General features: G+C 46.5%; 2 protein-coding genes and 2 long non-coding RNA genes across 4 annotated transcripts in view; all 4 read left to right on the top strand.

Moving 5' to 3' along the window:
* Nucleotides 1-6,425, top strand: part of LOC138915110 (ral guanine nucleotide dissociation stimulator-like) — a 6,600-nt gene extending 175 nt beyond the window's left edge. Inside the window, exons 2-8 of the mRNA XM_070246284.1 lie at nt 579-799; nt 2,508-2,698; nt 3,022-3,132; nt 4,075-4,268; nt 4,904-4,963; nt 5,664-5,872; nt 6,122-6,425. Of these exons, the coding sequence (XP_070102385.1) occupies nt 579-799; nt 2,508-2,698; nt 3,022-3,132; nt 4,075-4,268; nt 4,904-4,963; nt 5,664-5,872; nt 6,122-6,285 (1,150 nt within the window). The 3' untranslated portion in view covers nt 6,286-6,425. The remainder of the gene's footprint in view (nt 1-578; nt 800-2,507; nt 2,699-3,021; nt 3,133-4,074; nt 4,269-4,903; nt 4,964-5,663; nt 5,873-6,121) is intronic.
* An 11,287-nt stretch (nt 6,426-17,712) lies between these two features.
* Nucleotides 17,713-18,961, top strand: LOC138919753 (ral guanine nucleotide dissociation stimulator-like). The gene is made up of 2 exons (XM_070246032.1): nt 17,713-18,193; nt 18,836-18,961. The coding sequence occupies exons 1-2, from the start codon at nt 17,871-17,873 to the stop codon at nt 18,885-18,887; spliced, it is 375 nt and encodes a 124-aa protein (XP_070102133.1). The 5' UTR covers nt 17,713-17,870; the 3' UTR covers nt 18,888-18,961.
* Nucleotides 18,962-23,520: 4,559 nt separating this feature from the next.
* LOC138919754 (uncharacterized) lies at nt 23,521-28,474 on the top strand. The gene is made up of 3 exons (XR_011430265.1): nt 23,521-23,735; nt 24,142-24,252; nt 25,195-28,474. It is a non-coding gene; the product is annotated as an uncharacterized lncRNA (long non-coding RNA).
* A 1,571-nt stretch (nt 28,475-30,045) lies between these two features.
* Nucleotides 30,046-34,744, top strand: LOC138919755 (uncharacterized). Its single transcript, XR_011430266.1, has 5 exons — nt 30,046-30,940; nt 31,347-31,457; nt 32,400-33,297; nt 33,997-34,312; nt 34,441-34,744. It is a non-coding gene; the product is annotated as an uncharacterized lncRNA (long non-coding RNA).
* The last annotated feature ends 36,413 nt before the right edge of the window (nt 34,745-71,157 follow it).

The raw sequence follows: 71,157 nt of genomic DNA, 5'->3' as shown, positions 1-71,157 counted from the left end.
CGTATTGTGGACTAAAATATATTACCAAAAGTTTTAACGTTTTAGATAGACAATTAATGTTAATTTGGTCAAAGAATGATTTAAAGATGAGTAATAAGAAACGATGCCCTTTTTCTACCAAGAAACAAGTGGCCATAACAAGGGGTGACCAGCTTTTCAGTGCTCTTCATTGAGCTCTGGTGCCGGGGGGGGGGGGGCAGTGTGAGTGTGTGTGTGTGTGTGTGTGTGTGTGTGTGTGTGAGGGCGGTGTGGGTGTGTGGGTGTGTGAGGGTTTGCTGCGGGAAGGAGCCTGGGGCTGTTCCTTCGTGGTACCTGATGCCCCACAGTGGGCTATGAGTAGTCACACCTATCCCCTTGCGCGTTCTCAGCGGCCACACGGCACACCCACCGAGGCAACCCAGGGGTGAACAATTGGACCCTTCTTCACTCTCATAATTGTCCCGTAGTGTCCGTCTGGGTCCACGCATCTCGATTTCTCTTTAGAAGTGATGCCCTGATGCAGAGTTTCTTGGAGGCAATTTAGACACTCTCTTTAGGTGTCAGCTGCCTTTTCGAATATCTACGCTTTGTTGATGCAGTTGGAGCCTTGTTTGGGAAAGGAGAGAGTCCCGAGACACTGGACGTGATGTCCGAAGGGGGGAGGTAGACAGGACGGAAGGGAGGCCCTCGGAGGACCAGGCAGCGACCCATGGAGGAGAGAAGGGCCCACCCAGTCCCCCTCAGCCAAACGCTACTAACAGTACAAACGTCCTCCACCATGGTCAAGTGGAATTTATCGCTGGGATGGGAGGATGGTTCGGTCAGTAAATGACAGGCACCACATTCATAGGAGGAAAAGGTCAAAGTCACATGCTCTTCTCCATTGAAGCAGAATCAGCATTTCCCAGAGTACGCATGTTTTGATCATAAACACTCAACAAATTGAGCCTAGAAAGAACGTACCTCCACAGACTAAGAGCCACCTGTGACCAGCCCACAGCCACCATCATGCACAATGCTGAAAGGATACCAGCTCTCCCTCCAAGATCAGGAACAAGACGAGGGTGCCCCCTCTTCCCAGTCCCATGACACAGGGAGAGGCCATCTGGTCAGAGGAAACACGAAATTGGCCACTGACCACATCCAAGTCTCAGGAGTGAACTGGCATCGCTTTGCCGTCCTCGGTGGAATCGCTCAACTGAGTCCCCACTCAAGAGGAGGGGTTATACCAGGAGGTCTAGACCAGGAAGTCCTGATCCCGGGTGGCCAGTGAGGGGAGAAGGAGAAGACCCCAGAACTTCAATGCCTTGCCCAGAATCCCAGATGACGAAGAAGGTGGAGCCAGGGAGGAAGCCAGCTCTGCGTCCTCAAGGCTGGGGCTCTGGCTGCACACAGGCATTCCCCGGGGGCTCTGGAGAAGGCTGTGTTGGTGGAAGTGCATACAGATCTGGAGATGGTGTGGGGGTGAGGGGGAGCATTCGGCAGTGTAGATGGGCATTTGCTCAGTTCTTGTTTGAGGAGGAGCCCGGGTCAGGGGCACCCTTGACTGTAGCTCTGCCCACCTCACACCCACGGTGGAGGGAGTGGTGGCCACCTCTCTGCTGAGCTCATGCCTATGCAGTCCTGAATTGAATGTCTCACTGGGAAATTGGGAAACTGAGGCCCCTAGAGGGGTAGGGAACAGCCCATGACAGGGTGAGTCCAGTGGGTAAGTGTGTGTTCTGACCTTCTAGGGCAAGACTGGAACCCCACCCGGAGGGTTGGCTTCTGAAACTAGGAACCATGAGATCTTGAGAAGCTCTTGCCAATCCCTCCCTATTGTGGGAGCTGTTTTCTTCTTGGCCTCCACAACCTGAGCACACAAACACACAAACGCACACACACACACACACACGCACACACACGCACACACACCTTGACCTTGGATGCAAAAATGGCCTCTAAGGTGGGATCCTAAGAGAAGTAGACACAGGGCAAGTTGCAAGAGGAAGAAACACGAAGTGGGAGGCATTGCCTGCCAGTGACACACGCCTCCAGTTTGAGAGGTGTTGTCCTCTAAGGTAGGACACATGCCAGAGGACATCTCTAGCAAGTCCACGCTCCAGTCCTCCCCAGTGTGCAGACAGGAGGCCGACAGGCCCTGAGAGACACAAGGGCTTATGCAGGATGCAGAACAGGTAAGAAAGAGGAGTTGTTTCTGCGTCAGTCTCCAAGCTGGGACCTCGGCTGCACCCAGACCCTCTAGGGAGCCTGGGAGACGGGTGTGTTGGTGTTCCTGGGTACGCATTCGACGTCGCATGGAGAAGGGGGGTGAGCAAGGCCATGGCCAGAGGACTGTTTGCATGGGTGGTATCTGAGGGGGGCACTCAGGTAAGGGCACTGCAGGAAATGAGGTCACTTCCTTGACAACAGGCCCCGACAGAACTTGGAACCCCCGCAACTAGGCAGCCACGTGCGCAAAGCCAGCTCACTTGGCTGGAGACGCTTGATAGAGAAACATGTTCTCCTGCTTTCTCCCGCCTGACCAGGGCTCTGGTTCCCGGAAACCCCGGAGGGAGAACCTTTGGACACGTTGTGGACGCTGGCTCAGCTCCCATGCCCCCCACCGCCGGACCTTCGGCAGGAGGTCCTCTCAGGTAACATGAGGAAGCCTAGATCAGCCCGATCTAGGCCAGACCAGCTCCCCGAGCCCTCCCAGGGCAGCCCTCGTCCCGTCCTCGTGAGTGTGGGGGCCAGAGGGACATGTGGGCAGGATCTGCCCTTGGCCGGAGAAGGTTGGTGGGCAGTCGATAAGCTGCTTTTCCCGTCACGTTCCCAAGCCAGGACGGGGCTGTCAGGACTGAAAGGGGACTCCTAAGGGGCCTCCTAATGCCAGGCCCTCAGGCTGCCATGTGTTCCCCTCCTCACTGGAGGTCTGTGTGGACTGTGGGGCGGGCTATGTGTGTCCAGAGTGGAGAGAGTCACAGAGGTGTGAGAGCCAGCAAAGACAGCCAGTCGGGTCTCTGAGGCTTGCCGCCTGGCTGCCGGGCACTGTCTTTCCAGAGCGTCGCTCAGGAGACGGGCCAGCAGCTGAGCAACGGCGCCCTCGACTCCATCACCCTGCAGGACAGGAAGGTGCCCCACACTGCCAACCGAGGCCAGGGCCGGCTCAGGGTGAGTGCAGGTGCCGGGGAGACCCAACCCCCAGGGCCCCCAAGACAGCGCTGAGGACCCCAGGTCTTCGAAGGCCCCGAGACAGGCCCGGGGCTCCTGCCTGGAGCCCTGCTCCCAAAGGAATCTGAATCCCCATCTCTTCCCCCAACCTTCCCCTGCGGGCCCGGCCCCTGTCTTGGCCAGAGGAGACGTCCCTGTCCACAGGGGTGTAGCCGAGAAGAGACATTTCTAGCACATCAGCTCACGGGCATTCAAGAGCACTTTCGTGTTTGGTAGAGATTTTCCTGTTTGAACTCCCATGCTCATATGTCCACGTGGCCTGACAATCCTTCCCCACCGTCTCCCAGTCGGACGCAGCCTCCTGATGGATAGGCACGCTTTTGCCCAAAAGGACATGGGGCTCACAGTGTTCTTTCTGTTCCTCTGCCTTTGCTGTCCAGGGGAACACGTCCACGTGGCCTCTCGAGGTCAGGGCGTCGGGCCTCAGCAGGCTGCACAACTTTCCAGAAGGGAGACCCGTTAGCCCCGTGATTCAGCCCTTCACTGAACCGGCACCTTCTGTTGCCATTTCCACAGCACCGCCCTGGTCACCCTGCCTGTCCTCCTGTCCTGATCCCTCCCAGCCCACGAAAAGCCTCTGTGCTCTCCTCTCTAGAATGGGCCGTCGGTCAGCCACCCCAGGGATGATGCTCTTCATCCAGGGAGGGGCTGTCACTTCTCTGCCAGCACAAAGACCTAGGAGACCAAGAGCTTGAATCCTTCTCCACCTCACATCCTACTTGGAATCCCGAGAATTCTTCCCTGCCCTGGGCAATGATGCCCACTTCTGGCCACAAGTCACCGAGGGCTTGGGCATTCGGTCTGACCTCCAGGCCCCGACACTTCTGGGGCCCAGGAGTGGTGCGGCCTCTGATGGCAAGTGCCCCCTCTGTCCGACCCCAGGCTGAAAATCCATCCCGAGCTAAGAGCCAAGCGTGCCGCCTGGTGTGGACCGTGCAGGCTGCAACGCGGCAGAATCGAGTGGAGCACCTGGTGCCCGCCTTCCTGGATGGCGACACCGCCTACGTCCGCAGCTTCCTGTGCACGTACAGAGGTTTTGCCACCACACAACAGGTGCTGGAGCTTCTGTTTCAAAGGTGAGTGCCGTGCCCCTCCGCAGCACCGTGGGCATTCAGCCACCTACTAGCTGTGAGGCTTCCGAGCCTCTCGGAGCCTCGGTTTGCTCTCTGCAAGGCGGGGTGAACAGAGGATCAGCCTCCAGGGGATATTGTAGGGACTCAAGGAGGTGCTGCACGCAAAGGCTTTTCGAGAAGCCTAGCCCTCTGGGAGGGTCGACTGGAGCGGGGGCTGTGGTTGTGCTCATTGAGGATACTCCTCTTCCCTATGGCGAAGCCTCTGCCTCATCCCTCACCGGCCCCGGGAATTGGACTGAGTTGTCGTCTTCCGATTGGAAAAGGAGACGGGAGAGCCCTTCTAGGTCCCTGACCTGGGTGAAGCCAGAGCAGCCATCCCTGGGCTGAGCCGAGGCCCCCGACCCGCCCAAGCAGGAGTGAGGGGCCGGTTGGAGCTCCCTCCTTCATCACACACAGAGAGAGGTCCCCACTAGGTGCAGAACGTTTTCTAGGCACCGACCATAATCCCGTGCACAGAGCGGGCGGCAGCCGTGCCCTCCAGGGCTCCATTCTCGTCGGGAGTCAGACAGCGCCGCTAGGCTTCTCAGGCAGGCCTGATCCACAGTCCAGTCCGTGTGACGTCCTCCTGTGTCTTCTAGATACGGTTGCGTCCTTCCTCACTGCGATGAGGACGGCGGACCCCTGGACCAACTGAAAAAGTGAGTGGGCTTTGGAATCCCTAGGAGGGCGCCCAGCGTCCACACTTGGAGGGGAGTTCCCTGCAGCGTCCCGCTCACTCATCTGCTAGAACCTCAACAGCGGGTGCTCAGCTCCTGCTCAGGGGGCTCGGGGAGTGCTCCGGGGCCACATAAGCCCCTCCCTGGTAGAGATTCGGGGCGGGGGAGCATGACCCTCATGGGACACTTGGTGAACTGGGCAGCACGTAGGCCCAGGAGGGAAAGCTGGAGGCAAGAGGAGGGCCCTGGGAAGCCTGGGCGGGAGACAATGTCCGCTGTTCCCTCCCTGGTCAAATATTCTGGGAGCAGCTCCTGTGTGCCAGGGAGGGCAATGAAAAGAGGGGACCGCACCGTTCCCTGCCCTCATGGAGCTGACGTTCCAGTGGGCAGTGGGCAGAGAGATGCTCCAAGCAGTGTGTCAGGCTTCCCTGAGGACTAGGAGTGGTGACGCCACCATCGCACAGGGCTCTCCCTTCCAAAGGCCTTTTCCTAGCCCCTCCATGGTGACCTGGCCCACCTCTGCCAAGACTGCCAGATTGGAGGTGGACGCCAAGTAGGACTGGCCCCTGGACAGCCAGGAGCGGGAGGCCCAGGAGCCCAGGCCCGCACAGAGATGCGCGGGAGGCCAGTGTGCAAGGAAACGACCCTTCTCTGACTCTGCTGCCCACCTGTCCGTCCTCAGGGCCATCTCCTTCATTCTGGGCACCTGGCTCCAACGGTACCCTGAGGATTTTATCCAGCCCCCAGATGTTCCCAGCCTGGAAATGCTCTTGGCCTACGTTGGCCTTAATATGCCCGGCTCGGAGCTGGAGCACCGTGCCCGCGTTCTTCTTTCCCAGCTGGAGCACCCTGAGCACACTGATGCCGAGACTGAGGCTGAGGAGGACTCAGGTGTGTGATGTGGGCATGTGCACAGGGGATGGCGCTGCGCCCCCCAGAGCAGAGTCTCCAGAGGCTGGGGTTCGGCTGGGAGCAAGGGGCGGGCTCAGATCACTCTTCCCGCGGACTCCACTCTGGGAAGCCTTTCGGGGGCTTGCTTCTTGGACTGAGACTCCTTCAGTGGCGGCAGAGGCTTCCTTCCTTTGGAGTGACTTGGGCAGGCGCTCATGTGGGTGGCATTTTCTCTTCTTCCCTCTCCAGCTGCAGCTCCACCGAAAGATCCAGAAGACCCTGCAGATCGAACACCATCTCTCCCTCTCGCGCCCACCCCAGCTCAGAGCCGCACAGGCATCTTCCGAGCCACAGCCGGCTCAAGACCTTCAACAAGCACTTGCAGCATCCCAGCCACTACCCTCAGCTCCTGAGCTGCAGCCCCGGAGAATCCTTGCCTTCCCCTATCCATTGCGTGGGTCTTAAAGTTTTGTTTTTCGCTTTTCTTTACTTGACCTTTCCCTATATTTTATCTCGTCAGTTCAATAAAGTTTAATTCTTGGATGTTTTTAAATTGTTCGCTGAAGTGGCATGAAGTACACTCACAAGATCACACCAACGTCATCCTCATCTAGTTCCCGCCCATTTTTATCCAAGAGAAACCCTGTCCCTGGGAAGCAGTCAGTCTCCCTTCTTCCCACCGCAAGTCCCTGGTAGCCACTGCGTTTCCTTCTCTCGGACTCCGCGCGTTTCCCTCCTCCGGAGTTTGCCTGGAAGTGCCAGCCTTCCAGAGGTGGCCTTCTGTGCCTGGCTGGGTCTGGTGTGAGGTGGGTGACTCCAGATGTTTTAATTTGAAATAACAGTTTTCATTAAGAAGAAAAATCCCCCGGAGATCAAAGATTCTGTCTCAAAGAGGATGCCCCGCTATTCCCTCTTTTCACTTTCTGGGGATGGGGACCCACTGGAGGTGTGACACCGGAGCTGGAAACAACGAGGGAAATTTCGGGGCCCGGGAGACCCCTTTCAAATCTTTCCCTTTCCTGGATGGGCCATGGTAACGTTTTCAAAATGTGCAAATTGTAAAAATATTCTCACCACATATGAAACGTTGGCGTTTATAAGAAGCGTATTGTGGACTAAAATATATTACCAAAAGTTTTAACGTTTTAGATAGACAATTAATGTTAATTTGGTCAAAGAATGATTTAAAGATGAGTAATAAGAAACGATGCCCTTTTTCTACCAAGAAACAAGTGGCCATAACAAGGGGTGACCAGCTTTTCAGTGCTCTTCATTGAGCTCTGGTGCCGGGGGGGGGGAGTGTGAGTGTGTGTGTGTGTGTGTGTGTGTGTGTGTGAGGGCGGTGTGGGTGTGTGGGTGTGTGAGGGTTTGTTGCGGGAAGGAGCCTGGGGCTGTTCCTTCGTGGTACCTGATGCCCCACAGTGGGCTATGAGTAGTCACACCTATCCCCTTGCGCGTTCTCAGCGGCCACACGGCACACCCACCGAGGCAACCCAGGGGTGAACAATTGGACCCTTCTTCACTCTCATAATTGTCCCGTAGTGTCCGTCTGGGTCCACGCATCTCGATTTCTCTTTAGAAGTGATGCCCTGATGCAGAGTTTCTTGGAGGCAATTTAGACACTCTCTTTAGGTGTCAGCTGCCTTTTCGAATATCTACGCTTTGTTGATGCAGTTGGAGCCTTGTTTGGGAAAGGAGAGAGTCCCGAGACACTGGACGTGATGTCCGAAGGGGGGAGGTAGACAGGACGGAAGGGAGGCCCTCGGAGGACCAGGCAGCAACCCATGGAGGAGAGAAGGGCCCACCCAGTCCCCCTCAGCCAAACGCTACTAACAGTACAAACGTCCTCCACCATGGTCAAGTGGAATTTATCGCTGGGATGGGAGGATGGTTCGGTCAGTAAATGACAGGCACCACATTCATAGGAGGAAAAGGTCAAAGTCACATGCTCTTCTCCATTGAAGCAGAATCAGCATTTCCCAGAGTACGCATGTTTTGATCATAAACATTCAACAAATTGAGCCTAGAAAGAACGTACCTCCACAGACTAAGAGCCACCTGTGACCAGCCCACAGCCACCATCATGCACAATGCTGAAAGGATACCAGCTCTCCCTCCAAGATCAGGAACAAGACGAGGGTGCCCCCTCTTCCCAGTCCCATGACACAGGGAGAGGCCATCTGGTCAGAGGAAACACGAAATTGGCCACTGACCACATCCAAGTCTCAGGAGTGAACTGGCATCGCTTTGCCGTCCTCGGTGGAATCGCTCAACTGAGTCCCCACTCAAGAGGAGGGGTTATACCAGGAGGTCTAGACCAGGAAGTCCTGATCCCGGGTGGCCAGTGAGGGGAGAAGGAGAAGACCCCAGAACTTCAATGCCTTGCCCAGAATCCCAGATGACGAAGAAGGTGGAGCCAGGGAGGAAGCCAGCTCTGCGTCCTCAAGGCTGGGGCTCTGGCTGCACACAGGCATTCCCCGTGGGCTCTGGAGAAGGCTGTGTTGGTGGAAGTGCATACAGATCTGGAGATGGTGTGGGGGTGAGGGGGAGCATTCGGCAGTGTAGATGGGCATTTGCTCAGTTCTTGTTTGAGGAGGAGCCCGGGTCAGGGGCACCCTTGACTGTAGCTCTGCCCACCTCACACCCACGGTGGAGGGAGTGGTGGCCACCTCTCTGCTGAGCTCATGCCTATGCAGTCCTGAATTGAATGTCTCACTGGGAAATTGGGAAACTGAGGCCCCTAGAGGGGTAGGGAACGGCCCATGACAGGGTGAGTCCAGTGGGTAAGTGTGTGTTCTGACCTTCTAGGGCAAGACTGGAACCCCACCCGGAGGGTTGGCTTCTGAAACTAGGAACCATGAGATCTTGAGAAGCTCTTGCCAATCCCTCCCTATTGTGGGAGCTGTTTTCTTCTTGGCCTCCACAACCTGAGCACACAAACACACAAACGCACACACACACACACACACACACACACACCTTGACCTTGGATGCAAAAATGGCCTCTAAGGTGGGATCCTAAGAGAAGTAGACACAGGGCAAGTTGCAAGAGGAAGAAACACGAAGTGGGAGGCATTGCCTGCCAGTGACACACGCCTCCAGTTTGAGAGGTGTTGTCCTCTAAGGTAGGACACATGCCAGAGGACATCTCTAGCAAGTCCACGCTCCAGTCCTCCCCAGTGTGCAGACAGGAGGCCGACAGGCCCTGAGAGACACAAGGGCTTATGCAGGATGCAGAACAGGTAAGAAAGAGGAGTTGTTTCTGCGTCAGTCTCCAAGCTGGGACCTCGGCTGCACCCAGACCCTCTAGGGAGCCTGGGAGACGGGTGTGTTGGTGTTCCTGGGTACGCATTCGACGTCGCATGGAGAAGGGGGGTGAGCAAGGCCATGGCCAGAGGACTGTTTGCATGGGTGGTATCTGAGGGGGGCACTCAGGTAAGGGCACTGCAGGAAATGAGGTCACTTCCTTGACAACAGGCCCCGACAGAACTTGGAACCCCCGCAACTAGGCAGCCACGTGCGCAAAGCCAGCTCACTTGGCTGGAGACGCTTGATAGAGAAACATGTTCTCCTGCTTTCTCCCACCTGACCAGGGCTCTGGTTCCCGGAAACCCCGGAGGGAGAACCTTTGGACACGTTGTGGACGCTGGCTCAGCTCCCATGCCCCCCACCGCCGGACCTTCGGCAGGAGGTCCTCTCAGGTAACATGAGGAAGCCTAGATCAGCCCGATCTAGGCCAGACCAGCTCCCCGAGCCCTCCCAGGGCAGCCCTCGTCCCGTCCTCGTGAGTGTGGGGGCCAGAGGGACATGTGGGCAGGATCTGCCCTTGGCCGGAGAAGGTTGGTGGGCAGTCGATAAGCTGCTTTTCCCGTCACGTTCCCAAGCCAGGACGGGGCTGTCAGGACTGAAAGGGGACTCCTAAGGGGCCTCCTAATGCCAGGCCCTCAGGCTGCCATGTGTTCCCCTCCTCACTGGAGGTCTGTGTGGACTGTGGGGCGGGCTATGTGTGTCCAGAGTGGAGAGAGTCACAGAGGTGTGAGAGCCAGCAAAGACAGCCAGTCGGGTCTCTGAGGCTTGCCGCCTGGCTGCCGGGCACTGTCTTTCCAGAGCGTCGCTCAGGAGACGGGCCAGCAGCTGAGCAACGGCGCCCTCGACTCCATCACCCTGCAGGACAGGAAGGTGCCCCACACTGCCAACCGAGGCCAGGGCCGGCTCAGGGTGAGTGCAGGTGCCGGGGAGACCCAACCCCCAGGGCCCCCAAGACAGCGCTGAGGACCCCAGGTCTTCGAAGGCCCCGAGACAGGCCCGGGGCTCCTGCCTGGAGCCCTGCTCCCAAAGGAATCTGAATCCCCATCTCTTCCCCCAACCTTCCCCTGCGGGCCCGGCCCCTGTCTTGGCCAGAGGAGACGTCCCTGTCCACAGGGGTGTAGCCGAGAAGAGACATTTCTAGCACATCAGCTCACGGGCATTCAAGAGCACTTTCGTGTTTGGTAGAGATTTTCCTGTTTGAACTCCCATGCTCATATGTCCACGTGGCCTGACAATCCTTCCCCACCGTCTCCCAGTCGGACGCAGCCTCCTGATGGATAGGCACGCTTTTGCCCAAAAGGACATGGGGCTCACAGTGTTCTTTCTGTTCCTCTGCCTTTGCTGTCCAGGGGAACATGTCCACGTGGCCTCTCGAGGTCAGGGCGTCGGGCCTCAGCAGGCTGCACAACTTTCCAGAAGGGAGACCCGTTAGCCCCGTGATTCAGCCCTTCACTGAACCGGCACCTTCTGTTGCCATTTCCACAGCACCGCCCTGGTCACCCTGCCTGTCCTCCTGTCCTGATCCCTCCCAGCCCACGAAAAGCCTCTGTGCTCTCCTCTCTAGAATGGGCCGTCGGTCAGCCACCCCAGGGATGATGCTCTTCATCCAGGGAGGGGCTGTCACTTCTCTGCCAGCACAAAGACCTAGGAGACCAAGAGCTTGAATCCTTCTCCACCTCACATCCTACTTGGAATCCCGAGAATTCTTCCCTGCCCTGGGCAATGATGCCCACTTCTGGCCACAAGTCACCGAGGGCTTGGGCATTCGGTCTGACCTCCAGGCCCCGACACTTCTGGGGCCCAGGAGTGGTGCGGCCTCTGATGGCAAGTGCCCCCTCTGTCCGACCCCAGGCTGAAAATCCATCCCGAGCTAAGAGCCAAGCGTGCCGCCTGGTGTGGACCGTGCAGGCTGCAACGCGGCAGAATCGAGTGGAGCACCTGGTGCCCGCCTTCCTGGATGGCGACACCGCCTACGTCCGCAGCTTCCTGTGCACGTACAGAGGTTTTGCCACCACACAACAGGTGCTGGAGCTTCTGTTTCAAAGGTGAGTGCCGTGCCCCTCCGCAGCACCGTGGGCATTCAGCCACCTACTAGCTGTGAGGCTTCCGAGCCTCTCGGAGCCTCGGTTTGCTCTCTGCAAGGCGGGGTGAACAGAGGATCAGCCTCCAGGGGATATTGTAGGGACTCAAGGAGGTGCTGCACGCAAAGGCTTTTCGAGAAGCCTAGCCCTCTGGGAGGGTCGACTGGAGCGGGGGCTGTGGTTGTGCTCATTGAGGATACTCCTCTTCCCTATGGCGAAGCCTCTGCCTCATCCCTCACCGGCCCCGGGAATTGGACTGAGTTGTCGTCTTCCGATTGGAAAAGGAGACGGGAGAGCCCTTCTAGGTCCCTGACCTGGGTGAAGCCAGAGCAGCCATCCCTGGGCTGAGCCGAGGCCCCCGACCCGCCCAAGCAGGAGTGAGGGGCCGGTTGGAGCTCCCTCCTTCATCACACACAGAGAGAGGTCCCCACTAGGTGCAGAACGTTTTCTAGGCACCGACCATAATCCCGTGCACAGAGCGGGCGGCAGCCGTGCCCTCCAGGGCTCCATTCTCGTCGGGAGTCAGACAGCGCCGCTAGGCTTCTCAGGCAGGCCTGATCCACAGTCCAGTCCGTGTGACGTCCTCCTGTGTCTTCTAGATACGGTTGCGTCCTTCCTCACTGCGATGAGGACGGCGGACCCCTGGACCAACTGAAAAAGTGAGTGGGCTTTGGAATCCCTAGGAGGGCGCCCAGCGTCCACACTTGGAGGGGAGTTCCCTGCAGCGTCCCGCTCACTCATCTGCTAGAACCTCAACAGCGGGTGCTCAGCTCCTGCTCAGGGGGCTCGGGGAGTGCTCCGGGGCCACATAAGCCCCTCCCTGGTAGAGATTCGGGGCGGGGGAGCATGACCCTCATGGGACACTTGGTGAACTGGGCAGCACGTAGGCCCAGGAGGGAAAGCTGGAGGCAAGAGGAGGGCCCTGGGAAGCCTGGGCGGGAGACAATGTCCGCTGTTCCCTCCCTGGTCAAATATTCTGGGAGCAGCTCCTGTGTGCCAGGGAGGGCAATGAAAAGAGGGGACCGCACCGTTCCCTGCCCTCACGGAGCTGACGTTCCAGTGGGCAGTGGGCAGAGAGATGCTCCAAGCAGTGTGTCAGGCTTCCCTGAGGACTAGGAGTGGTGACGCCACCATCGCACAGGGCTCTCCCTTCCAAAGGCCTTTTCCTAGCCCCTCCATGGTGACCTGGCCCACCTCTGCCAAGACTGCCAGATTGGAGGTGGACGCCAAGTAGGACTGGCCCCTGGACAGCCAGGAGCGGGAGGCCCAGGAGCCCAGGCCCGCACAGAGATGCGCGGGAGGCCAGTGTGCAAGGAAACGACCCTTCTCTGACTCTGCTGCCCACCTGTCCGTCCTCAGGGCCATCTCCTTCATTCTGGGCACCTGGCTCCAACGGTACCCTGAGGATTTTATCCAGCCCCCAGATGTTCCCAGCCTGGAAATGCTCTTGGCCTACGTTGGCCTTAATATGCCCGGCTCGGAGCTGGAGCACCGTGCCCGCGTTCTTCTTTCCCAGCTGGAGCACCCTGAGCACACTGATGCCGAGACTGAGGCTGAGGAGGACTCAGGTGTGTGATGTGGGCATGTGCACAGGGGATGGCGCTGCGCCCCCCAGAGCAGAGTCTCCAGAGGCTGGGGTTCGGCTGGGAGCAAGGGGCGGGCTCAGATCACTCTTCCCGCGGACTCCACTCTGGGAAGCCTTTCGGGGGCTTGCTTCTTGGACTGAGACTCCTTCAGTGGCGGCAGAGGCTTCCTTCCTTTGGAGAGACTTGGGCAGGCGGTCATGTTGGTGGCATTTTCTCTTCTTCCCTCTCCAGCTGCAGCTCCACCGAAAGATCCAGAAGACCCTGCAGATCGAACACCATCTCTCCCTCTCGCGCCCACCCCAGCTCAGAGCCGCACAGGCATCTTCCGAGCCACAGCCGGCTCAAGACCTTCAACAAGCACTTGCAGCATCCCAGCCACTACCCTCAGCTCCTGAGCTGCAGCCCCGGAGAATCCTTGCCTTCCCCTATCCATTGCGTGGGTCTTAAAGTTTTGTTTTTCGCTTTTCTTTACTTGACCTTTCCCTATATTTTATCTCGTCAGTTCAATAAAGTTTAATTCTTGGATGTTTTTAAATTGTTCGCTGAAGTGGCATGAAGTACACTCACAAGATCACACCAACGTCATCCTCATCTAGTTCCCGCCCATTTTTATCCAAGAGAAACCCTGTCCCTGGGAAGCAGTCAGTCTCCCTTCTTCCCACCGCAAGTCCCTGGTAGCCACTGCGTTTCCTTCTCTCGGACTCCGCGCGTTTCCCTCCTCCGGAGTTTGCCTGGAAGTGCCAGCCTTCCAGAGGTGGCCTTCTGTGCCTGGCTGGGTCTGGTGTGAGGTGGGTGACTCCAGATGTTTTAATTTGAAATAACAGTTTTCATTAAGAAGAAAAATCCCCCGGAGATCAAAGATTCTGTCTCAAAGAGGATGCCCCGCTATTCCCTCTTTTCACTTTCTGGGGATGGGGACCCACTGGAGGTGTGACACCGGAGCTGGAAACAACGAGGGAAATTTCGGGGCCCGGGAGACCCCTTTCAAATCTTTCCCTTTCCTGGATGGGCCATGGTAACGTTTTCAAAATGCGCAAATTGTAAAAATATTCTCACCGCATATGAAACGTTGGCGTTTATAAGAAGCGTATTGTGGACTAAAATATATTACCAAAAGTTTTAACGTTTTAGATAGACAATTAATGTTAATTTGGTCAAAGAATGATTTAAAGATGAGTAATAAGAAACGATGCCCTTTTTCTACCAAGAAACAAGTGGCCATAACAAGGGGTGACCAGCTTTTCAGTGCTCTTCATTGAGCTCTGGTGCCGGGGGGGGGGGGGGCAGTGTGAGTGTGTGTGTGTGTGTGTGTGTGTGTGTGTGTGTGAGGGCGGTGTGGGTGTGTGGGTGTGTGAGGGTTTGCTGCGGGAAGGAGCCTGGGGCTGTTCCTTCGTGGTACCTGATGCCCCACAGTGGGCTATGAGTAGTCACACCTATCCCCTTGCGCGTTCTCAGCGGCCACACGGCACACCCACCGAGGCAACCCAGGGGTGAACAATTGGACCCTTCTTCACTCTCATAATTGTCCCGTAGTGTCCGTCTGGGTCCACGCATCTCGATTTCTCTTTAGAAGTGATGCCCTGATGCAGAGTTTCTTGGAGGCAATTTAGACACTCTCTTTAGGTGTCAGCTGCCTTTTCGAATATCTACGCTTTGTTGATGCAGTTGGAGCCTTGTTTGGGAAAGGAGAGAGTCCCGAGACACTGGACGTGATGTCCGAAGGGGGGAGGTAGACAGGACGGAAGGGAGGCCCTCGGAGGACCAGGCAGCGACCCATGGAGGAGAGAAGGGCCCACCCAGTCCCCCTCAGCCAAACGCTACTAACAGTACAAACGTCCTCCACCATGGTCAAGTGGAATTTATCGCTGGGATGGGAGGATGGTTCGGTCAGTAAATGACAGGCACCACATTCATAGGAGGAAAAGGTCAAAGTCACATGCTCTTCTCCATTGAAGCAGAATCAGCATTTCCCAGAGTACGCATGTTTTGATCATAAACACTCAACAAATTGAGCCTAGAAAGAACGTACCTCCACAGACTAAGAGCCACCTGTGACCAGCCCACAGCCACCATCATGCACAATGCTGAAAGGATACCAGCTCTCCCTCCAAGATCAGGAACAAGACGAGGGTGCCCCCTCTTCCCAGTCCCATGACACAGGGAGAGGCCATCTGGTCAGAGGAAACACGAAATTGGCCACTGACCACATCCAAGTCTCAGGAGTGAACTGGCATCGCTTTGCCGTCCTCGGTGGAATCGCTCAACTGAGTCCCCACTCAAGAGGAGGGGTTATACCAGGAGGTCTAGACCAGGAAGTCCTGATCCCGGGTGGCCAGTGAGGGGAGAAGGAGAAGACCGCAGAACTTCAATGCCTTGCCCAGAATCCCAGATGACGAAGAAGGTGGAGCCAGGGAGGAAGCCAGCTCTGCGTCCTCAAGGCTGGGGCTCTGGCTGCACACAGGCATTCCCCGGGGGCTCTGGAGAAGGCTGTGTTGGTGGAAGTGCATACAGATCTGGAGATGGTGTGGGGGTGAGGGGGAGCATTCGGCAGTGTAGATGGGCATTTGCTCAGTTCTTGTTTGAGGAGGAGCCCGGGTCAGGGGCACCCTTGACTGTAGCTCTGCCCACCTCACACCCACGGTGGAGGGAGTGGTGGCCACCTCTCTGCTGAGCTCATGCCTATGCAGTCCTGAATTGAATGTCTCACTGGGAAATTGGGAAACTGAGGCCCCTAGAGGGGTAGGGAACGGCCCATGACAGGGTGAGTCCAGTGGGTAAGTGTGTGTTCTGACCTTCTAGGGCAAGACTGGAACCCCACCCGGAGGGTTGGCTTCTGAAACTAGGAACCATGAGATCTTGAGAAGCTCTTGCCAATCCCTCCCTATTGTGGGAGCTGTTTTCTTCTTGGCCTCCACAACCTGAGCACACAAACACACACACACACACACACACACACACACACACACACACACGCACACACACCTTGACCTTGGATGCAAAAATGGCCTCTAAGGTGGGATCCTAAGAGAAGTAGACACAGGGCAAGTTGCAAGAGGAAGAAACACGAAGTGGGAGGCATTGCCTGCCAGTGACACACGCCTCCAGTTTGAGAGGTGTTGTCCTCTAAGGTAGGACACATGCCAGAGGACATCTCTAGCAAGTCCACGCTCCAGTCCTCCCCAGTGTGCAGACAGGAGGCCGACAGGCCCTGAGAGACACAAGGGCTTATGCAGGATGCAGAACAGGTAAGAAAGAGGAGTTGTTTCTGCGTCAGTCTCAAGGCTGGGACCTCTGCTGCACCCAGACCCTCTAGGGAGCCTGGGAGACAGGTGTGTTGGTGTTCCTGGGTACGCATTCGACGTCGCATGGAGAAGGGGGGTGAGCAAGGCCATGGCCAGAGGACTGTTTGCATGGGTGGTATCTGAGGGGGGCACTCAGGTAAGGGCACTGCAGGAAATGAGGTCACTTCCTTGACAACAGGCCCCGACAGAACTTGGAACCCCCGCAACAGGGCAGCAACATGCGCAAAGCCAGCTCACTTGGCTGGAGACCCTTGATAGAGAAACATGTTCTCCTTCTTTCTCCCGCCTGACCAGGGCTCTGGTTCCCGGAAACCCCAGAGGGAGAACCTTTGGACACGTTGTGGACGCTGGCTCAGCTCCCATGCCCCCCACCGCCGGACCTTTGGCAGGAGGTCCTCTCAGGTAACATGAGGAAGCCTAGATCAGCCCGATCTAGGCCAGACCAGCTCCCCGAGCCCTCCCAGGGCAGCCCTCTTCCCGTCCTCGTGAGTGTGGGGGCCAGAGGGACATGTGGGCAGGATCTGCCCTTGGCCGGAGAAGGTTGGTGGGCAGTGGATCACCTGCTTTTCCCATCACGTTCCCAAGCCAGGACGGGGCTGTCAGGACTGAAAGGGGACTCCTAAGGGGCCTCCTAATGCCAGGCCCTCAGGCTGCCATGTGTTGCCCTCCTCGCTGGAGGTCTGTGTGGACTGTGGGGCGGGCTATGTGTGTCCAGAGTGGAGAGAGTCACAGAGGTGTGAGCGCCAGCAAAGACAGCCAGTCTGGTCTCTGAGGCTTGCCGCCTGGCTGCCGGGCACTGTCTTTCCAGAGCGTCACTCAGGAGACGGGCCAGCAGCTGAGCAACGGCGCCCTCGACTCCATCACCCTGCAGGAAAGGAAGGTGCCCCACACTGCCAACTGAGGCCAGGGCCGGCTCAGGGTGAGTGCAGGTGCCGGGGAGACCCAACCCCCAGGGCCCCCAAGACAGCGCTGAGGACCCCAGGTCTTCGAAGGCCCTGAGACAGGCCCGGGGCTCCTGCCTGGAGCCCTGCTGCCAAAGGAATCTGAATCCCCATGTCTTCCCCCAACCTTCCCCTGCGGGCCTGGCCCCTGTCTTGGCCAGAGGAGACGTCCCTGTCCACAGGGGTGTAGCAGTGAAGAGACATTTCTAGCACATCAGCTCACGGGCATTCAAGAGCACATTCGTGTTTGGTAGAGATTTTCCTGTTTCAACTCCCAGGCTCATATGTCAACGTGGCCTGACAATCCTTCCCCACCGTCTCCCAGTCGGACGCAGCCTCCTGATGGATAGGCATGCTTTTGCCCAAAAGGACATGTTCTTTCTGTTCTTCTGCCTTTGCTGTCCAGAGGAACACGTCCACGTGGCATCTCGTGGTCAGGGCGTCGGGCCTCAGCAGGCTGCACAACTTTCCAGAAGGGAGACCCGTTAGCCCCGTGATTCAGCCCTTCACTGAGCCGGCACCTTCTGTTGCCATTTCCACAGCACCGCCCTGGTCACCCTGCCTGTCCTCCTGTCCTGATCCCTCCCAGCTCACGAAAAGCCTCTGTGCTCTCCTCTCTAGAATGGGCCGTCGGTCAGCCACCCCAGGGATGATGCTCTTCATCCAGGGAGGGGCTGTCACTTCTCTGCCAGCACAAAGACCTAGGAGACCAAGAGCTTGAATCCTTCTCCACCTCACATCCTACTTGGAATCCCGAGAATTCTTCCCTGCCCTGGGCAATGATGCCCACTTCTGGCCACAAGTCACCGAGGGCTTGGGCATTCGGTCTGACCTCCAGGCCCCGACACTCCTGGGGCCCAGGAGTGGTGCGGCCTCTGATGGCAAGTGCCCCCTCTGTCCGACCCCAGGCTGAAAATCCATCCCGAGCGAAGAGCAAAGCGTCCCGCCTGGTGTGGACCGTGCAGGCTGCAACGCGGCAGAATCTAGTGGAGCACCTGGTGCCCGCCTTCCTGGATGGCGACACCGCCAATGTCCGCAGCTTCCTGTGCACATACAGAGGTTTTGCCACCACACAACAGGTGCTGGAGCTTCTGTTTCAAAGGTGAGTGCCGTGCCCCTCCGCAGCACCGTGGGCATTCAGCCACCTACTAGCTGTGAGGCTTCCGAGCCTCTCGGAGCCTCGGTTTGCTCTCTGCAAGGCGGGGTGAACAGAGGATCAGCCTCCAGGGGATATTGTAGGGACTCAAGGAGGTGCTGCACGCAAAGGCTTCTCGAGAAGCCTAACCCTCTGGGAGGGTCGACTGGAGCGGAGGGGCTGTGGTTGTGCTCATTGAGGATACTCCTCTTCCCTATGGCGAAGCCTCTGCCTCATCCCTCACCGTCCCCGTGGACTTGGACGGAGTTGTCGTCTTCTCATTGGAAAAGGAGACGGGAGAGCCCTTCTAGGTCCCCGACCTGGGTGAAGCCAGAGCAGCCATCCCTGGGCTGAGCCGAGGCCCCCGACCCGCCCAAGCAGGAGTGAGGGGCCGGTTGGAGCTCCCTCCTTCATCACACACAGAGAGAGGTCCCCACTAGGTGCAGAACGTTTTCTAGGCACCGACCATAATCCCGTGCACAGAGCGGGCGGCAGCCATGCCCTCCAGGGCTCCATTCTCGTTGGGAGTCAGACAGCGCCGCTAGGCTTCTCAGGCAGGCCTGATCCACCGTCCAGTCCGTGTGACGTCCTCCTGTGTCTTCCTGATAGGGTTGCGTCCTTCCTTACTGCGATGAGGACGGCGGACCCCTGGACCAACTGAAAAAGTGAGTGGGCTTTGGAATCCCTAGGAGGGCGCCCAGCGTCCACACTTGGAGGGCAGTTGCCTGCAGCGTCCCGCTCACTCATCTGCTAGAACCTCAACAGCGGGTGTTCAGCTCCTGCTCAGGGGGCTCGGGGAGTGCTCCGGGGCCACATAAGCCCCTCCCTGGTAGAGATTCGGGGCAGGGGAGCATGACCCTCATGGGACACTTGGTGAACTGGGCAGCACGTAGGCCCAGGAGGGAAAGCTGGAGGCAAGAGGAGGGCCCTGGGAAGCCTGGGCGGGAGACAATGTGCGCTGTTCCCTCACTGGTCAGATATTCTGGGAGCAGCTCCTGTGTGCCAGGGAGGGCAATGAAAAGAGGGGACCGCACCGTTCCCTGCCCTCACGGAGCTGACGTTCCACTGGGCAGTGGGCAGAGAGATGCTCCAAGCAGTGTGTCAGGCTTCCCTGAGGACTAGGAGAGGTGACGCCACCATCGCACAGGGCTCTCCCTTGCAAAAGCGTTTTCCTAGCCCCTCCTTGGTGACCTGGCCCACCTCTGCCAAGACTGCCAGATTGGAGGTGGATGCCAAGTAGGACTGGCCCCTGGACAGCCAGGAGCGGAGGCCCAGGAGCCCAGAGCACTACAGAGATGCCCGGGAGGCCAGTGTGCAAGGAAACGACCCTTCTCTGACTCTGCTGCCCACCTGTCTGTCCTCAGGGCCATCTCCTTCATTCTGGGCACCTGGCTCCAACGGTACCCTGAGGATTTTATCCAGCCCCCAGATGTTCCCAGCCTGGAAATGCTCTTGGCCTACGTTGGTCTTAATATGCCTGTCTCGGAGCTGGAGCACCGTGCCCGCGTTCTTCTTTCCCAGCTGGAGCACCCTGAGCACACTGATGCCGAGACTGAGGCTGAGGAGGACGTGGGCGTGTGCAGAGGGGATGGCGCTGCGCCCCCCAGAGCAGAGTCTCCAGAGGCTGGGGTTCGGCTGGGAGCAAGGGGCGGGCTCAGATCACTCTTCCCGCGGACTCCACTCTGGGAAGCCTTTCGGGGCTTGGTTCTTGGACTGAGACTCCTTGATTGGCGGCAGAGGCTTCCTTCCTTTGGAGAGACTTGGGCAGGCGGTCATGTTGGTGGCATTTTCTCTTCTTCCCTCTCCAGCTGCAGCTCCACCGAAAGATCCAGAAGACCCTGCACATCGAGCACCATCTCTCCCTCTCGTGCCCACCCCAGCTCAGAGCCGCACAGGCATCTTCCGAGCCACAGCCGGCTCAAGACCTTCAGCAAGCACTTGCAGCATCCCAGCCACTACCCTCAGCTCCTGCGCTGCAGCCCCGGAGAATCCTTGCCTTCCCCTATCCATTGCGTGGTTTTTAAAGTTTTGTTTTTGGCTTTTCTTTACTTGACCTTTCCCTGTATTTTATCTCGTCAGTTCAATAAAGTTTAATTCTTGGATTTTTTTAAACTGTTCGCTGAAGTGGCATGAAGTACACTCACAAGGTCACACCAACGTCATCCTCATCTAGTTCCCACCCATTTTTATCCAAGAGAAACCCTGTCCCTGGGAAGCAGTCAGTCTCCCTTCTTCCAACCGCAAGTCCCTGGCAGCCACTGCGTTTCCTTCTCTCGGACTCCGTGCGTTTCCCTCCTCGGAGTTTGCCTGGAAGTGCCAGCCTTCCAGAGGTGGCCTTCTGCGCCTGGCTGGGTCTGGTGTGAGGTGAGTGACTCCACATGTTTTAATTTGAAATAACGGTTTTCGGTGAGGGTGGGCGGAGCAAAATGGCGGCGTGAGCTGACCCGGGATTCTCTCCCCTTCAAAATACAACAAAAGATTGGAAGAACTGAATTTCAGAGAATAAACATAATGCCAGCTCATTAGAGACCTACAATACCAAGAAGGAGAAGATCATAAACCTAGCTTTACACCTTCGGAGGCGCCACAACGGTAGGAGAGAAAATCGCTCCCTCCCCTAGAGTCTGTGATGGCTGCGGATAGGGAAGGAGCGTGGGAGGGGCCGCGCCACCGGAGGATCATCCAGGACTCCTGCCGCTGATTCAGTGGAGACCCGCTGACGGGTGGGGAGGTGGGCGGGGGGCAAGCTTCCGTCTGCGGGGACCCCAAAATTCAAGGGCCTTGGGAGACCAGAGAACAGAACTGATCTGAACCCTGACCTGCTCGTGTGAGTAACAGCCCCTCCCCCCCAGCGAAGCCAGTGGGCGCAGCCATCTTGCCCCAAGGCGGAGAGCTAACACGCTGCTCACGACCCCCATCTGGTGGCGACAGGCTGTAACTGCAACTGAATTCTACCACCGTGAGAAAAAACCGCTCCTCTACCATCCAGCAATTTATAAAAGCCCCAGACCAGAAGGAAAACAATAAAAACCAAGAAACAAGTGCCCATAACAAGGGGTGGCCAGCTTTTCAGTGCTCTTCATTGAGCTCCGGTGCCGGGGGGGAGTGTGTGTGTGTGTGTGTGTGTGTGTGTGTGTGTGTGTGACGGGGGTGTGGGTGTGTGGGTGTTTGAGGGTTTGTTGCGGGAAGGAGCCTGGGGCTGTTCCTTCGTGGTACCTGATGCCCCACAGTGGGCTATGAGTAGTCACACCTATCCCCTTGCGCGTTCTCAGCGGCCACACAGCACACCCACCGAGGCAACCCAGGGGTGAAAAATTGGACCCTTCTTCACTCTCATAATTGTCCCGTAGTGTCTGTCTGTGTCCACGCATCTCGATTTGTCTTTAGAAGTGATGCCTTGATACAGAGTTTCGTGGAGGCAGTTTAGACACTCTCTTTAGGTGTCAGCTGCCTTTTCGAATATCTACGCTTTGTTGATGCAGTTGGAGCCTTGTTTGGGAAAGGAGAGAGTCCCGAGACACTGGACGTGATGTCTGAAGGAGGGAGGTAGACAGGACGGAAGGGAGGCCCTCGGAGGACCAGGCAGCGACCCATGGAGCAGAGAAGGGCCCACCCAGTCCCCCTCAGCCAAACGCTACTAACAGCACAAACGTCCTCCACCATGGTCAAGCGGAATTTATCGCTGGGATGGGAGGATGGTTCGGTCAGTAAATGACAGGCACCACATTCATAGGATGAAAAGGTAAGAGTCAAATGCTCTTCTCCATTGAAGCAGAATCAGCATTTCTCAGAGTACACATGTTTTGATCATAAACACTCAACAAATTGAGCCTAGAAAGAACATACCTCCACAGACTAAGAGCCACCTGTGACCAGCCCACAGCTACCATCATGCACAATGCTGAAAGGATACCAGCTCTCCCTCCAAGATCAGGAATAAGACGAGGGTGCCCCCTCTTCCCAGTCCCATGACACAGGGAGAGGCCATCTGGTCAGAGGAAACACGAAAGTGGCCACTGACCACATCCAAATCTCAGTAGTGACATGGCATCGCTTTGCCATCCTCTGTGGAATCGCTCAACTGAGTCCCCACTCAAGAGGAGGGGGTTACACCAGGAGGTCTAGACCAGGAAGTCCTGATCCCGGGTGGCCAGTGAGGGGAGAAGGAGAAGACCCCAGAACTTCAATGCCTTGCCCAGAATCCCAGATGACGAAGAAGGTGGAGCCAGGGAGGAAGCCAGCTCTGCGTCCTCAAGGCTGGGGCTCTGGCTGCACACAGGCATTCCCCGGGGGCTCTGGAGAAGGCTGTGTTGGTGGAAGTGCATACAGATCTGGAGATGGCGTAGTGGTGAGGGGGAGTATTCGGCAGCGTAGACGGGCATTTGCTCAGTTCTTGTTTGAGGAGGAGCCCAGGTCAGGGGCACCCTTGACTGTAGCTCTGCCCACATCACACCTAGGGTGGAGGGAGTGGTGGCCACCTCTCTTCTGAGCTCATGCCTATGCAGTCCTGAATTGAATCTCTCACTGGAAAATTGGAAAACTGAGGCCCCTAGAGGGGTAGGGAACGGCCAAGACAGGGTGAGTCCAATGGGTAAGTGTGTGTTCTGACCTTCTAGGGCAAGACTGGAACCTCACCCGGAGGGTTGGCATCTGAAACTAGGAACCATGAGATCCTGAGAAGCTCTTGACAATCCCTCCCTTTTGTGGGAGCTGTTTTCCTCTTGGCCTCCACAACCTGAGCACACAAACACACACACACACACACACACACACACACACACACAAACCTTGACATTGGATGCAAAAATGGCCTCTAAGGTGGGATCCTAAGAGAAGCAGACACAGGGCAAGTGGCAAGAGGAAGAAACACGAGGTGGGAGGCATTGCCTGCCAGTGACACACGCCTCCAGTTTGAGAGGTGTTGTCCTCTAAGGTAGGACACATGCCAGAGGACATCTCTAGCAAGTCCACGCTCCAGTCCTCCCCAGTGTGCGGACAGGAGGCCGACAGGCCCTGAGAGACACAAGGGCTTATGCAGGATGCAGAACAGGTAAGAAAGAGGAGTTGTTTCTGCGTCAGTCTCCAAGCTGGGACCTCGGCTGCACCCTCATCCTTTAGGGAGCCTGGGAGACGGGTGTGTTGATGTTCCTGGGTACGCATACGACGTCGCATGGAGAAGGGGTGTGAGCAAGGCCATGGCCAGAGGACTGTTTGCATGGGTGGTATCTGAGGGGGGCACTCAGGTAAGGGCACTGCAGGAAATGAGGTCACTTCCTTGACAACAGGCCCCGACAGAACTTGGAACCCCCGCAACAGGGCAGCAACATGCGCAAAGCCAGCTCACTTGGCTGGAGACCCTTGATAGAGAAACATGTTCTCCTGCTTTCTCCCGCCTGACCAGGGCTCTGGTTCCCGGAAACCCCGGAGGGAGAACCTTTGGAGACGTTGTGGACGCTGGCTCAGCTCCCATGCCCCCCACCGCCGGACCTTTGGCAGGAGGTCCTCTCAGGTAACATGAGGAAGCCTAGATCAGCCCGATCTAGGCCAGACCAGCTCCCCGAGCCCTCCCAGGGCAGCCCTCTTCCCGTCCTCGTGAGTGTGGGGGCCAGAGGGACACGTGGGCAGGATCTGCCCTTGGCCGGAGAAGGTTGGTGGGCAGTGGATCACCTGCTTTTCCCATCACGTTCCCAAGCCAGGACGGGGCTGTCAGGACTGAAAGGGGACTCCTAAGGGGCCTCCTAATCACAGGCCCTCAGGCTGCCATGTGTTACCCTCCTGGGTGGAGGTCTGTGTGGACTGTGGGGCGGGCTATGTGTGTCCAGAGTGGAGAGAGTCACAGAGGTGTGAGCGCCAGCAAAGACAGCCAGTCGGGTCTCTGAGGCTTGCCGCCTGGCTGCCGGGCACTGTCTTTCCAGAGCGTCACTCAGGAGACGGGCCAGCAGCTGAGCAACGGCGCCCTCGACTCCATCACCCTGCAGGAAAGGAAGGTGCCCCACACTGCCAACTGAGGCCAGGGCCGGCTCAGGGTGAGTGCAGGTGCCGGGGAGACCCAACCCCCAGGGCCCCCAAGACAGCGCTGAGGACCCCAGGTCTTCGAAGGCCCTGAGACAGGCCCGGGGCTCCTGCCTGGAGCCCTGCTCCCAAAGGAATCTGAATCCCCATCTCTTCCCCCAACCTTCCCCTGCGGGCCCGGCCCCTGTCTTGGCCAGAGGAGACGTCCCTGTCCACAGGGGTGTAGCAGTGAAGAGACATTTCTAGCACATCAGCTCACGGGCATTCAAGAGCACATTCGTGTTTGGTAGAGATTTTCCTGTTTCAACTCCCAGGCTCATATGTCCACGTGGCCTGACAATCCTTCCCCACCGTCTCCCAGTCGGACGCAGCCTCCTGATGGATAGGCATGCTTTTGCCCAAAAGGACATGGGGCTCACAGTGTTCTTTCTGTTCCTCTGCCTTTGCTGTCCAGGGGAACACGTCCACGTGGCCTCTCGAGGTCAGGGCGTCGGGCCTCAGCAGGCTGCACAACTTTCCAGAAGGGAGACCCGTTAGCCCCGTGATTCAGCCCTTCACTGAACCGGCACCTTCTGTTGCCATTTCCACAGCACCGCCCTGGTCACCCTGCCTGTCCTCCTGTCCTGATCCCTCCCAGCCCACGAAAAGCCTCTGTGCTCTCCTCTCTAGAATGGGCCGTCGGTCAGCCACCCCAGGGATGATGCTCTTCATCCAGGGAGGGGCTGTCACTTCTCTGCCAGCACAAAGACCTAGGAGACCAAGAGCTTGAATCCTTCTCCACCTCACATCCTACTTGGAATCCCGAGAATTCTTCCCTGCCCTGGGCAATGATGCCCACTTCTGGCCACAAGTCACCGAGGGCTTGGGCATTCGGTCTGACCTCCAGGCCCCGACACTCCTGGGGCCCAGGAGTGGTGCGGCCTCTGATGGCAAGTGCCCCCTCTGTCCGACCCCAGGCTGAAAATCCATCCCGAGCGAAGAGCAAAGCGTCCCGCCTGGTGTGGACCGTGCAGGCTGCAACGCGGCAGAATCGAGTGGAGCACCTGGTGCCCGCCTTCCTGGATGGCGACACCGCCAATGTCCGCAGCTTCCTGTGCACATACAGAGGTTTTGCCACCACACAACAGGTGCTGGAGCTTCTGTTTCAAAGGTGAGTGCCGTGCCCCTCCGCAGCACCGTGGGCATTCAGCCACCTACTAGCTGTGAGCCTTGGGATGTCACGGCACCTCTCGGAGCCTCGGTTTGCTCTCTGCAAGGCGGGGTGAACAGAGGATCAGCCTCCTGGGGATATTGTAGGGACTCAAGGAGGTGCTGCCTGCAAAGGCTTCTCGAGAAGCCTAACCCTCTGGGAGGGTCGACTGGAGCGGAGGGGCTGTGGTTGTGCTCATTGAGGATACTCCTCTTCCCTATGGCGAAGCCTCTGCCTCATCCCTCACCGTCCCCGTGGACTTGGACGGAGTTGTCGTCTTCTCATTGGAAAAGGAGACGGGAGAGCCCTTCTAGGTCCCCGACCTGGGTGAAGCCAGAGCAGCCATCCCTGGGCTGAGCCGAGGCCCCCGACCCGCCCAAGCAGGAGTGAGGGGCCGGTTGGAGCTCCCTCCTTCATCACACACAGAGAGAGGTCCCCACTAGGTGCAGAACGTTTTCTAGGCACCGACCATAATCCCGTGCACAGAGCGGGCGGCAGCCATGCCCTCCAGGGCTCCATTCTCGTTGGGAGTCAGACAGCGCCGCTAGGCTTCTCAGGCAGGCCTGATCCACCGTCCAGTCCGTGTGACGTCCTCCTGTGTCTTCCTGATACGGTTGCGTCCTTCCTTACTGCGATGAGGACGGCGGACCCCTGGACCAACTGAAAAAGTGAGTGGGCTTTGGAATCCCTAGGAGGGCGCCCAGCGTCCACACTTGGAGGGCAGTTGCCTGCAGCGTCCCGCTCACTCATCTGCTAGAACCTCAACAGCGGGTGTTCAGCTCCTGCTCAGGGGGCTCGGGGAGTGCTCCGGGGCCACATAAGCCCCTCCCTGGTAGAGATTCGGGGCAGGGGAGCATGACCCTCATGGGACACTTGGTGAACTGGGCAGCACGTAGGCCCAGGAGGGAAAGCTGGAGGCAAGAGGAGGGCCCTGGGAAGCCTGGGCGGGAGACAATGTGCGCTGTTCCCTCACTGGTCAGATATTCTGGGAGCAGCTCCTGTGTGCCAGGGAGGGCAATGAAAAGAGGGGACCGCACCGTTCCCTGCCCTCACGGAGCTGACGTTCCAGTGGGCAGTGGGCAGAGAGATGCTCCAAGCAGTGTGTCAGGCTTCCCTGAGGACTAGGAGAGGTGACGCCACCATCGCACAGGGCTCTCCCTTGCAAAAGCGTTTTCCTAGCCCCTCCTTGGTGACCTGGCCCACCTCTGCCAAGACTGCCAGATTGGAGGTGGATGCCAAGTAGGACTGGCCCCTGGACAGCCAGGAGCGGAGGCCCAGGAGCCCTGAGCACTACAGAGATGCCCGGGAGGCCAGTGTGCAAGGAAACGACCCTTCTCTGACTCTGCTGCCCACCTGTCTGTCCTCAGGGCCATCTCCTTCATTCTGGGCACCTGGCTCCAACGGTACCCTGAGGATTTTATCCAGCCCCCAGATGTTCCCAGCCTGGAAATGCTCTTGGCCTACGTTGGTCTTAATATGCCTGTCTCGGAGCTGGAGCACCGTGCCCGCGTTCTTCTTTCCCAGCTGGAGCACCCTGAGCACACTGATGCCGAGACTGAGGCTGAGGAGGACGTGGGCGTGTGCAGAGGGGATGGCGCTGCGCCCCCCAGAGCAGAGTCTCCAGAGGCTGGGGTTCGGCTGGGAGCAACGGGCGGGCTCAGATCACTCTTCCCGCGGACTCAGGTCTGGGAAGCCTTTGGGGGCTTGGTTCTTGGACTGAGACTCCTTGATTGGCGGCAGAGGCTTCCTTCCTTTGGAGAGACTTGGGCAGGCGGTCATGTTGGTGGCATTTTCTCTTCTTCCCTCTCCAGCTGCAGCTCCACCGAAAGATCCAGAAGACCCTGCACATCGAGCACCATCTCTCCCTCTCGTGCCCACCCCAGCTCAGAGCCGCACAGGCATCTTCCGAGCCACAGCCGGCTCAAGACCTTCAGCAAGCACTTGCAGCATCCCAGCCACTACCCTCAGCTCCTGAGCTGCAGCCCTGGAGAATCCTTGCCTTCCCCTATCCATTGCGTGGTTTTTAAAGTTTTGTTTTTGGCTTTTCTTTACTTGACCTTTCCCTGTATTTTTATCTCGTCAGTTCAATAAAGTTTAATTCTTGGATTTTTTTAAACTGTTCGCTGAAGTGGCATGAAGTACACTCACAAGGTCACACCAACGTCGTCCTCATCTAGTTCCCGCCCATTTTTATCCAAGAGAAACCCTGTCCCTGGGAAGCAGTCAGTCTCCCTTCTTCCAACCGCAAGTCCCTGGCAGCCACTGCGTTTCCTTCTCTCGGACTCCGTGCGTTTCCCTCCTCGGAGTTTGCCTGGAAGTGCCAGCCTTCCAGAGGTGGCCTTCTGCGCCTGGCTGGGTCTGGTGTGAGGTGAGTGACTCCGCATGTTTTAATTTGAAATAACGGTTTTCGGTGAGGGTGGGCGGAGCAAAATGGCGGCGTGAGCTGACCCGGGATTCTCTCCCCTTCAAAATACAACAAAAGATTGGAAGAACTGAATTTCAGAGAATAAACATAATGCCAGCTCATTAGAGACCTACAATACCAAGAAGGAGAAGATCATAAACCTAGCTTTACACCTTCGGAGGCGCCACAACGGTAGGAGAGAAAATCGCTCCCTCCCCTAGAGTCTGTGATGGCTGCGGATAGGGAAGGAGCGTGGGAGGGGCCGCGCCACCGGAGGATCATCCAGGACTCCTGCCGCTGATTCAGTGGAGACCCGCTGACGGGTGGGGAGGTGGGCGGGGGGCAAGCTTCCGTCTGCGGGGACCCCAAAATTCAAGGGCCTTGGGAGACCAGAGAACAGAACTGATCTGAACCCTGACCTGCTCGTGTGAGTAACAGCCCCTCCCCCCCAGCGAAGCCAGTGGGCGCAGCCATCTTGCCCCAAGGCGGAGAGCTAACACGCTGCTCACGACCCCCATCTGGTGGCGACAGGCTGTAACTGCAACTGAATTCTACCACCGTGAGAAAAAACCGCTCCTCTACCATCCAGCAATTTATAAAAGCCCCAGACCAGAAGGAAAACAATAAAAACCAAGAAACAAGTGCCCATAACAAGGGGTGGCCAGCTTTTCAGTGCTCTTCATTGAGCTCCGGTGCCGGGGGGGAGTGTGTGTGTGTGTGTGTGTGTGTGTGTGTGTGTGTGACGGGGGTGTGGGTGTGTGGGTGTTTGAGGGTTTGTTGCTGGAAGGAGCCTGGGGCTGTTCCTTCGTGGTACCTGATGCCCCACAGTGGGCTATGAGTAGTCACACCTATCCCCTTGCGCGTTCTCAGCGGCCACACGGCACACCCACCGAAGCAACCCAGGGGTGAAAAATTGGACCCTTCTTCACTCTCATAATTGTCCCGTAGTGTCTGTCTGTGTCCACGCATCTCGATTTGTCTTTAGAAGTGATGCCTTGATACAGAGTTTCGTGGAGGCAGTTTAGACACTCTCTTTAGGTGTCAGCTGCCTTTTCGAATATCTACGCTTTGTTGATGCAGTTGGAGCCTTGTTTGGGAAAGGAGAGAGTCCCGAGACACTGGACGTGATGTCTGAAGGAGGGAGGTAGACAGGACGGAAGGGAGGCCCTCGGAGGACCAGGCAGCGACCCATGGAGCAGAGAAGGGCCCACCCAGTCCCCCTCAGCCAAACGCTACTAACAGCACAAACGTCCTCCACCATGGTCAAGCGGAATTTATCGCTGGGATGGGAGGATGGTTCGGTCAGTAAATGACAGGCACCACATTCATAGGATGAAAAGGTAAGAGTCACATGCTCTTCTCCATTGAAGCAGAATCAGCATTTCTCAGAGTACACATGTTTTGATCATAAACACTCAACAAATTGAGCCTAGAAAGAACATACCTCCACAGACTAAGAGCCACCTGTGACCAGCCCACAGCTACCATCATGCACAATGCTGAAAGGATACCAGCTCTCCCTCCAAGATCAGGAATAAGACGAGGGTGCCCCCTCTTCCCAGTCCCATGACACAGGGAGAGGCCATCTGGTCAGAGGAAACACGAAAGTGGCCACTGACCACATCCAAATCTCAGTAGTGACATGGCATCGCTTTGCCATCCTCTGTGGAATCGCTCAACTGAGTCCCCACTCAAGAGGAGGGGGTTACACCAGGAGGTCTAGACCAGGAAGTCCTGATCCCGGGTGGCCAGTGAGGGGAGAAGGAGAAGACCCCAGAACTTCAATGCCTTGCCCAGAATCCCAGATGACGAAGAAGGTGGAGCCAGGGAGGAAGCCAGCTCTGCGTCCTCAAGGCTGGGGCACTGGCTGCACACAGGCATTCCCCGGGGGCTCTGGAGAAGGCTGTGTTGGTGGAAGTGCATACAGATCTGGAGATGGCGTAGTGGTGAGGGGGAGTATTCGGCAGCGTAGACGGGCATTTGGTCAGTTCTTGTTTGAGGAGGAGCCCAGGTCAGGGGCACCCTTGACTGTAGCTCTGCCCACATCACACCTAGGGTGGAGGGAGTGGTGGCCACCTCTCTTCTGAGCTCATGCCTATGCAGTCCTGAATTGAATCTCTCACTGGAAAATTGGAAAACTGAGGCCCCTAGAGGGGTAGGGAACGGCCAAGACAGGGTGAGTCCAATGGGTAAGTGTGTGTTCTGACCTTCTAGGGCAAGACTGGAACCTCACCCGGAGGGTTGGCATCTGAAACTAGGAACCATGAGATCCTGAGAAGCTCTTGACAATCCCTCCCTTTTGTGGGAGCTGTTTTCCTCTTGGCCTCCACAACCTGAGCACACAAACACACACACACACACACACACACACACACACACACACAAACCTTGACCTTGTATGCAAAAATGGCCTCTAAGGTGGGATCCTAAGAGAAGCAGACACAGGGCAAGTGGCAAGAGGAAGAAACACGAGGTGGGAGGCATTGCCTGCCAGTGACACACGCCTCCAGTTTGAGAGGTGTTGTCCTCTAAGGTAGGACACATGCCAGAGGACATCTCTAGCAAGTCCACGCTCCAGTCCTCCCCAGTGTGCGGACAGGAGGCCGACAGGCCCTGAGAGACACAAGGGCTTATGCAGGATGCAGAACAGGTAAGAAAGAGGAGTTGTTTCTGCGTCAGTCTCCAAGCTGGGACCTCGGCTGCACCCTCACCCTTTAGGGAGCCTGGGAGACGGGTGTGTTGATGTTCCTGGGTACGCATACGACGTCGCATGGAGAAGGGGTGTGAGCAAGGCCATGGCCAGAGGACTGTTTGCATGGGTGGTATCTGAGGGGGGCACTCAGGTAAGGGCACTGCAGGAAATGAGGTCACTTCCTTGACAACAGGCCCCGACAGAACTTGGAACCCCCGCAACAGGGCAGCAACATGCGCAAAGCCAGCTCACTTGGCTGGAGACCCTTGATAGAGAAACATGTTCTCCTGCTTTCTCCCGCCTGACCAGGGCTCTGGTTCCCGGAAACCCCGGAGGGAGAACCTTTGGAGACGTTGTGGACGCTGGCTCAGCTCCCATGCCCCCCACCGCCGGACCTTTGGCAGGAGGTCCTCTCAGGTAACATGAGGAAGCCTAGATCAGCCCGATCTAGGCCAGACCAGCTCCCCGAGCCCTCCCAGGGCAGCCCTCTTCCCGTCCTCGTGAGTGTGGGGGCCAGAGGGACACGTGGGCAGGATCTGCCCTTGGCCGGAGAAGGTTGGTGGGCAGTGGATCACCTGCTTTTCCCATCACGTTCCCAAGCCAGGACGGGGCTGTCAGGACTGAAAGGGGACTCCTAAGGGGCCTCCTAATCACAGGCCCTCAGGCTGCCATGTGTTACCCTCCTGGGTGGAGGTCTGTGTGGACTGTGGGGCGGGCTATGTGTGTCCAGAGTGGAGAGAGTCACAGAGGTGTGAGCGCCAGCAAAGACAGCCAGTCGGGTCTCTGAGGCTTGCCGCCTGGCTGCCGGGCACTGTCTTTCCAGAGCGTCACTCAGGAGACGGGCCAGCAGCTGAGCAACGGCGCCCTCGACTCCATCACCCTGCAGGAAAGGAAGGTGCCCCACACTGCCAACTGAGGCCAGGGCCGGCTCAGGGTGAGTGCAGGTGCCGGGGAGACCCAACCCCCAGGGCCCCCAAGACAGCGCTGAGGACCCCAGGTCTTCGAAGGCCCTGAGACAGGCCCGGGGCTCCTGCCTGGAGCCCTGCTCCCAAAGGAATCTGAATCCCCATCTCTTCCCCCAACCTTCCCCTGCGGGCCCGGCCCCTGTCTTGGCCAGAGGAGACGTCCCTGTCCACAGGGGTGTAGCAGTGAAGAGACATTTCTAGCACATCAGCTCACGGGCATTCAAGAGCACATTCGTGTTTGGTAGAGATTTTCCTGTTTCAACTCCCAGGCTCATATGTCCACGTGGCCTGACAATCCTTCCCCACCGTCTCCCAGTCGGACGCAGCCTCCTGATGGATAGGCATGCTTTTGCCCAAAAGGACATGGGGCTCACAGTGTTCTTTCTGTTCCTCTGCCTTTGCTGTCCAGGGGAACACGTCCACGTGGCCTCTCGAGGTCAGGGCGTCGGGCCTCAGCAGGCTGCACAACTTTCCAGAAGGGAGACCCGTTAGCCCCGTGATTCAGCCCTTCACTGAGCCGGCACCTTCTGTTGCCATTTCCACAGCACCGCCCTGGTCACCCTGCCTGTCCTCCTGTCCTGATCCCTCCCAGCTCACGAAAAGCCTCTGTGCTCTCCTCTCTAGAATGGGCCGTCGTTCAGCCACCCCAGGGATGATGCTCTTCATCCAGGGAGGGGCTGTCACTTCTCTGCCAGCACAAAGACCTAGGAGACCAAGAGCTTGAATCCTTCTCCACCTCACATCCTACTTGGAATCCCGAGAATTCTTCCCTGCCCTGGGCAATGATTCCCACTTCTGGCCACAAGTCACCGAGGGCTTGGGCATTCGGTCTGACCTCCAGGCCCCGACACTCCTGGGGCCCAGGAGTGGTGCGGCCTCTGATGGCAAGTGCCCCCTCTGTCCGACCCCAGGCTGAAAATCCATCCCGAGCGAAGAGCAAAGCGTCCCGCCTGGTGTGGACCGTGCAGGCTGCAACGCGGCAGAATCGAGTGGAGCACCTGGTGCCCGCCTTCCTGGATGGCGACACCGCCAATGTCCGCAGCTTCCTGTGCACATACAGAGGTTTTGCCACCACACAACAGGTGCTGGAGCTTCTGTTTCAAAGGTGAGTGCCGTGCCCCTCCGTAGCACCGTGGGCATTCAGCCACCTACTAGCTGTGAGCCTTGGGATGTCACGGCACCTCTCGGAGCCTCGGTTTGCTCTCTGCAAGGCAGGGTGAACAGAGGATCAGCCTCCAGGGGATATTGTAGGGACTCAAGGAGGTGCTGCACGCAAAGGCTTTTCGAGAAGCCTAGCCCTCTGGGAGGGTCGACTGGAGCGGGGGCTGTGGTTGTGCTCATTGAGGATACTCCTCTTCCCTATGGCGAAGCCTCTGCCTCATCCCTCACCGGCCCCGGGAATTGGACTGAGTTGTCGTCTTCCGATTGGAAAAGGAGACGGGAGAGCCCTTCTAGGTCCCTGACCTGGGTGAAGCCAGAGCAGCCATCCCTGGGCTGAGCCGAGGCCCCCGACCCGCCCAAGCAGGAGTGAGGGGCCGGTTGGAGCTCCCTCCTTCATCACACACAGAGAGAGGTCCCCACTAGGTGCAGAACGTTTTCTAGGCACCGACCATAATCCCGTGCACAGAGCGGGCGGCAGCCGTGCCCTCCAGGGCTCCATTCTCGTCGGGAGTCAGACAGCGCCGCTAGGCTTCTCAGGCAGGCCTGATCCACAGTCCAGTCCGTGTGACGTCCTCCTGTGTCTTCCTGATACGGTTGCGTCCTTCCTTACTGCGATGAGGACGGCGGACCCCTGGACCAACTGAAAAAGTGAGTGGGCTTTGGAATCCCTAGGAGGGCGCCCAGCGTCCACACTTGGAGGGCAGTTGCCTGCAGCGTCCCGCTCACTCATCTGCTAGAACCTCAACAGCGGGTGTTCAGCTCCTGCTCAGGGGGCTCGGGGAGTGCTCCGGGGCCACATAAGCCCCTCCCTGGTAGAGATTCGGGGCAGGGGAGCATGACCCTCATGGGACACTTGGTGAACTGGGCAGCACGTAGGCCCAGGAGGGAAAGCTGGAGGCAAGAGGAGGGCCCTGGGAAGCCTGGGCGGGAGACAATGTGCGCTGTTCCCTCACTGGTCAGATATTCTGGGAGCAGCTCCTGTGTGCCAGGGAGGGCAATGAAAAGAGGGGACCGCACCGTTCCCTGCCCTCACGGAGCTGACGTTCCAGTGGGCAGTGGGCAGAGAGATGCTCCAAGCAGTGTGTCAGGCTTCCCTGAGGACTAGGAGAGGTGACGCCACCATCGCACAGGGCTCTCCCTTGCAAAAGCGTTTTCCTAGCCCCTCCTTGGTGACCTGGCCCACCTCTGCCAAGACTGCCAGATTGGAGGTGGATGCCAAGTAGGACTGGCCCCTGGACAGCCAGGAGCGGAGGCCCAGGAGCCCTGAGCACTACAGAGATGCCCGGGAGGCCAGTGTGCAAGGAAACGACCCTTCTCTGACTCTGCTGCCCACCTGTCTGTCCTCAGGGCCATCTCCTTCATTCTGGGCACCTGGCTCCAACGGTACCCTGAGGATTTTATCCAGCCCCCAGATGTTCCCAGCCTGGAAATGCTCTTGGCCTACGTTGGTCTTAATATGCCTGTCTCGGAGCTGGAGCACCGTGCCCGCGTTCTTCTTTCCCAGCTGGAGCACCCTGAGCACACTGATGCCGAGACTGAGGCTGAGGAGGACGTGGGCGTGTGCAGAGGGGATGACGCTGCGCCCCCCAGAGCAGAGTCTCCAGAGGCTGGGGTTCGGCTGGGAGCAACGGGCGGGCTCAGATCACTCTTCCCGCGGACTCAGGTCTGGGAAGCCTTTGGGGGCTTGGTTCTTGGACTGAGACTCCTTGATTGGCGGCAGAGGCTTCCTTCCTTTGGAGAGACTTGGGCAGGCGGTCATGTTGGTGGCATTTTCTCTTCTTCCCTCTCCAGCTGCAGCTCCACCGAAAGATCCAGAAGACCCTGCACATCGAGCACCATCTCTCCCTCTCGTGCCCACCCCAGCTCAGAGCCGCACAGGCATCTTCCGAGCCACAGCCGGCTCAAGACCTTCAGCAAGCACTTGCAGCATCCCAGCCACTACCCTCAGCTCCTGAGCTGCAGCCCTGGAGAATCCTTGCCTTCCCCTATCCATTGCGTGGTTTTTAAAGTTTTGTTTTTGGCTTTTCTTTACTTGACCTTTCCCTGTATTTTATCTCGTCAGTTCAATAAAGTTTAATTCTTGGATTTTTTTAAACTGTTCGCTGAAGTGGCATGAAGTACACTCACAAGGTCACACCAACGTCATCCTCATCTAGTTCCCGCCCATTTTTATCCAAGAGAAACCCTGTCCCTGGGAAGCAGTCAGTCTCCCTTCTTCCAACCGCAAGTCCCTGGTAGCCACTGCGTTTCCTTCTCTCGGACTCCGTGCGTTTCCCTCCTCGGAGTTTGCCTGGAAGTGCCAGCCTTCCAGAGGTGGCCTTCTGCGCCTGGCTGGGTCTGGTGTGAGGTGAGTGACTCCGCATGTTTTAATTTGAAATAACGGTTTTCGGTGAGGGTGGGCGGAGCAAAATGGCGGCGTGAGCTGACCCGGGATTCTCTCCCCTTCAAAATACAACAAAAGATTGGAAGAACTGAATTTCAGAGAATAAACATAATGCCAGCTCATTAGAGACCTACAATACCAAGAAGGAGAAGATCATAAACCTAGCTTTACACCTTCGGAGGCGCCACAACGGTAGGAGAGAAAATCGCTCCCTCCCCTAGAGTCTGTGATGGCTGCGGATAGGGAAGGAGCGTGGGAGGGGCCGCGCCACCGGAGGATCATCCAGGACTCCTGCCGCTGATTCAGTGGAGACCCGCTGACGGGTGGGGAGGTGGGCGGGGGGCAAGCTTCCGTCTGCGGGGACCCCAAAATTCAAGGGCCTTGGGAGACCAGAGAACAGAACTGATCTGAACCCTGACCTGCTCGTGTGAGTAACAGCCCCTCCCCCCCAGCGAAGCCAGTGGGCGCAGCCATCTTGCCCCAAGGCGGAGAGCTAACACGCTGCTCACGACCCCCATCTGGTGGCGACAGGCTGTAACTGCAACTGAATTCTACCACCGTGAGAAAAAACCGCTCCTCTACCATCCAGCAATTTATAAAAGCCCCAGACCAGAAGGAAAACAATAAAAACCAAGAAACAAGTGCCCATAACAAGGGGTGGCCAGCTTTTCAGTGCTCTTCATTGAGCTCCGGTGCCGGGGGGGGAGAGTGTGTGTGTGTGTGTGTGTGTGTGTGTGTGACGGGGGTGTGGGTGTGTGGGTGTTTGAGGGTTTGTTGCGGGAAGGAGCCTGGGGCTGTTCCTTCGTGGTACCTGATGCCCCACAGTGGGCTATGAGTAGTCACACCTATCCCCTTGCGCGTTCTCAGCGGCCACACAGCACACCCACCGAGGCAACCCAGGGGTGAACAATTGGACCCTTCTTCACTCTCATAATTGTCCCGTAGTGTCTGTCTGTGTCCACGCATCTCGATTTGTCTTTAGAAGTGATGCCTTGATACAGAGTTTCGTGGAGGCAGTTTAGACACTCTCTTTAGGTGTCAGCTGCCTTTTCGAATATCTACGCTTTGTTGATGCAGTTGGAGCCTTGTTTGGGAAAGGAGAGAGTCCCGAGACACTGGACGTGATGTCTGAAGGAGGGAGGTAGACAGGACGGAAGGGAGGCCCTCGGAGGACCAGGCAGCGACCCATGGAGCAGAGAAGGGCCCACCCAGTCCCCCTCAGCCAAACGCTACTAACAGCACAAACGTCCTCCACCATGGTCAAGCGGAATTTATCGCTGGGATGGGAGGATGGTTCGGTCAGTAAATGACAGGCACCACATTCATAGGATGAAAAGGTAAGAGTCACATGCTCTTCTCCATTGAAGCAGAATCAGCATTTCTCAGAGTACACATGTTTTGATCATAAACACTCAACAAATTGAGCCTAGAAAGAACATACCTCCACAGACTAAGAGCCACCTGTGACCAGCCCACAGCTACCATCATGCACAATGCTGAAAGGATACCAGCTCTCCCTCCAAGATCAGGAATAAGACGAGGGTGCCCCCTCTTCCCAGTCCCATGACACAGGGAGAGGCCATCTGGTCAGAGGAAACACGAAAGTGGCCACTGACCACATCCAAATCTCAGTAGTGACATGGCATCGCTTTGCCATCCTCTGTGGAATCGCTCAACTGAGTCCCCACTCAAGAGGAGGGGGTTACACCAGGAGGTCTAGACCAGGAAGTCCTGATCCCGGGTGGCCAGTGAGGGGAGAAGGAGAAGACCGCAGAACTTCAATGCCTTGCCCAGAATCCCAGATGACGAAGAAGGTGGAGCCATGGAGGAAGCCAGCTCTGCGTCCTCAATGCTGGGGCTCTGGCTGCACACAGGCATTCCCCGGGGGCTCTGGAGAAGGCTGTGTTGGTGGAAGTGCATACAGATCTGCAGATGGCGTAGTGGTGAGGGGGAGTATTCGGCAGCGTAGACGGGCATTTGGTCAGTTCTTGTTTGAGGAGGAGCCCAGGTCAGGGGCACCCTTGACTGTAGCTCTGCCCACATCACACCTAGGGTGGAGGGAGTGGTGGCCACCTCTCTTCTGAGCTCATGCCTATGCAGTCCTGAATTGAATCTCTCACTGGAAAATTTGGAAACTGAGGCCCCTAGAGGGGTAGGGAACGGCCCATGACAGGGAGAGTCCAATGGGTAAGTGTGTGTTCTGACCTTCTAGGGCAAGACTGGAACCCCACCCGGAGGGTTGGCTTCTGAAACTAGTAACCATGAGATCTTGAGAAGCTCTTGCCAATCCCTCCCTTTTGTGGGAGCTGTTTTCTTCTTGGCCTCCACAACCTGAGCACACAAACACACACACACACACACACACACACACACACACATTGACCTTGGATGCAAAAATGGCCTCTAACGTGGCATCCGAAGAGAAGTAGACACAGGGCAAGTGGCAAGAGGAAGAAACACGAGCTGGGAGCCATTGCCTGCAAGTGACACATGCCTCTAGTTTGAGAGGTATTGTCCTCTAAGGTAGGACACATGCCAGAGGACATCTCTAGCAAGTCCACGCTCCAGTCCTCCCCAGTGTGCAGACAGGAGGCCGACAGGCCCTGAGAGACACAACAGCTTATGCAGGATGCAGAACAGGCAAGAAAGAGGAGTTGTTTCTGCCTCAGTCTCAAAGCTGGGACCTTGGCTGCACCCAGACCCTCCACACACACACACACACACACACACTGTGTCATTAGATGTAAGGAAGCACTATGTGGTGGTTTCGAAAGAAAATAGTCATAGTTGAAGCGGCAAGAGGAAGACAAACGAGGTAGGACCATTTCCAATTTTCATTAAGCTAACATAATATCATATGTCTATTTTTCCTCAAGAAAATAAAATAACTGCTTACTTTCTGGTTACAATTATAATACATATATGTATTGAAAAATTAAAATACATTAGGCCATCACCAATCTTTTTAAATAGTTGTCTGCATCACCAAGTTCCATTTTCTCAAATAGATGATGAGTGGATACACACCAAATTCCTTTACGCTTGCTAAGTTCTGCTTATGACTCTCAAGATGATACTTTTCTTTTACCGTTAGTTCTCTTTCTAATTCCATTGAAATGTGTGCATTTAGTTATAAAAACTTTAAAACGTTTTTATTTACACATAGTAAGGAATAAATTATAACAGATACTCATGTATATTCTAGAATAAAATATAATGTTGTTTTGATTTGTTTCACCAAATCTCTTTAATATAAATTTCAACCTTTACAGATACAGCTGAAATAGAGTTTTTAATCCTTCCCTAATTATATTCCTCATTTTTTCATGCTTCCCAAAGTTACATTAGTCTGAATTTGGGATGTTTGTTTCCAATTCATGCTGCTAATTTCTTACTCTATCGTATGCTTCTATTAATAATGAGTTGTGTATTTTTACTTTTATTTATATTGATACTATCCTTCTTAATGTATAATCTGGCAACTTATTTCTTGATCAACACTTTGACTTTTAAACCTAGCCACGTTAAATGTACAGCTTATTAATTTCAACATTTTTGACATTAAAGCAAATTACGATAATGCAATTTATTCATTCATTCGCCTAGTGATGGACATTTTTGTTATTTCTGAATTCTTCTTCCAAAGGGCACTACAATGGAAATCTTTGAATGTGTCTCTAATGCATGAAACTGGAATTGAATTGTTCAGTTGTTGAATATGCAAAAATTGAATTAGATTGAATCTTGCTCAATTATTTCCAAATTATGTATACCAAGTCATGCTTGCTTCAGCAATATATGAATATTGTCGTTAACTTATAATTCAATCTGGTATTGGCCAGATTTTCCTCTCATTTCTCCCCAAGCTGATAAATTGACTAGAATATTGTACAATATTATCTGTCAGTGTTTGTCACATGTATTAAGAAGGTTTGCTAGCATATGAAAATATATTTATTATGTCTTATGAATTATCCTTTTGTCATTTTGAAATATTTGACTTTGCCTTTGCTAATATGTATTATCTCTGAATATCTACTCTGACTTATTTTACTGTGGCTACTACTGTCTTCTTATGCTCAATTTTTATCCATCATTTTGCTTTCAACCTATCTGCATTTTATTTTAAAGGGCATCTCCTCTGCATAGCTTATAGTAGGTCTTGTCTTCTTTTAAATCTAATGATAATCTCTTCCTTGTAATCGGCATGTTTAGTCCATCTATATTTAATTTAGTTATTGTTATTTGGGGACTTAATATCCAGTTGGGCTACTTTTTCTTCCCTTTCAGTTTATTTTTTTATTTTGTTTCCACTGTCATGCCTTATTTTAGGATGATTGATATTTTTAATATTCCATTAAATTTCTTTTATTAGCTTTTTGCTAAACCGCATGGTTTGTTGGTTTGTTTGTTTATATTTTAGTGATCGCTCTGAGGATATAAAAATCGTTTTTAACTTATGGTTGTCTATTTAGAGTTAATGCAATATCTAAGAATCTCGCAGCAGCAGTTTCATTTACCACCACTCCATCTTTTATGATAGTATTTTCTTACAATGTTACATCTGTATGTGATATAATACCCATGGCAAAATTTTGTAATTTTACACATTATATTGTCTTATAAGTAAATTAACAGATGAACACAAAAATTCTTGCACTTCCTTTGCTGGCAAAGAGGGAATAATAGGAAGCAGAATTCTCCTTCCAACTGAAACAACAAACAAACAAACAAAAATCTGAACAAAATAAATGTCCACAGTTTTCAGTGTTTACAAGACATTAGGCAATAGAGGATGATGACCCCTGAGAGATGGGGAACAAGTGGTGTGAATCCTAAAGTGTATCAGCTTACTGCCTTGGGAGTCTCCAGACTGCAACTTTGGAGGGATGACCTAGATGGAGCCCTGCAGACCCTGAGGTGAGACGGAGTTGTGATTCCAGGAAGCTAGAGATAGGACAGAGAGAGAGTACCAGAGAACTTTTGAGATATGTAGAGACCCCTGCCTCATGCATATTCAACTGGTTACTGATCGATACATTCACCTGAGGAAACTACCTAAAAGAATTAAAGACGACAACATCCTCTGGGACTACACATGGTCTGGAATGCTTCTCGTTTCCACCATCCAGACTAGAAAATGTGTTAAATAATGAACCATTTGGTAAAGTATTTAGAAGGTTCTGATCTCAGTAGTGGGTAATAATTGAACCCTAGACTAAAAATTGTTCAGGCCTCACCTAACAAATTTTAAAAGCAAGATAAAAAATGATCAATTAATTTAAATTCATCCCAGAGAAAAGCTAAAGCATATACATATTATAAAGCATATAAATGTATCTCTAAACTTATTTAGCACTCACTCAACAAAATAAAATTGATAGTATATGACGACGAATCAAAATTTAAAAGGCATGCAAAGAAACAGGGAAATATGACCCATGATGATGAAAAAAAAACAATCTGTTGAAGTAGTCCCAGAAATCATACACATGTTAGAATTAGAAAACAAGGAAAATAAAAAGTTATTAAAACGACATTCCAAATGCCCAAATTTAAATATAGACATATTCATTATGAATAAACCAAAATCAGTCTTCTAGAAATTAAAATCACAAGGCTTGAGATGAAAAATAAATTGGATGGGACGAATGGCGGATTCAATATTGCAGAAAAAAAGATTAGTGAATATGTAGACACAGCAAGAACCCATAAAACAAGAAATGAAAAACAAAATAAGAAGAGAATCAGTAAGTGTGAGAAAACTTCATTAAGGGTAATGAAGAATAATTGGCATACCCATGGAGAAAAGGAGAAAAGACACCTGGAGAAATAACAGCTCAAAATTTCCCAAATTTGATGAAAATGATGAACCTTTAAAGCCAAGTAGTTCTTAAGCTTAAGAATGTCAGGCCAAGGCAGCAGGAGGTGGAGGGTGGAGAGGAGGAAGAGGAGAGTGACGGGGACGAGAGGAAGACGGTTACATTAAGGGGCACAATAATAAGACTTTTCAGAACCAGTGATAAAAATAAAACGATAAAAGAAGTCAACCATAAACGACACAATGTGTTAGGAAACGAAAACAAGATGCCAGCAGTTTATTCATCAAAAATAATGTAAGTAAAAACCAGAAAATGGAGCGTTATCTTTAACATACTGAAAGAAAAGAAATTTTTTCCTCCTAGATTTCTATATCCAGCAAAAAAAACCCAAAACCTTTTAAATGGGGACAAAATAAAAGACTTTTTCAGACTTACAAAACCTGAAGGATTCATCGCCAGCAGTACAAGAAAGCTTGTACTTGGTCAAGGAAGCTCTTCAGGCAGAAGGAAAATGTTATCAGATGAATATGGATTTTCACAAAGAAATGAAGAGTACAGGAAAAAGAAACTATGTGGAGAAATATAAAATTATATATTTTAATATTTACTATTTTAAATATTTCCAGTTATTTAAATATTTTTAAGTCAACATTTTTAAACAAAAATAATAGCATATTATTTATTTACTATTCATACTATTACAGCACAGTTGTTACTCACGTTAAACCATCATTAAAGAGATATTTCACTTTGCAAATAAATGTAAAAAATTCCTTTCGATAGAAATTTTTGTTTTACACTACCTTTGAACGTTTCTTACAAATGAGATGTTTAAAGATTAGAATTCCAAAATACTAATCTCTGTTGTTATCAGCAATAAGCAATACATGTAGTCTCTGAAAATATTCTGAAAGTTAAACTTAAAAATATGATTTTCATAAATATTTCATCAGCATTTTACTGTTCAGAAACTTAACTCAATTACTAAAAGAAAGAAATCTGTAGTTATCTTTGATTTTTACTGTAGGATATTTACATTTTCATCTACTTCCTTCTATATCCCTACTGTATTGATAGACGTTCTTTACTGATTGTGCTGTAAGTTTTATAATTAAACTATATTAATAGTGATTTGCAATGTTTTTTCCTTTGAAACACTTATTTCCCATATCCCACATGCTTACTTTTGCCTCATTACTGCCTCCAACATTTTTTTCCAGAAATAAATCTTGTTCATCACTTCTCTTCTCAATAATCTTTGCTGATTTTTATTTCCTAATAAAGTACAATGATCTGATCCCAATTCAACGACTTGTCATAGACAAAGCATCCTGGGTAGCATCTGTATATAGTAGGTATTTAACACATGTTAGTCCCTTAAATAAGTTTATCCCATGACACTTCACTCATATAGCATTTACTCTGACAACAGTGAACCCGTCACAATGATCTGAATATAATTCACAGGCATGCCTTTTTACCAGTCCACACCTCTGCATTTGTTATTCCCTCTCTGTCAAACGTCTTTACTCCTCCTTGACCTTTTCATAGCTTCGTAGGAAACATCCACTGCTTTCCTGATTTGGAGTAGTCACTACCTCCTCTGGACTCCTAGGGTCCCGTCCTTGAGCAACACTAAAACAGTGGTTTTACGAGTCTTGTTATTGGTATATTTTCAACTCCCATAAAAGCATTGCATGTGTTTAGGACTGTGAGTAATTTCTGAACTTATGGCATGGCAATAACACAGCAATTTATTTATGTAGCTGAGCAAATCTTGACTAGCCTTTAGAAGTGATCCCAGTGGGCTCATTTATAAAATATATTTCAACCATATAAATATGGCCATCCCTACAGCTGGTATTGTAAACAATTCAACTGGCAAGAGAAACGTGGCACTGCAGGAGAAAATAATGACTTTAAGATGTAGTTTTGATTGTCTGTGGTAGACTAAGGTGACATGTGGCAGGTATTTAAAAAGTCTGTGCACTGATGTTTTACTATAAATTTGAATATCTTATAACCGACTTTAGACAGTGTTCTTCCAAAGACGTTTCCCAGAGTGTGCGTTAGAAATTGTGAGCAGATAAATCCTGAACTCAGGTGACACACAAGGACCTGGGGGATATCAAGAGTTACAGGAGAGCAGGATGTGAAGAGGTGCCCCAGGTGTGTCTGAATTGTAAACACTTCAGTAGTTTTTAGGAGTGCTTTAATCCATCCTTCTTTGGAAACTACTAACATACTTCAGGTTAACCCTGTGTCCTATTTTCAGCTAACTGAGAAAGGTAACTTCCAGGTGTGACTTTGGTTCTGCCAAAATTTTGCAATGAACATATTTACAGGTAGTATAATGTGCAGAAATGTGACTAACGATTTAAACGTCAAACTTACAGTTCTATCAAAATATGTACATTGTATTTTAAAAAATCATGTAGTACTAAAAGTACTATATGAAAACCACCAGTCTTTTTTTGTAACCTGCATTCCCAGGCCCCAGTCTTTCCCCAGAATTAGTGATTTTCACTTCTTTATTTTGATCTGTATATATATATATATATTTTTTTTTTTTTTTTAAAGATTGGCACCTGAGCTAACAACCATTGCCAATCTTTTTCTTTTTTTTTTTCTGCTTTATCTCCCCAAATCCCACTGGTACATAGATGTATATCTTAGTTGCAGGTCCTTCTAGTTGTGGCATGTGGGATGCCACCGCCTCAACATGGCCTGATGAGTGGTGCCATGTCCAGGCCTAGGATCCGAACTGGTGAAACCCTGGGCCACCACAGCGGAGCTCGTGAACTTAACCACTGAGCCACGGGGCCGGCCCCTGATCTGTATATTTTAAGCAATATGCTTATGATTTTTTTTCTTACACTATCAATTTTAGATGGTATATATCTATCGGCTTTTAGTCTATTGGTTAAAGGACTTCTCTTGTTTGCACACCCCATCTCACCTCTATTTTCCTCATCCACCTAAAATTTGGCTCTAGCCATCATAATATTTGATTTTACATTATCATCATTTTACTTTATTATCATTTTGAATATCATGATCTATGTTGGGCCAAGTGGTTTATATAATTGTTTCCTTTATTGGACAATTTTTTGCTATTCTTTTAATTAATAATGACTTTGCTTTTAAATTGGTTTCTTCCTTTAACATATAGCTGTTGCTAATATGCTCTGAGAGAACTGTCAGCGACCTAGAAATTACTGTCCAAATATTTAAACATTTTAAATAATCTGTCAGTGTTGTTTTGTCCTGTTGTTTGCAGCAACTCCCTCACCATGGATGCCATCCTTTTAACACGACATGATCTGTGGACCTGGCCTTCACTGCCATACTCTTGGCTGGATCTTCTGTTTCTTGGGTCACATGTCTTCCTTGATTTTGATATTCTCTCTCTTTTTAGTAGTGCATACTCTCCACAGCTTCCTACTGCCTGTGTTTGAGTATAAAAGGAAGGACCCTACACCAGCCGTAATGGTCTACATTTTGCAGCAGTAGGATATGACCTCCAAATCTCAGGCTTAACAAACAAGAGTCTCTTTCAACTTGGGCTGCCATTCCAACGTGGGGCAGCACGGGAATTGCTCACTATAGTCAACCAGAGACCCAGGCTGCTGTAGGCTTCTTTTCAATGTTTCCATGTATCCACAGCAGTGGGAATGGGAAGAGGATGCAGCCAACCTCACACTGGCTTTTAAAGTTCTTGAGAAAGGGTAGTATACTTCATTTTTGCTCACATTTCCTTGGTCAAAATAGGGCACATGACCAATCGAAAGACAAGATTGGGGAAGAAAAATACTACTTTTGTGCTTGAGAAGTGAAGCCCTGGAAATATTCAGGGGGACAGAAATAATGACAAAAGCCACAGGCTATCTTTGCGAAGTTTCTTTGAGGCCTGCAGGCTTCTTGACATTAATCAGATTGCCTGGGTTCTGCCCACCAAGAGAAAAACAGAATTCACTTTCACTCTGATGTTTTCATTTCTTCAATTCTTTTCACATTAGCCACTCCTCTTTCAATGCCATATGTGCAGATGATGACACTAATTTATCTCCATGACCACACTGCTGGTGATGCTCACTGTCTTTATACACAGCACATGACAACATATTCCCATACTCAATCTATTTCGTTTGTTCATTTCCTAACAACATAGCTTAACAGACTTGTTCTTTTTTTCCTGAACGTACTACACCAATGATGTTTTGTCTGTCACCACTGCCCTATTTTCATGACTTTAATTAACAAACACAGTAATGACCACATTGAACTTGAAAAGCAGATGCAGTAAGATGGCATGCGTTGATATGATCAGACCTTGTCTTTAATGCCAGATGTGCCTCTAAATCACCAGTATTGCCAGGTTGATGTGATCACTTGCTCCACTGCAGTGTCTTGCCTGGGATCTGAACTGAAACATGGGTGGGCTTTAGCTATTTCTGTGCACAGCTCTTATGGGTCTAACTTTCTGATTTGGTCACAATTATTGGGGCTACTGTGTGTACCTCCAGTAATTTCCCCCAGAAACCTGGAATGTTATGGAATCCTTCAAAACTAGTGATAATCAAGACCTTAATGTAAAAACTTTCAATCCCGTTATCAAGCTATTGATAAAATGCCAAAAGCTATTATAATTGTTGTTTCTACCTTAGATTGACATTATTCTATTTGTAACTCCTTTTTAGCATAATCCTTTTGAAAATCCACAAAGCTGCATCAGAGCCGGAACGATTTTTGACTTGATTGATGAGTGGATCATTTTAGACAGAATCAAAAGCTTTTTTTTTCAGTTGATTTCACTGCCGTGTATTGATTCTTCTCAATAATCTGAAACTAGAGGAAAATATTCACAATTTATTGCATGCTGGTTGCAATGAATAATGCAAATACTCCGCTGATTGATGATCTTCCTGCTTCTCCCCCTTCCTTTCTGCATCCAGGACGCTAACCTGTTTTGATGACATCAAGGCTCATCCTTGCCTCCTGCCTTCTTTTTGTGTTTGGGCAATGGGAAGCATTGTCAAGAACTGAATGGAGAAAGAGGAGTTCTCTCCATTCTAACCCTGGCTCCACCTCCACAAGGCTGACTCCCTCCAGCTGGCTGCATCTGCAGCAGAATATCTCACCACCTTTCGTGGTCCTCTCCATTTCTGGGTCCTGGTAACACAGCCTTCCTCCTATCTGTCAGGCATAGGATTACTAACAGCCCAACTCACCAGCCCAGGGTACTCCACCATCCTGTGTGAGTTCACCACCTTCCATCTCTATCTATAAAATCAGTCATTTTCGGGGCTGGCCTGGTGGCGCAGTGGTTAAGTGCACACGTTCTGCTTCGGCAGCCAGGGGTCCGCCCACTCGGATCCTGGGTGCAGACATGGCACTGCTTGGCATGCCATGCTGTGGTAGGCATCCCACATACGAAGTAGAGGAAGATGGGCATGGATGTTAGCTCAGGGCCAGGTTTCCTCAGCCAAAAGAGGAGGATTGGCAGCAGTTAGCTCAGGGCTAATCTTCCTTAAAAAAAAAAAAAATCAGTCATTTTAGTAAAATCCTCTCAAAGTCTCAAAGTATCAAACACAAATTTGAGTATGTCATATGTTTCTTGTTTGGACTATGATTGATTCAAGAATCCTAATGCCTGGAATTAACCCCTAATGCTCGGAATTTATTAATGCATAAATACATTTGTTCTTGGTTTTGTTTCATCTGATGAAGCATCCATATGTTTGTGTGTGTTCAGTAAGGACATTCTCTACCACTGTACTGACAGAAATTTACTATCATTATTTGTATCTGGATCCCTGAGTACCAGGGGCAATGTGGGTGACTGGAGCTTAGAAAGAAAAGGCTGTATTACATTTTTCCTAACTATGAAGAATATAGAACAGAGTCAGAGCCTATGGATCAACGGGCTATTTTAGATAAATAAATAAGAACTTAGCCAAATGCACCTTAAATTTTTGGGAATCAACGTTTCCTTATTCATCTGATTTTGATTTTCATTTTGAGGTAGGAAATTAAAATATTGAGAAAATTTCTTGTAGTTGCTGCTGTGCTAGAAATTGTTTGCAATGTAATTGTATATTTTAATTACCAATGGCCAGGTAAATAAAATATTTGACTCACATATTCTCATATAAATTGTAATTCAGAGAAAGAAGATGCATAAGGAGAGGATGATAGTTGAGACAAGATCAGTGAAGAAGGGCAATTAAAAGAAAAGGCAGGAACACAAAACAGATAAAAACTAATGAGGTGACAGCTGGTCGAGTCATCTTCTCAGAAGGTCCACCACTGTTGTGGCAGGTCCCTGCAATTTGTGAGATATGTAGGTACACAATTAGGCTGTAGGAGATCCCAGTTTATAGGAATAACACCTGCTAATCATGCTGAAGTCTAAATTTTCCTGAGGCAGGTCAGAATGACCTTCTGCAGACAGAAATGGTTTTTTCAATAGCAGGTGCAGACAAGTGAATCTAACTTTCCTAAGCCCTGCCATAACCCCAATATAATTCTTCCCCCTGTCAAAATACTTTAAGTTTTACCTATTTTTTTTCCAAGGAAAGTTTACTGGAGCAATTCTCTTTGCCTGTGTAAAGATTTTCTACTCTTCTCCTTTACACCTTTAACACTCTCGTGACATAACTAACATGAATATAGCATCATTCAAAGACATCAAACAAAGCAGATAAAGATAAAATTTCCTTTAACTCCAGGTTGTCCTATTTCTTTCCATGGAGGTAATAATTGTCAACTACTTGGCACACAATAATACAGCTACTTCTTGGGGCCGGCCCATGGTGCAGCAGTTAAGTGCACACATTCTGCTTCCGGGGCCTGGGGTTCACTGGTTTGGATCCCGGGAGCAGGCTTGGCATGCCATGCCGTGGTAGGCATCCCACAAATAAAGTAGAGGAAGTTGGGCACAGATGTTAACTCAGGGCCAGCCTTCCTCAGCAAAAAGAGAATTGGCAGCAGTTAGCTCAGGGCTAATCTTCCTCAAGAAAACAAAAAAATGCAGCTACTTCAGATATTTTACATATCGTATAGACACATATTTGTATATGTTCAAATATTGTAATCTCTCTTCAGGCTGGTATAGACACTGCTTTTGTCCCTCAGAATCATGTTGGCTCTTGTTAATATTTCTATTCTCATATTCCATAAAAATGTACCTAAGATTTTTATTATCTATTAGTGTGTTGTATTACTCAATTTATTCAGCTTTCTCTTTTATTTGTAAAAAAGAGAGAGACAAATAATAACTTTCATGTAAGGAGCTTGAAATATTCCTATTTGACTTATAAAAGAGAATGAACATATTTTTAGAAATTTCTCTTTTATTCTGAGACAGAATATCATATTTGTTTAGAATTTAGACTGGATGAGCAAATAACTCTAAATTCAGGTCTTAATTCTGCCCCTAATTGTCTGTTTATTGATATCTCTAAGCGTCAGTAACTAAATTATGAAATAAGCACAAATATAGTACACAAATCAGTCATGTTTTGATCATATAGGTCATAATGCAGTTAGAATAATAACAGCTTGTAGATGTCACTATTTTTTCATCATGATTTTTGAGAAGAGTTAATTTAGGTAACATTCAGAATAAAATTAAGTAAATGAACATCTATATTAGATTACCAATTAAACTTTCAAATAAAAATACAGAACTTTCTATTTTACTTTTTATTGTAAAGATTTCTATTCCAGGACCATGATAACTAAATAAAAATTTAACATCTCACATTAAAAGTAACTTAAAACTATCCTAAACTCTTTATTTCATGTATCCATCAGGATAATTAAGATATGTAAGGATGTAGCTTTACCACTGTTGAAAGAACATTTTCAAAATAGACAAAGCAAGATGCATTAAAGAAACAAAATAAAGTTATGAAAACAACAATATGTGTGATCAACTTAACGTAAACTGAAAAAATAGATAAACTACATTTATAAAGATAATTTTAAAAGATAAGATTTGGGATTCACAAGCATTTAAAATAATTAAACTATTAGAGGATTAGACATGTTTGTGGGCTGTGTTAAAAAAGACAACAAACAAAAAAAATCAAAGAACTTATAAAGGCCTTTGTCATTTGTATAGGTGTTGAAAAATATTGTTGTATGTGATCTAGGATAATGGTTGTGATTCTGGATATAGCATGCTAAAATGGAAATGACATTTTACTTTGATAAGAAAAATATACAATAATCAAAACAATGACTTTTATCTGAGACATATCACAGCTTTTCTGCATAAGAATAGAATGAGGTGGTATGTCTGAATTTCTTATATTTGGAGAGGGATGTAAAGTACAAAAAGGCTAGGACTTCTACATAACCTTCAGGTGGACTGTGGCTGGTTAGAAAATAGGTTTCTCTGAGAATGGAAGATAGCAGAAACTAGCAAGCTCGTAATCCCTGTAAGTACTCATGCAGACCTTAAATTCCTATTTACTTATGTTAGTGTGGAAATAAGTCTTGAAAATTTCTAAACTCCCATTTAATGATAGAATTTCGCAATTTTATGCCTGTGCCAATGACTTCTCACTAAAGAGTATATGTTTAATTTGGATTTAAAATGTAATAAAGCATGATTTTACAAATAGCTAAACAGTTAATATAAGCAGGGATCAGTTAATATGATTTCAGAATTAAGTAACAGAAAAGCCAACTCAAATTGTTATATTTATTCCTTGTTTGGAGAGAAGAACCAGAAAGGAAAGAGTTGTTTTTTGGAGAGCAACAAAGCTATACAATCTACAACAAAAAAGCTAGTGTGTTAAAATAATACTTCTGACATAAACAAAACATATGCTCCACCTATGGAGATAATATTATGGTTATATTTGTATAGCTAAATTAGCTGTGGCAACCTTATGGTGAAAGTCTCCATAAATCTCTACATAATCTTCCAACACTTTGTATACATCACGTTAAACTGCACCCAAAGTTATGCCTTCAGCAAAACTAGAAGGAATGGAATCTTATAAACTTTAATATACTGTAAGTTGAAAAATAAAAATCTATTTCTAGCAGAGAAAACACTTGAGGTCATGTTTCAAGTGTTTGTGAAGCGCTTTGGAATCAAAACAAAACAAACAACAACATAATCAACAACAAAAAAAGAGGCTGTATGGAAAAGTGAAGGCGCCATTGATGCATGGACACAAGTCAGGCAGGCTTGAGAGGGAGATGCTTCTGAAAGAGAAGCAGGTATAAAGGAAGCTTGAGGTGAGCTCTGAAACCAGATGATGAAAGCAAAGGGAAACAGGAGAGGGAAGGTCAAGATCCTGAAGGACAAGATTTGAACAAAAGGAGTAAGGTGAGCATTCAGTTGTACTTCATTGCAGATCTAAGACTCCCATGTGGCAGGCGTAAAGGTGGAAAAATAATCTGTATTTTATGTAGTGTTACCATTGAAATAATGCAACTAAAACAATGGGAGAGGAGGAAAGTGGGATAGAGGAAAGAAGTAAAAACACATGATTTGTAAAGGCAGTAGGTGGGAGACAAAGTAGCTTTTACCCATGACAAGGTGGTAGTAAAATAATAAATAAGGAAATGGAAGCAAGAACACCCAGAAGGTAGAGCTCGAAGGTAGCCATTAGAACAAAACTATGAACATCTTTAAAGTCCAAAACAGCTGATAAAGAGCAAAGAAAACACATTGCATAGTGAAACACAGCAAACATTAATACACATAGAATAAGACAGAGCAGACATCAAACTGATCAATTTTATCAATAAATGCAAATGATATTAACTCACTGTTTAAAACATATTTTCAATTTTGCTTACAAAGAAAGACCGAACTATATTCTGCATATGAGGCACACACATATAACACAAGATAATTCAAATGGCTAAAGATAAAGCATAGTCAAGTCATGCCAGAAAAAGCAAAATAAAAGAAAAGCTGGACTTGTGGTCTTAATATCAAACAAAATAAAATGCAAGCCAAAAATCAGTCAAGGAGCCAAGGAAAGACATGTTTTAATATTAAAGCCACAATTCACAATTAAGTTATAAACAGGAATATACAAGCACCAGATAACACAGCTACTTAAAAATCAAAACTACAGTAGATTCAAGTAGCCATATGTTGAAATATACTGATAAGAATTTTTTAAAACTGCAAGATGTTAAGCCACGAGTGCAGCACAAAACAGACAAAATTAACAAAATATCAACAAAGATAGGAGACCCAACTACATTTTGATAAGGTAGATAGTAGACACATATGCCAAACAACACACCCCAGCAATACAGAATATGCCTTTTTTTCATGTCTTCACAAAAATCACTCATATTTAAGGTTATAAAAAAACCATCAGTAAATTCGATATAGTAGAAATAGTTTTAAAATGTCTCTAATAACAATGCATTAATGTCAGACGTCAAATAAAATTCACAAAAAGGCCACTTTCATGAGAAATTAAATTAGAAATCTTTCCTCAAGCAGTTCATGCTTGAAATGAGATATACAAACTAAAATTACAGAATTTGTTAAAAATAACAGTGTTAAAGACAAAACATATCACTACTTATGGACTCTATTTGAAGCAATGTAAACATTTTAAACCTGAAACACAAATAAAAATGAGAAAATAAATGATTAGAAATTGAATTCAAACCCAATTTCAAAACAAAAATAGAAGGAAAGTAGAAAGATGAAAATCCTGAATATAAGACCAGAAATTAATGAAATAGGAGATAAGAAAACAGGATCTAAATTAATAAATGTCTTCTTTTTGGTAAAAATAAAATAGACAATCAACTAGATAAATTAATCAATAAAAAGGGATAGAATACAAATATAAGAAAAAATCTATATGACAAGAAGAAATAGGGGGCCAGCCTGGTGGCACAGCAGCTAAGATTGCACGTTCTGCTTCCATGGCCCAGGGCTCGCCTGTTGGTATGCTGGGTGTGGACCTGTGCACAGCTTACCAAGCCATGCTATGGCAGGTGACCTACAAATAAAGTTGAGGAAGATGGGCATGGATGTTAGCTCAGGGCCAATCTTCCTCAGCAAAAAAGAGCAGGATTGGCGACAGATGTGAGCTCAGGGCTAATCTTCCTCAAAAAAAGCAAAAAGAAGAAATAATTATTGAAGTAAAATATACTAAAAAAATAAGAGAACTCTTTGCAATCTTTATGGAAATAAATTTGAAAACAAAAGTCAAATAACTGCAATACGGTTTACCAAATTTGACCTATTAAAAATAAAAAGCTCAAAGAGATTAATTTCTGTAGATCAAAAAGAAATAGTTATTAAAAAACTATACCTCATATAAGCACCAATCCCGGAGAATTTCATCTTCAAAGAGCACCCAAGCTCAATGCTCAACAAATTGTTCTAGAGCGTATAAAATAAAGAAAAATGTCCAAATTCTTTTCATGACACAAGGAAAACATTAATACCTAAATCCAGTAAAAGCAACACAAAGAAAGAAAATTGCAGACCAATTCTATTTTTACTATTACACAAGCCCATCCATATAAACACTACACCACTCAACTTATTCACATTTTCCTTTGTATTCTGCACATAATTTTGTTTTGCGAATGCTTTGTGTATAGAATAATTTCTATATGCTTTATAGTTTTTAACACTATTGAGAAGGTTTTTTTCATTTTATATGATGTTACCTAATTGGTTACAAAGGTCTGAAAACAGTGAGTTGTTTTTTTTTTTATTTAAATCAATCTTGAATCTAGCAAACTTGAAACTGGCTCGGATATCACGGGTAAACTACTTTCTTGTTTTTGTTAGTTTTCCCATGTAGATGGTCATATAATCAGAATCCAGGGGAACACCAGGATGAAACATTAAATATATATATACTTCAGTAAACCAGAGCTTCTCAAAGGGGGACTATTTTCTGCCCCTCCTCCCCCGGCCATTTAGCAATGTCTGGAGACGTTTTTGGTTGTCACAAAGGTGTTTGGGGGGTTGCTGCTGTCACCTAGTGGGTAGAGTCTAGAGATGCTACTAAACATTCTACAAAGTGCGGAACAGATCCCCCAAACAAAGAATTATCCAGGCCCAAATGTCAACAATGCTAGTATTGAGAAACTATCACAGAGCATCCATATTTGTACAGAATACATTGTGCATCTTGTGTGGTAAAGCTTTCACCCAGTTTCTATAGTAAAAAGGAAATGCAAATTTATATAAAAAAACTCACCTAGTTCTACTTTCTTCATTCAACTATATCTTAAAGTTCTTGCTTCAAGAAGTTGAGTTATCAATTAATCCTTTTATTAGCTTGAGGAAATTCTGTAGTAATTCAATTCCACCAGGTGGTGTAAAATAGGGTTGCACAAAATGGTAAATTCTATAAGCAGTAGATGGAGTTGGCAAATTAGATAAGCGAAATACTTATGTTCTTTTAACATGGCGCATTACTGTACAGATATATTACAAATAATGCACATACAAGCATTTAAAATTTCATTGAGTTCACAATGACTACACGTAGCCCTCAATTTCATACAAATATAATTTCAAATGTTGCTTATTTTTTCTTTGGTTTCCCTTGTCCGAGTAGACATGGTATGCGAGAAGATCCTTCTAAGACCGATGTCAAAGAGTGCACTGCCTATATTTTCTTCTAGGATTTTTATGGTTTCAGGTCTTACCTTCAAGTCTTTAATTCATTTTGAGTTAATTTTTGTGTGTGGCAAAAGATAATGGTCTACTTTCATTGTCTTGCATGTGGCTGCCCAATTTTCCCAACACCATTTATTGAAGAGACTTTCCTTTCTCAGCTGTTATGTTCTTAGCTCCTTTGTTGAAGATTAGCTGTCCATAGATGTGTGGTTTTATTTCTGGGCTTTCAGTTCTATTCCATCAGTCCGTATGTCTGTTTTTTTTACCAGTACCGTGCTATTTGATTACTATAGCTTTGTAACATGTTTTAAAGTTACGGATTGTGATGCCTCCAGCTTTGCTCTTTTTTCTCAGGATTGCTTTAACTATTTGGGGTCTTTTGTTGCCCCATATGAATTTTAGGATCCTTTGTTCTATTTCCATGAAGAATGTCATTGGAATTCTGATTGGGATTGCATTGAATCTGTAGATTATTTTAGGTAGTATGGATATTTTAACTATATTCTTCCTATCCAAATGCATGGAATATCTTTCCATTTCTTTACATCATCATCAATTTCTTTCAATAATGTCTTATACTTTTCATTGTGTAGGTCTTTCCCCTCCATGGTTAAATTTATTCCTAGGTATTTTATTCTTTTTGTAGTGATTATAAATGGGATTGTTTTCATGAGATCTCTTTCTGACAGTTTGTTATTTAAGTATAGAAGTACAACTAATTTTTGTAAGTTGATCTGTTTACCCTGCAAATTTGCTATAGTTGTTGATTATTTCTAATGCTTTTCTGATGGATTCCTTAGGGTTTTCTATATAGAAAATAACATCATCTGCAAATGTCAAGAGTTTCACTTATCATTGCCTATATGGACTCATTTTGTTTCCTTTCCTTGCCTAATTGGTCTGGCCAAAATCTGAAGTACTGTGTTGAATAAGAGTGGTAAGAGTGGGCACCCTTGTCTTGTTCCTGTTCTCAGAGTGATAGCTTTCAGTTTTTCCCCATTGAGTATGGTATTAGCTGTGGGTTTTTCATAAGTGACCTTTATCATTTGAGATACTTTCATTCTATCCCCTTTTTACTGAGAGTGTTTATCATAAATGAATGGTGGGTCTTCTCAAATGCTTTCTCTACATCTATTGACATGATCATGTGGTTTTTATTCCTCATTTTGTGAATGTGGTGTATCACTTTGATTGATTTGTGGCTGTTGAACCATCTCTGTGTCCCTGGTATATGATCTTTTTAATGTATTGCTTTATTCAATATGCCAATATTTTGTTGAGCATTTTTTTTTTTTAAAGATTTTATTTTTTTCCCCTTTTTCTCCCCAAAGCCCCCCGGTACATAGTTGTGTATTCTTCGTGCTGGGTTCTTCTAGTTGTGGCATGTGGGACGCTGCCTCAGCGTGGTTTGATGAGCAGTGCCATGTCCGCGCCCAGGATTCGAACCAACGAAACACTGGGCCGCCTGCAGCGGAGCGCGTGAACTTAACCACTCGGCCACGGGGCCAGCCCCTTGTTGAGCATTTTTGCATCTATATTCATCAACAACATGGATGGATCTTGACAGTATTATGTTGAGCAAAATAAGCTAGACAAAGAAAGACAAACACCATATGATTTCACTCATATGTGAAAGGTAAACTAACACAGGGACAAAGAGAACAGATTAGTGGTTACCAGAGAGGAGGGAGTTAGGAGGAGGGGCACAAGGGGTAAAGGGGCACATTTATATGGTGACTGACAAATAATAATGTACAACTGATATTTTACATTGTTCATTTCTTTTGAGTCTTTTAAATAGAAAATACAGGAAAGTAGTGAAAAAATCTTTGTTTTTTAAATTTAATAAATTATAATTTCTTATTAACCAATATTTTTATTCCATTTTCACTCATATACTTTTAAAAAATTTTATTGGTCTTTAATTTTCCTTATTTGCATTGTCCTTGTCTGGCTTTGGTATATCAGGGTGATGTTGGCCTCATAGAATGTTTTAGGAACTATTTGCCTTCCTCAACTTTTTGGAATAGTTTGAGAAGGATAGATATTAAATATTCTTTGAATGTTTTGTAGAATTCTCCAGAGAAGTCATATGGTCCTGGACTTTTTTTTTTCTTAGTGAGTCTGGCTAAGAGTTTATCGGTTTTGTTTATCTGCTCAAAGAAGCTGTTCTTTGTTTCATTGATCCTTTCTGCTGTTTTTTGTTTGTTTGTTTCAATTTAATTTATTTCTGCTTTAATTTTGTATTATTTCCCTCATTCTGTTGACTTTGGGCTTTGTTTGTTCTTCTTTCTCTAGTTCTGTTAGGTGTAGTTTAAGATTGCTCATTTGAGATTTTTCTTATTTGTTAACGTGGGCTTGTATTGCAATGAACTTCCTTCTTAGGACTGCTCTTGCTGCATCCCATACAAGTTGGAATGGTGTATTTTAATTTTCATTTGTCTCTAGATATTTTTTGATTTCTCCTTTAATTTCTTCAATGATCCATTGGTTGTTCAGTAGCATGGTGCTTAGTCTCCACATATTTGTCACTTTCCCAGCTTTTTTCTTGCAGTCGATTTCTAGTTTCATAGCATTATGGTCAGAAGAGATGCTTGTTATGATTTCAATCTTTTTAAATTTATTGAGGCTTGCCTTGTTTCACAACACATGATCTATTCTTGAGAATGTTCGATGTGCACTTGAAAAGAATGTGTATTCTTCTGTTTTGGGATGGAGTGTTCTGTATATATCTATTAATTTCATCTGGTCTAGCTTTTCATTTAAATCCACTATTTCCTTGTTGACTTTCTGTCTGGATGTTCTATCCATTGATGACATTGGGGTGTGGAGGTCCCTACTATTATTGTGTTGATGTTAATATCATCTTTTAGGTGTGCTAATAGTTGCTTTATGTACTTTGGTGCTACTGTGTTGGGTGCCTATATATTTATAAGTGTTATATCTTCTTGATGGAGAAGGTCTTTTTACATTGATATAATTAGGAGTTCTGGGACTGGCCTGGTGGCACAGCAGTTAAGTTTGTACATTCCATTTCAGTGGCCTGGGGTTCGCCAGTTCAGATCCTGGGTGCAGACATGGCACTGCTTGGCAAGTCACGCTGTGGTAGGCATCCCACATATAAAGTAGAGGAAGATGGGCATGGATGTTAGCTTAGGGCCAGTCTTCCTCAGCAAAAAGAGGAAGATTGGCAGCAGATGTTAGCTCAGGGCCAATCTTCCTCAAAAAAAAAATAATAATTAGGAGTTCTATTAGTTTCTTTCACTTGTGTTTCCAGCCCCTCTCCCAGGTTTATGAAGTTCTCAGCTATTATTTATTTGAACAAGCTTTCTGCTCCATTCTCCTCCTTCCTTTGGAAAACCTATAATCATTATGTTGCATTTCCTAATGGAGTCAAATATTTCTCAGATAATTTCTTCATTTCTTTTTAGCCTTAGTTCTCTCTCCCCCTCCATCGGAAGTATTTCTATATTTCTCTCGTCCAGACTGCTCATTCTCTCATCCGTAATATCAGCTGTGTTATTCAGGAGTCCAGATTTTTCTTTATCTCACCCATTGTGTTTTTCATCTCCAACATTTCTGATTCGTTTTTCTTTACTATTTATTATCTTTATTATTTCAATTTCTTTGTAAAGATTTCCTTATGTTTGTTAATTTTGTTTCTGATTTTATTTAACTGTCTATTTGTATTTTCTGGTCATTCCTTGAGTTTTTTTATGATAACTATTTTGAGTTTTCTGTCATTTAGATTATAAATTTCTGCACCTTCAGGATTAATTTGTGGGTGCCTGTCATTCTCCTTCTGGTATGAATTATTAAAATATTTCTTCATACTGTTTGATGGCATGGATTTGTACCTCCGCATAGCAACAGTATGTGGTTGCAGCTTCCACATGCTGCCACTGAGTGGGAGTCAAGAGCTGTGTATTCTAAGCCCAGTGTGATCCCCAGCTAGCTCACTCACAGCGGCTGCTTTTCTATCACATGTGCAGACATTCTGGCCAACTAGTGAGCTGGAGTGCCTGGTAGGATGAGGGGTGCTTTATTTCACCTGCACAATACTTGGGGTGCTCTCACTCTACCCTAGTTATCTGTTCTACTAGTTTGCTGAGTTAATGAAATACCCCTGTAATAGCTTAGCCAATACTGTGTGGGACTTTCCCATGGGGCATGAGGGAACACATGACTGTGTTGCCACAGAGACTCACCCCTCTCCAATCTCCTCTCAGAGCCACAGGCAGTCCTGTTCCCTGCAGTTGCCACCTTTGGGGGAGGGTAAGGAGGTCCCCTTACCTCCTTCCACTTCCTGCAGGTCGTCAAGCGCCTCCACCTTCAGACATATGGCTGTGTGGGTCTCTCAGACGTCTTTTGTGTTGTGTGAATGTCTTCCATTGGTTTGCGAATGTCCTTTTCATTGTATCTTATGGAGGAGAGTGTAAAGGAAGAGCTCATTCTGCCATGATGGTGATTTTACTCTCATATACTTTTGATAAATGAAGTTTTCTATAAAACGATAAATTCTAAAGGAGCATTAAGTTAATATTAGGATGTTAAATTTGAAAGGACATGTTTTTTCTTAAACAAAAGATTCCTAACATGTTGGTTGTAGTAAAAGTATCCTTCACAAAAAGTATTAATTATAGTACGTCAAGTCAATTTCTACACTCTTTAGAACTTTTCGTTTGTGCTAAATAAGTGTATATATATATATATATATTTATTACTACTTTTAAGTTCAAGAAATTAAAAATATCTGCATAGCAGCCAACATCAATAATTTTAAGAAACAAAAACCTACTCAATTCACTATATCTTTAGTGGGCTGGAAATAATTTCTTATTTAATAACCTGAACATGTGAAAATAAAATGTTTCTATTTTCCAAACACAAAATTAGGATTGATTGTTCTTTGGCTATCATACTGATCCATGAACAAGTAGCTTCAAAACCGGTATTAAACATATCCCAGTCAATTAGGGACAGCTTCATCACAATGCCCATGCCTTTGAAGTCAGCCAACCAGTAAGAGCCTCACACTGCAGCCTGACCCCAGTAACTATACTTCTGAAGGTCAGCAAATGAGGGAGATTCATGCCCTAGTCATGTGCTTTCACAGCTGAACATCAGCCAATTTATAAACACTCCCACTTTGTGAGGTCTGCCAGTTCTTGAGTTCAATTCTTCCCCAAATCCCATAAGTATAGCTCTTGTTTTTTCCCAGGAGTCTGAATTTTGCAAACATGGGTCTTCTGTACTTAGCAAGCAATAGATTCAGCTTTTTGCTTATTTGCTTGCTTCAAGTGAGTAATGAGTCCTTCCTTTGTTAAGTATAACTTTTTTAAATAAAAGCCACAATTTGTAATATATTTATTTTTCCACAAAGAAATGTCCCTACTTCAGTAGGAAGGGAAGAGAAATTTAATTATTAATGAAAAAAGCTATAAAAAGTTAAAGTAAATACAATATGCAATTATTTTAGATTAATAGAAAAATGGAGAGTTAAATAAATCAAGTATAGAGTTTTCCTTAAATGACTATTACATTGTTCTTGCGAGTGAAAATGTTTAAACATTTTGTCTGATGTGTTTAAAAATAAAAATTAGTATATTCTGTTTTGGAATACTTTCTTTAGACCCCACAAAAATAGTACCAACCCAAGGTGTTTCTACTGTTCACAGAACATTTCTACCAAGGTTTTGAAACAGATAATCATAATGTTTCTTAAACTGTATAGAGTATGAAAAAACATTGAAAATATTCAAACAATTTTAATGTATATATAAAATCAATAGCTAAATCTGGTAAAATTAGAGGGAAGGAAAGACAGAAAGAAAGAGGAAAACAACTAGATATCATTCTCACAAATAATGATGCAAAATTGTAAGTAAAATATTAGAAAACAACATCTTATAGCACTTCCGAAAATAACATATAATTACCAAGTGGAATTTATTCCAGAAAGGCAAGCATTATTCAATATTAGAAAATCTATTAATGTATTCAACATGTTAACTGATTATAGATAATAATCATATCACTACCCCATGGACAGTAATATGGTATTGGATAAAATGCAGAATCCATTTCTAATTAAAAAAAATCATAAAACAGGGGCTGGCCCAGTGGCATAGTGCTTAAGTTCTTTGCTTGCTCCACTTGGGCAGCCCAGGGTTTGCATGTTCAGATCCTGGACGCGGGACCTACACACCACTTACCACACCATACTGTAGCAGCATCTCATATACAAAATGGAGGAAGATTGGCACAGACGTTAGCTCAGTGGCAATCTTCCTCAAGCAAAAAGAGGAGCATTGGCAACAGATGTTAGCTCTGGGCCAATCTTCCTCATCAAAAAAAAAAGGAGAAAACAATCATAAAATGGGAATGAAAAGAATATTCGTGAATGTGAGAAAATATGTACTTCAGCCAAAAAAAAGAGCCTCATATTAAATAAAGAAGTTCTAGAGGCTTTCTGCTAAAGCTAGGAACAAGGGAAAATTTTCCATAGTTTCCATTGATAAGTAAAATAGGAAGTATTGAACAACACAATCAGATGAAATAAAATAATAGAAACATAAAAATTGTAGATAAATCATTTTATTTATAGTTGATTTTATCATGTAACTGTTAAACTCAAGCTAGACCAGGGTAAATTAATATTATCAAAAGAAAAATTCTGCAAGTTAAAAGGATCTAAATTAACATGTCAAAATAAATAGCCTTCTACATTAGTCCACTAGGGCTGCCCTAACAAAATATCACTCTCACAGTGTCAGAGGCTAGAAGTCCAAGATTAAGGTGCAGGAAGGATTGATTTCCAGGGAGATCTCTCTTCTTGACTTGTAGATGGCCACCTCTTGCTGTTTGCTCCCATTGCCTCTTCTCTGTGTGCTTGTGGAGTCAAAGATTTCTTATGAAACTTCTTCTTCTTATAAGCACATCAGTCCTTACAAGGTTAGTGCCTCATAGGGTTAGGGCCCCATCCTTATTTCCTCATTTAACTTTACCTCCTTGTAGGCCCTATCTCCAAATACAAAAACATTGGAGGTTAGAGACTCAACATATCAATTTTTTGGGAAAATACTTCAGTCCATAACACCTTCAGACATACCAACAACAACCATGCAATGAAGCTGAAGAAAAACCAACACTCTCATAGGCTGATGGTGGAGGGTGAAAAAGGGAAAATTTGTGTGAAGGGGAATTTGGTGACGTTTAACAAAATTACATACATTACCCTTTGACCCAGAGAATGCACTTATAGGAAGCAACAGTGTGCATATATATCCAAAATTACATAGCAGCATATGAAAAGGTTATTCAGTGAAGTATTATTTGTAATAGCAAAAGATTGGAAACAACCACATGTCTTTCAGTAGGGAAGATGCAGGCTGATTATGGAGCTACAAAAAGAATAAGGCAAATCTCTAAGAACTGACATAAGAATATATATTTATATATGTATGTGTATATATACATATATGTATATATATGTATCATGAAGTGGGGCTAAAGTTTCAGAGCAGTACATATAGAATGCTATATTTTGAGTATAAAATATGGAAAATAGGAATATGTGTATTTTCATCTGTGTGTGTGACTGAGTGTTTGATAGTTTTTGCATAAAGAAGCATAGTAGGAGATAAACCACAATCAATACAGATTGTGACCCAGGACAGTGAATGGAAGTAAGTTAAGTTTTGACTTTTGAATCATATAAATACTGTACATTTTTAAACCTAAAATAGTACCAAAGATGAGAAAAATCACATACTAAAATTATCACAAAGAGAAAAATAATCATTTGTCATGTTGATAGCAAGATTACACAGGGAAACTAATTATTTGAGTTAACTTATCAACATAGTACCCTGACTCTGAGTTCCTAGTGAAATATGTCCCATAAACAAAAGACCAACAAAGATATATTAAACTTTATTCATAATGGTTAATTTGTAGCATTTGTACTAATATCATAATTTTAAAACAGCTTTAACTATGAGAATAAAGAAAATATATTAGTTTTATTTGAACAAAGATTTTCATTGCTACAGAAAAAATATATATGTAAAATAAAGAAAATTAAGCAAATTTGCAATACGGTGAGAATAGAAATTAAGTAATGATATGAAACTATGCTTTTCTTATTTTTTATATTTTAGCATAATTTAAAATTCTGTCCACTAATGCAACCTAGGGGCAACGGCACTCCATGAGTAATGAGCATACCTGCTGTCCAGATCCACTTTTTACACACTAAATGAAACAAAGCTCATTAGAAAAATGATTGATTTCAGGTCTGCAGCTGGAAAATGACAAGATGTGCCTAAGACATCCTATTTTCCATACAGGTAAGAAAATATTCAAAGACCAATGGACTTCTGCCAAGAAAACAGCTTGAAAGGATTCCTGCCAGCCAATTTATTACAATGTGAGCTCCGCAAAGATTCTGAAGGACCAAATGAGTAAAATTCATGAACCCATAATGGTAATAATAACAAAAAATCACAAAGTATCAAAGAAATGTTGATTTTGTGGATTCAACAAGAATATTAAAACCTGTCAGCGTATGAAATAATTTTTCACATATTAAGCTAATCAAATAACTTTAATGATTTAATAACTTAGCGAGATGAAGAATGAAATTAATGTTTATCACCAAACATTTATTACCGTATCCACCTCCTAAATTTTTCTACGTGGTAGAATGTGGGGTAAACATAGTTCTTTCATGTAAATTCATTTGATGCTAATGGTCATGGATTACTGTACGGTTAACTGCATTTATTGGCATATCTTCCAGTTAAGGTCATGTCATTATAGGCAGCATAGCTGGATGCTTATTCTTTTTTATTATTTCTAATTTACGTTTACATATTTATTTATTATTGAGGTAATACTGATTTATAGCATTACCTAAATTTCAGGTGTACATCATTATATTTTGAATTCTGTGTAGACTGTTTTGTGTTCAACACCAAAATTCTAATTTCCATCCCTCACCGTACAAATGTTCTCTCTTACCCCTTTCACCCTAACCTTTCACCCCTCTTCACCTCTGGTAACCACCAATCTGTTCTCTGTATCTTTGTGTTTGTTTTATCTATCTTCCACATGTGAGTGAAATCACATGGTATTTGTCTTTTTCTGTCTGACTTATTTCACTTAGCATAATTCCCTCAAGGTCCATCCATGTTGTGGCAATTGGCAAGATTTTGTCATTTTTTATGGTTGAGTATATTCCATTGTATATATGTACCACATCTTCTTTATCCATTCATTCGTCCATGGGCACTTAAGCTGTTTCCATGTCTTAGCTATTGTGAATAATGCTGCAGTGAACACAGGGGTAATTAAAAACTTCCTAAAATCAGTAGCTACTTCCTGTATAATACAAAAGAATGATAAACTAGTGAAAGTTCTCAATTTAACAAAAATCACTAGTTTACCATTCCTTTGAATTATACAAGAAATAGCCAGTGATTTTAGGAAGTTTTTAAATACAAGAAATTATTTCATTACCAGTAGCAATTACTCAGTGTTCTTTCCTTGATGATAATGACAATAATGAGATCAAAACTTATATGATACACATTATAGACCTATTTTTCTAAGTATTTTATAAGAATAGCCATTTAATTCTCACAACAGTCTGTGGGGTACCCCCAAAATAAGACCAAAATTTAGATAATTTCTTAATTTTCTCTTTAAACCTTGTAAACATGCATTATTTGGATCAGTGGAAGAACAAAGAGGACCTAATATGAATGATGAGTTTAGCTCAGACTATCCTCTGAGAGTATGCAAAAATTAGGATAGCCAGCGATTGCTTTTTATGTAATATAGTAATCAGAGAAAGAAAAATTTCATTTATATTTGTGTAATGGAAAACAAAATGATGACTTCAATGCAGAATTGTGTCTTATTGCTGTCATAAATACATTAAATGAAATTGTACTTAAAAGCTTCTATTGTCAGATAATTCAAAACAGGAATTTCATAAGAAAAACAATTATGGTATGTTAAACTACAGAGTACAACTAAAGATAATTTCAACCATCAATTAAAATTAATTAAAAGTAAGATTCTGAATCAGTAATGCAATAAATATTTATAATGACATAATTTTAAAATATTTATTTAAAGAATGTTGATTTATGGGGCCAGCCGTGTGGCTTAGTGGTTTGGTTTGGCATGCTCTGCTTCAGTGGGCTGGATTTGGTTCCTGGATGGGGGTCTACGCAACTCATCAGTGGCTATGCTGTGGCAGCAACCCACATAGAAAATAGAGGAATATTAGCAACAGATGTTAGCTTAGGGCTAATCTTCCTGGCAAATATAAAGAAAGAAAGAAAGAATGTTGATTTAAAATAGATACAAAAATTTCAAAAGTTCCACCCAAATTTTAATGCTGTTGATTAGCTAGAAAGCCATCAAACATTTTGAAAATATTAACATAACTCCAAAAGAAGAATTATAAGAAAAATATCAATATAGTATAGTCACAGATTTATGGTCTACTTTATGGCTTATACTACGTGATGAGAAAATAGTTTGGAAGATATAAATTAATCATAGTTGACAAATCTTCAACTATGCCAAAGAAAAATATTTTTCTGGATTACATAAAATGCAAACATCAAAGTTTAGGAGATGATTTATTGAGTTCTGTTTACCTTGAGGTCCTGGAAGGAGGAATATCTGAAATAATATATAAAAAATTTTTGTCAGTGTTCAAGACAACGGTTTCACTGAAAAGTCCTACTGCATTTGTTTACAGAAATTGACAGTGTAATGTGGGGTGCAACAGCCTGGAGTTCTGGCTAAATTTTCAAGAAAATTATGGATTGTCTTATTTAACTTCTAGTCTATTTATTTGTGGATGATTATATAAATAAAAGACATAAATCAATTAAGTCCCATTACATCTTTTATTGCTGTGTTTTATGTTTTCTAATCTAATTTTCTAATCTAATCTTATGTTTCCTAATCCTCAGAAGATCAGAGCTATTTTAGTAATAGAGCTGAATAGTTGGCATTTAAAAGTATAAAGAATAGAAAATACTTGTAGCTTGACTGGCAGCTTTTTGGTACTAAGATACCTAAAGCAGGCTTGAATTGTATTAAGTCTTAAATATTCATTGCCATAAGAATAGGGATAAGAAAGTATTTGAATATTTGACAAAAATATAAACATTAGATTTCACTTGATACAGTCGTTATACTATAACAGACAGAAACAGCTATTTAACATCACGAGAAATAGATATTTGACTAATTTAAACTGGGAGATTAATTGGACAAAAAGAAGTGATTGAACATACAAAACAATAAAGAAATCTATGAAAGAGAAAACATTATCAAAGAAAATAAGAATCACGCTATTCTCTCAGACTCTAAAATTAACAATTTCCAAGACAAAACTCTTAGTTTGTGTAAAAAACTATATGAAATAATATTTGCTGTTTGATGACAAAAGTGAGAAATAGAATGAACTATGTTCTTTCCACTTCATTCAATCCTGGAACTTGACCAAACAATGTTTGTAAGTCTTTGTAGATTGTGCATGAAAATTGATAAAAGTAAAACAACTTTTAAATATGTACACAAATTTCATAATTTGTATTATGAGAAATGTTGAATATAAAAACAGATATAAAAATTAATGAGTAGTTTAGGCTAGCATGCAAGAAGAGTCAAATTTCTTCTGATGTGGAGCACGAATAAAGCATCTAGATCAGGATTTTTAAGGTAACTCTAAGATATACAGGCATTACTAACATTGCACAGATGACAGTAGAAGATAGAAAAAAAGAGTTGGCATGATTTCCACCTAATAAATTTAATTATTCCTTTTAGCTCCAGCTTGAGCTAATGGTTGCATTAATTTTGCATAGCATATGATGAATTTTGATTTTAATCTTATTTGCAAGTGAATACCTTTATATATTAGAGAAAATCACCACTTATTTTGGCCAAACATACATTAATTTTTGAGTGTAAACTTCTGTGGTAATGGAAATGCAGACAAAAGACTCAAAGTGTAAGTTATTGATCTTATCCTTAGAAAAATATGTTATGGTATGCATGACTTGACTTGCAGTGTGATAATATATATATATCATAACATATATGTATATCTGGAATTTTTTTCTATTTTATATTCTATCACACTATATATAATATACTGTGCTCTATTTTTAAAAGAAATCTATTTTAAAGTAATACTTAAGTGCAACGTTTAAACATTATGTTTACAATAACTATTCAATATCTCCTATAGACAGAAACCTTTACATTTATAAATGTATACATTTGTAAATATATAAATAATAATATATAATTTATTAATTGTACCTGTAGACTGCAGAATGATAAAGTTTAGAAATATGACTTAAAAATGTATATATTAATGTATTTTCATACCCATATAGTAATAACTAGATAATTTCATTGAAAGATTTTAAGATGAAAATTAAGTTTTACTAAAAATTATACCTTGAGGCCAACCCGGTGACATAGTGGTTAAGTTTGTCTGTTCCTTTTGGCGGCCCTGGGTTGACTGGTCTGGATCCAGGCATGGACCTACACATCTGTCACCAAGCCATGCTGTGGCGGTGTCCCACACACAAAATAGAGGAAGATTGGCACAGACGTTAGCTCAGGGCCAATCTTCCTCACCAAAATAAACTAAATAAAATAAAATAATATCTTAGTGTATGTTTTAGTTATAACGAATAAGCCAGGTTTTTCTCAACCTTGGCAATATTTACATTTGGGGATGGATAATTCTTTCTGGCAGGGTGACGTCTTGTACATTGTAAGATATTTAGCAGTGTCCCTGGCCTCTACCCACTAGGCAGCAATAACATCCACAAGCTGTGACGACCAAAATGTCTCCAGATCTCTTCTAACGTTCCTTGTTGAACAAATTCACCCCTGGTTGAGAAACACTGATGTGAATGTTAAGAACATATCTTTGTTGAAATAGTATTTAGATTTATCTTATGGGATATAGTATCTATTTATGCACTTCTGTTTGTAATATTGGTTTTGAATATTAACACTCAAAAAGATGCATCACATTGTCTTTGTCTGTTTGAGCTGCTATAACAAAGTACCAAAGTGTAGGTGGCTTATAAACAACAGAAATTTATTGCTTACAGTTCTGGAGGCTGGAAGTCTGAGATCAAGGTGTCAACAAGGTTGGGTGCTGGTGAGAGTCCTCTTCCGAGGTGCAGAATGCTATTTTTCCCCTGGGTCCTCACATGGCAGAAAGAGACCAGGGGGCTCTCTAGAGTCTCTAAGTCTCTTTTACGAGGGCTCCACCCTCATGACCTCACCTAATTTAATTATATGACCTCCCCTCCAAATACCATGGCATTGGGGATGAGTTTTCAACATATGGATTTTGAAGGGACACAAACATTGAGTCTCTAACACCTGTCAAATATTTTATAGCCATGGGATAAGTACTGAACATTTAAATGACATGTATTACAAAGCCTGATATATATAGTTCTGCTATTTTTTTTGTCTATTATGATTACTATTTAGGATGCGCTTATCCAAGTTTTAAGGTCGAAATCTGTTCCTATCAGGTCTAGAGACTGTTCTAGAAGCTCATACTATCAGTCCTTCCTTTATAAGTTTATGTGTTTGCCTGATATGCCTGTTCTTGTCCACCTGTTGCTCTTAGATAGAGTCTGTTCTTAGAGCACAAGAAATCATAATACTCTATTTATGAAACCTTTTATGTTTAACCATCTGGTAATTGTTTAACCACCTGTCAGTGTTCCCAGCTCTTTTATAATTTCTATGTTCATCACACTAATTTTGTTTTGTGTAAGATTCATCTTGAATTGTTCACTTTATCATTCACGCACCTTAAACATAATCATATCTCAATAGATATTTGTTGAATAACTTCTAATCAATCAGCCATCTCTATCAAAGGCTTTACATGAAGTCCTGACTAAGCCAAAAACAGGTTGCTCTCCAAACAGCCTGAATTTACTGGGAGAGTTCTGTTGTCAGCATACTTTGCCCTGTGTGGGTAGCTGTACCCTATCGATGTACCTTATATTCTCTAAGCCCAGACTGGCTGAATGACATTTTTTAAAAGAAGAATGAAATCTATCATTAAATATGTTGTAAAGCAGTTGACAAAAAAGATAAACTGCCGCCATCAGATGTCTTAAACAGTTTATTGTTTTTGCTGATGGTTTTGACATGCCGTTGATTGGCATGTCTCTTCCATTGCATCTTCTCTGTCTTCCTGGATGTGTCATGGAAGAATATGACAGCCTCCTGCCAAACTGCCATTTGACATCGAAGCTAAGTCGTTTATGACAGGAAAATGCAAGTTCCTCAGATCCTGGCTAGAATTGTTCTAAAATACACTTTTAAATTTCAATATTAAGCATATTTTTATAAGCCGAAAGTCAAGGGTTGGAAAATGATACTGCATGCAAACGGTAACCAAAAGAGAGCAGGGGTTCCTGTACTTACATCAGACAAACTAGTCAAAACCTATCGTAAGAAACAAAGAAGGTCATTACATAATTATAAAAAACCAGTTCATCAAGAAGATATACATATCTTTCCAAAATCAGAGCACTTAAATACATAAAGCAAACATTGACAGCTCTGAAGGAAGAGATAGACAGCAATCCATAATAGTAGGAGACTTCAGTACCCTACTTTCAATAATGGATAGAACATCCACACAGAAAATTAATAAGGAAACAGCAGACCTGAGCAACACTATAGACCAAATAGATCTAACAGACTAATGTAGAGCACTCCATCCAACAGCAGCAGGATACACCTTCTTCTCAAGTGCACTCAGAAGAATTTTCCAGGATAGATCACCTTAGGTCAAAGAACAAATCAACATATATAAGAAGACTGAAATTACGCTAAATATATTTTCTGACCACAATAGAATGAAACTAGAAATCAATAATAAAAAGAAAACTGGAAAATTCACAAATATGTTGCACACTCTTGAATAACCAAAGAGTCAAAGCAGAAATCAAAAGGGAAATTAGAAAATAATGATATATTTATTTTCCAAGTCCTTTCTTATTTCCCTATTTTCCCTTTATCCAAAAGATTACTAGATACAATAAAATTATTTCCTAATATAAAGGTTATACATGATCAATAGATAATCTTGATTATTTGTTAAGTGTAAATTAATAGATGATCATTTATTATAGCATATAAGTATCAAACACCTTCATTAGGCCAATCTCGGTGGAAAGTACTGTTTCTACATTGTCTTTTAATCCTTATACCATCCTATAACATATTCAATGCTATTTTACCATTTTACTGCTAAGTAAACTCAGAGAACGTAAGTGATTTGCTCAAAACCTGTAGCTCACAGGCGGCAAAGCTGTCATCTGTGCCACAGCATCCCAATCCACCAGCCTGAAAAGCTTAGCCTGTATAGAGGAAAACTTGCACGTGCCCCACAACATTGCGTACCATCCTGCAAAATGGTAATGGTTGAACAATACACTGCTCTGGATCATGTTGCTAAATATGTTCTTCTTCTGCTGAAAGAATAAAACTGAGGCTTCTGGAAAGACAAAGTAATTTGACACTTGATTGCTTGAACTCTTTTAAAAATTCAGCTGTTTTACGGTAACTACTGAATATTCAAGTGTTCCTAAGTCTTTGAAAGAATCTGATATCATTTATATGAAAATATTGTTTGAAATATAATAATTTTCAAATGTAATCATGTAAAAATAATGTCATCTTATCACATCCATTAGAGATTAAATTAACTTTCCAGACAACCAATTTTTATAAAATGGCTCCTGCATAATGAAAAATAGAAATTTTTGTGGATTTCAAAAATGTGACTAAGAGAGAATGATTTTCTGTACTCACTTGAGGGAAGAACAGATACAGGTAAAGAAAAAAATATTCTATGTTGATTAAGTGAAGCATAGCATAATGACATAAAAAGTCATTTTATCTGCTTTTAATGAAGTTTAAATTGATTCTTGTGTTCTTTTTTGTATTTTATTTATATTTAAATTAAAATGTTTATTAATTTCACTAACAATCTTAGGTTAGGTAATGAAGGAAGATGGTTCACTCAGTAATAAAGAGAAGTATGCCAGGATTTTGTGACATGTAATCTACAAAAGCAAAAAAATAATTCTGCAGGTATTTGAGTGACACATATAAGTGGAAAACAGCAGTTGAACTGAAAAGTTGATGACATAGTGAATGATAAAAATGACTATTGAAAAAGGAGCCACCGAACGTGGAGGGGAGCAAGGGTTCCTCCATTTCAACTTGTGTGTTCTTTTGATAAATAATACCTTTTCTAGGTCATTAATTTTTTCTAACAAATTATTAACACATGACTTAAAATTCCAAAGTCAGAACTTGCCACCAAAATCATTCAAATATATTTTTACGGACCATAATTTGCCAAAGTATATCCCAAGTAATCTTGTTCTGCTGTATAATCTTTAAAACAAGTAAATAAACAAAAAGACCCAAAATGATTGGGATTATGTATATTTGGAAAATGCAAAATACATTTTTTCTCTTAAGGAGTTACGTTAGCATAATACAATTCTTGAAAGTTCTACAGGAGTAAAATTATGTCAACTTCATTAGGAAACCCATAAAAGTAGACTTTCCATTAACCTCAGGACAGAAGTATCCTGGGAAGATGGAGCTGTGATCACTCCTTCACTTCCTGTTTATAAATTCTCCAGTTTTAATAAAAAAGTGACTAAAATTGCTTGGCTGTTTTTTTCAGTCTTCCTTTTTTTCCTGAGAAGAAAAACTCAGTTCATATTTTTAAAATGTGGAATTCTCTAATAAATAAATATAAGCCTATATGTTTTATTCTACGCTTTGGTTTGACCATCTGACAAAGCATTTTACACAACAAACTTTCAAGGTCATTAATTCAGTTCCTGCAACTTCAATCCCTGCAAAACCTCACAACACCTTTTCCCTTTTCCATAAAAAATATTCATTCTTAGTACTTAATGCACATGTCCTTGGATATACAGGTATACTTGAATAATATCAAAGACTATGTATTGCAGGTATATATTTTAGTGTACTAAAAAGGTATTGTTACACAACTCTCATTCTATGTCTTATAGTCTTTACTGAATGGTATGTTTTTAAAACCTGTTCAGGATTATATAGTTACAGACTTTGGCTTCTATCTGCTTCACAGTATACCGTAACGATGATGCATGGGTTTTACTTAATTATTCTCCTAGTGTTGGTCACTGTAGTAAATCCAACTGGCTGCTAGCACCATTACTAATGAGGTGATTAGTCCTGCATATGGGACTGTGGCTCTGTGTGAGCATTTCTCTAAAAAGATACAGATTCAGAAATGGAATTACTGTCTCATAACACCTAGATATTTGATTTTCATAAATATTTAATTCTTATTATTTTATGCTTAATCTTAAGAATTTACTACTTTTATTATATACTTTTTTCCTTTAGTTTCTTTCTCTCTCTCTCTGTTCCATATTAACATAAGTTCATGTAACTTCATATTTTAAAAGAATGAGGTTTTAAAAGAACATGTAGTGCAACAATCAACCAAAGTTTCTGTCCTTTCATGCAATGACCTAAGTATCTGTCACACTCTAGTT

Source organism: Equus caballus, chromosome 21, assembly GCF_041296265.1.
Source record: "Equus caballus isolate H_3958 breed thoroughbred chromosome 21, TB-T2T, whole genome shotgun sequence".
NCBI lineage: Eukaryota > Metazoa > Chordata > Mammalia > Perissodactyla > Equidae > Equus > Equus caballus.
This window is presented reverse-complemented; position numbering and strand designations above follow the sequence as displayed.

Excerpts from the sequence above, each read along its gene's own strand:
- LOC138919753 (XM_070246032.1), top strand. The coding sequence starts at position 17,871 with ATGATGCCCACTTCTGGCCACAAGTCACCGAGGGCTTGGGCATTCGGT. Across the intron at positions 18,194-18,835 it reads CTGGAGCTTCTGTTTCAAAG|GGTTGCGTCCTTCCTTACTG; the intron begins GTGAGTGCCGTG and ends TCTTCCTGATAG.